This window comes from Schistocerca nitens, chromosome 6 (genome assembly GCF_023898315.1).
Source record: "Schistocerca nitens isolate TAMUIC-IGC-003100 chromosome 6, iqSchNite1.1, whole genome shotgun sequence".
In the NCBI taxonomy this organism is placed as follows: Eukaryota; Metazoa; Arthropoda; class Insecta; order Orthoptera; family Acrididae; genus Schistocerca; species Schistocerca nitens.
In genome coordinates, this window is record NC_064619.1 from 571,538,072 (window position 1) to 571,610,160 (window position 72,089).

General features: G+C 41.9%; 1 protein-coding gene across 1 annotated transcript; it reads left to right on the forward strand.

Annotated features, from left to right (window-relative positions):
* The first annotated feature begins 2,505 nt into the window (after positions 1–2,505).
* Positions 2,506–33,836, forward strand: LOC126263474 (cytochrome P450 6k1-like). The gene is made up of 7 exons (XM_049960568.1): positions 2,506–2,575; positions 2,698–2,936; positions 11,898–12,160; positions 17,602–17,783; positions 22,968–23,189; positions 32,889–33,140; positions 33,670–33,836. Exons 1-7 carry the CDS (start codon positions 2,506–2,508, stop codon positions 33,834–33,836), a joined length of 1,395 nt encoding a protein of 464 aa, XP_049816525.1.
* The last annotated feature ends 38,253 nt before the right edge of the window (positions 33,837–72,089 follow it).

Below are 72,089 nucleotides of genomic sequence, written 5' to 3' on the forward strand. Positions count from 1 at the left end.
CATGGTGTGGGGAGCGATCTCCTACACTGGCCGTACACCACTGGTGATCGTCGAGGGGACACTGAATAGTGCACGGTACATCCAAACCGTCATCGAACCCATCGTTCTACCATTCCTAGACCGGCAAGGGAACTTGCTGTTCCAACAGGACAATGCACGTCCGCATGTATCCCGTGCCACCCAACGTGCTCTAGAAGGTGTAAGTCAACTACCCTGGCCAGCAAGATCTCCGGATCTGTCCCCCATTGAGCATGTTTGGGACTGGATGAAGCGTCGTCTCACGCGGTCTGCACGTCCAGCACGAACGCTTTTTTATTTCAGCTTTTGTGTGGCTTTTTTGTAGATGTATTTAGCTCATTTCATTTTGGAGAGTTGTCATCATTAACTGGAGGGCTCCGTAGTTTTGGACTGGCAGAAGTCTGTAAAAGTTGGTCGCCTTTGGCCCGCTCATGTTTTGTGTCCAGTCACTGCCAATCACACGTGTTACAGAGCCTGCGCACATAACTGTTGCAAAGTGATTGTGTGTCGTTTAGTGTTGTGTCGCAAATTAATACATCTCTTGATGAATGGCGAAGCGTTTTCTGGTCCATCATGGGCAGCACCAGAAACCTTTTCACTCTCCGAAGAAGGACAAGGAGAAGTACTTTACGGAATGGACCTATAAAAACGACCAATGATGTCGCTGAATGCTGCGAGCAGGAGACCGAAAATACAGAGTTGCTCCACACTCTCTCTTTAGTCGACGAGACTGACAGTAGCGTACACAAGAGGGAGCTTCAGCACATGAGAATAATTCGGAATTTTGCAATTCGAAATTTGTTTGCGATCTGACGAAATGTGATCCACAGTTCACTTTTGTGGTCCTCTTTTCGCTGATACAGCCCCCTTGCGTCTGAAGTCGACCACTGGAGTTCGATACAGACCACTTTGGTAATCGCTGGTTTAGAAGATGCTACATGTGGAATCACTGTAGAGTTATTGCAGTTTATTACATTCAACATACATTCGTCAGTTATTTAAACTGCACAGATCATTTCAACAGTAAAGTATTTCAGCTTCGTTGTTTGCAAAACGTTAAATTCCTCACGTACCACAAAGTAATGATTTTGACACGACAGCGGAATTACAGTACTCTCTGTTCACATCAGTTCATGAAAAGTGAAGTAAGTGACGTAAATAGGTTTGGAGAAGATGGCACAGACCACTGAAAACCAGTGTCACAGGCTGCTCAATTAATGGAAGTTGTAAACCCTCCATGTTACGTCAACGTTCAATAAATCCCTCTGAAAATGGAGGTGAAATTTTCCGAAAGGCTTAGTACGAAAAGTAAATAAGAACGTCTGATGTTTGTGCATTTCAGTTGCTAGTTGAAAGTCAAAGCTAGGCCTTACCTGATATTTTCGTATTCACTCAAAGTTCCTGTGAATGCGACTGCTGTAATTAGCGTGCTAAACTACCTTCTGTGTAAATCGTTGGTAGCATGAAATATTGCCGTCAGGCAACATATGCACCTTAACTAATTATATTTGTTTTGATGCTGTATACCTCCTGTATTAATTTGAACGAGAAGTTTCTGGACCCTTGCATAAATTGAGGTGTTTGTGATTAGACTAAATTATCTGAGAATATAATAATCCAGGTCCAAAATCTTCATTTGTCTTGCAGGTCACAAGACTCCAAATTATTCCTTATAGTCTCTGCGGTGCCTATACTATCACTTAAGCCTTCCAGTCTTCTCGAAAAACCTTTTTAAGGACGATTTAACCGTCTCCCACCCATTTTTCACGGGACTAGTCCTGAGATACATCCGCTGTATCAGCTGTAATCTGCACCGTATGTTCATACCTTGTCAAGGCTGCAACCCAAGCTCTTCCTGCCCGACTGATATCTTACCATCTCTTAATTCCCAATTCTCAACGACCCAGCCCCCACATACATGCTACACCATAATAGGTGTAGTCAAATACCAAATAGATCAGTAAAAAATAAAGTCCATTGCTGGCAGGTAATAAATTATAATAGTCACACTGAGTGTTTGTCTCCGCTACCAACGCCCCCTTATTTTACAGTACAAAGTAGTCGTGTACTAACCAGGGATTGCAATCAGCACCTCCTCACTTCTATTCCGTTATATTACGGCAGAGAAAATCTCTTCTACCACCTCCTACCGAAACGAGTCTGGGGAGCCTTAGTTTGGAACAACTATGTCACAGAAAATGAATATAGGTCCTCTAAATACCTAATGGTGTAGTGTATTACTTTCAGTTTCTTTGTTTTGCTTGTGTTTCAACAGATCGGTTGGACATTTCCGACGACTACCAGATAACCCTAGTTGTGGATAAGCTCCGTCTCGCCATGGGCGTGTTTCTGGAATCGTGGCTGAGTGAATTCCTGGCCGTAGCCCTGGTGGCGGCTGCGGCGGTCTACGCCTGGTACTCTCACCGCTACAGCTACTGGACCAAGAAGGGCGTATCGCAGGCACCAACCGTGATCCCATTTGGCAATATGGCGAGGGTATTTCTTGGACTGACTCGTCTGGAATTCGTCTTCCAAGAGCTCTACAAGCGTTTCCGAGGTATTATGGAGCAATACCTGTCTGAACTGCCTTTTCTTTATATTGTTTCCAATTTTAATTGTAACTTTATTTGATAATACAGAATATATTTTCACCCACTGTTAATGTCTCATACATTTCAGATCAGAGATACGTGGGAGTATATCTCTTCAGCAAACCAGCTCTGTTGCTGGTCGACCCGGATCTCATCCGACTGGTGTTAGTCAAGGAGTTTGATGCATTTTCCCACAGAAATGTTCATTTCGATGAGAAAGACCCACTGAGTTATCATTTATTCAACTTGAACGGAGGCAGATGGAAGAGACTGCGAGCTAAGATGTCGCCTGCCTTTACGACAGGAAAGCTCAAAATGATGAGCCAAGTAAGTAACAAAAATGGATCTGTCCATATTATAGATAGATATTGTTCACAGCTCACAAACACTCCTCTGATTTCCTTAAAGTACTGTACTTAGTTGCAAATTAATAGTATGCACAATTCCCTATTTGTCATAAATACCTTAGTCCAAGAATGATTTTGTAACAACTACAATTTCACACAAGGTATCCAATCTGAGTCATATTCTCCTAAATACAAGTAAATGGTGACACATTATTTGGGATTCAAACAGAAAATTGTGACCTACAAATATCTCAATGAGACTTTAGAACCAAGGCCATATTCGCTAGGCCAAAATATCAGTCGAAGTTTCTGTTTTATCAGTGAAATTTATGCAATTTACTAACACCTAAGATTCGCGGAAGCTCGAAATTTAGTGCGGACGTCAATGCGAGATGCTTTTATTTCCACAATGAAATATTGTCTGAAAATATGGTAGAAAACCCAAAGAGATTCTGGTCGTATGTAAAGTACACCAGTGACAAAAAATAGTCAATACCGTCACTGCGCAATAGCAATGGAAATGTTACCGATGATGGCTCAATAGCGCCTTACTTAGCAATCGTACACAACCGCTCACTTGACGAAAGGTCTTTCCTAAAGAGTGGAAAGTAGCACAGCTCACAAGAAAGGAAATAGGAGTAACCCATTGAATTACAGACCCATATCACTGACTTAAATTTGCAGTAGGATTTTAGAACATATACCGTGATGAAAATGACTTATTAATACATAACCAACACGGATTCAGAAAATATCGTTCTTGTGCAACACAGCTAGCTTTTTATTCCCATGAAGTAATGAGTGCTGTCGACAAGGGATCTCACATCGATACCATATTCCTAGATTTCCAGAAGGCGTTTCATACCGTTCCTCACAAGCGACTATTAATCAAATTGCGTGCAAATTGAGTATCGTCTCAGTTGTGTGACTGGATTCGGAATTTCCTCTCAGAGAGATTACAGTTCGTGATGATAGACGGTAAATCATCGAGTAGAACAGAAGTGATATCTGGCGTTCCGCAGGGTAGTGTCATGCGACCTCTGCTGTTCCTGATTTACATAAATGATCTAGGTCATAATCTGGGCAGCCCCCTTAGATTGTTTGCAGATGACGCTGTAATTTACCGTCTATTAAAATCATCAGACGATCAATCCCAATTGCAAAATGATCTAGAGAGAATTTCTGTATGGTGCGAAAAGTGGCAATTAGCACCAAACAAAGAAAAGTGCTAGGTCATCCACATGGGCACTAAAAGAAATCCGATAAATTTCGGGTATACGATAAATCGCACAAATCTAAGGGCTGTCAATTCGACTAATTACCTAGGCATTACAATTACGAGCGACTCAAATTGGAAAGACGACATAGATAATATTCTGGGGAAGGCGAAACAAAGACTGTACTTAGTTGGCAGAACACTTAGAAGATGCGACAAACCCACTAAAGAGACAGCCTACATTACACATGTCCGTCCTCTGCTGGAATATTGCTGCGCGGTATAGGATCCTTACCAGGTAGGATTGACGGAGGACATCGAAAAATGGCAAAGAAGGGCAGCTCGTTTCGTGTTATCGCGCAATAGGGGTGAGAGTGTCACTTATATGGTACGCGAGTTGGGGTGGCAGTCACTAAAACAAAGGCGGTTTTCTTTGCGGCGAAATCTATTTACGAAATTTCAATCACTTACTTTCACTTCCGAATGCAGAAATATTTTGTTGACACCCACCTACGTCGGGAGAAATACTCATCATAATAAAATAAGAGAAATCAGAGCTCGAACGGAAAGATTTAGGTGTTCCTTTTTCCCACGCGCCATTCGAGGGTGGAATGGTAGAGAAGTAGTATGAAAATGGTTCGATGAACTCTATGCCAGGCACTTAAGTGAGAATTGCAGAGTAATCATGTAGATGTAGATGTAGACATCTATCGTAGTGTGTTAGCTAAGCAACTGTGAAAACTCAGTATCACCAATTCCTAACAGTATGACGGATGAACTGTGAAGGACGTCAGATTACGTCATCAGATATAGCTGAGCAGTGTGCCGTAATAATTAGTTTGGAGGCAATCAGTCATGTATCTAAACTTATCACTCAGAAAAACCTCGCAATTGGATTGTTGTGGTAATGGACTCAGCCCTTGAGAGGCCAGTTGAGGAGTTGCTTGACTGAGAAGTAGCGGCTTCTGACACGAAATCTGACAACGACTGGGAGACCACATGCTCCTCTATATCCGCACCAAGTGATGCTTTATTCTTCGGATGATACGGCGGCCGGTCGGTACCGTTGGGTCCTCCGAGACATGTTCGGACGGAGTCTTTTTTAGTTTAGTAAAGTAAGACCCACCAGCAGTAATGTGTTTCATATGCATGCCAGCGTCGACATCGACTTTCAGCTTATTGGCGAAAGCTTTCGAACAATACTCAATCCCGTTTCTCCCTATGCCAATTGAATAGCTGAACGTATGGCACTTACGCAATGTGCATCCACTGACTGCAGGCTCACTATGGAATCTTGAAAGGTTTGGCGCTAATCACTTGAACGACACTTCACTGGAAAAGCTCTTATCAAGCATTAGTTTATGAATGCCTCCTTGGAGAACATATACACACATGACTGTCTAGCACGGGGCAGGTTGAACCCTCAGTAATCTCATATGGGCAGTCGAGGCTTCAAATTAGTTACTATTTCCGAGACACCAAACCTTCTATTTGAACACGACTTGCCATTCGTGACAGAAACTCCATCACTGGCACTCCGTGAATTGTCAGCCGTGTAATCTGAAACAGCAGCGAGGTCCTGTCAAAGTGAACCTGTGGACAGAGTGAACAGCAATTTCCGAATCTTCCTGATGATGACGCTGTGGTGCACGGAAAGGTGTCGTCGCTGAGTGACAGTAGAAGGATGCAGACTAACTTAGAATTTCTAATTGTAATGAATAACAGCTTACTCTAAACATATAAAAAAGTAAGGTAATGCGGATGAGTAGGAAAGACAATCCTGCAACGTTCGAATACAGCATTAGTAGTGGGCTGCTTGACACAGTCCCGTCGATTAAAGATCTAGGCGTAACACTGCAAAACGATATGAAATGAAATGAGCACGTCAGGCTGGTAGTTGAGAAAGCAATGGTCGACTTCGTCCCTGGCAGCATTTTAGGAAACTACAACGCATCTAAAAAGGACACGGCATGTAGAACGCTACTGTGACCCGTTCTCGAATACTGCTTGAGTGTTTGGGAACGAAGTAAAGGAAGACATCGAAACAATTCAGAGGTGTGCTTTATTACAGGTAGGTTCGATCATCAGTTCGCAGATATTACGGGTATGCATCGTGAATTGAAATGGAAACCCTGGAAGGAAGATGCTTTTTGCGCGAGGCACTATTGCGGAAATTCAGAGAACGCCCATTTGAGGCCGACTGCATAACGATTCTACTGCAGCCAAACGAACATTTCGCGCAAAGACAACGAAGATAAGAGAATTTGGGCTTCTGTAGAGGCTTATAGACAGTTGTTTTTCTCTCGCTGTATTTGCGAGCGGAACAGGATAGGATATGACTGGTAGTACGTGGTACCAACCGCCTTGCACCGTAAACTAGCTTGCGGAGTATGCATGTAGACGTAAACGTATACATTTCCTGGTATGGACACACCAGTCATTCCTATTCTGTCTGAGACACTTGTCATGATTGACGTTGCTTTCAAACAGCGATGTACGTGAATCTGAAATCTAACGTTTGTAAATGTAGTAGCATGGAAAACCATTGATGTGACTGAAATGAAGTTTCGAGCACAGATTAGATAGTGTACACAACACAAATAGGACTGAAGAACTGTACATGTCCGACTTTCAGAATTACATGTGGTATGGAATGCCCACTTAACACAGGAACTTTATACACGCGTGCCTGCAGCAACAATGGTTGGAAGAGACAATGACGAATAAGTTGTCAACATCAGTGATGGGAACAACTGAATGAAAACAATAGATAATTCGGTTGTTGGAAAACAATAGACTCATTCGGTTGTAGTTATACATATCGGTTGAACTCTTCATTCATTATTTTGAATGAAACCAGACTGTGGTAGCGACCGAATGAAAAAAATCGTTCAGTTGGTCGGACTACTCATTCATTCTTTTGAATAGAACCAGTATGTGGGAGCAACCGAATGAAAACAATCGTGTCATTAGGTTGTAATTTTACCTGTCGGCGGGATTATTATTCATTAATTTTCTTCGAGTGAAGGCAGTTAGTGGGAGCAATCGAATGGAAAGATTCGACATCGTCGTGGCTTTGCATATTGACTGAATTATTCATTCTTTCTTTTCAAGTGGAAACAAAGAGTAGTTTTTCTATCGGTTGAACCAGGTATTGATTCTTTTAGCTGAAACAACTCTTTAGTATTTTAGCTGACCGAGCTACCCATTCATTCTTCTGAGTAAAGCCAGCCTGCAGTAGTTCAATTAGTAGAATTAAAGCAGTGCTACATTACACTGACAGAGGGTGGGCCTAACCGAAGACGTATCTCTGGGGCATGGCAAAGTTAAAATAAGCAGTACACATGTCCGATCAATTATGCACAGAGTGGATAAATTTTTTATCATTTAAAACTGATACATATATCGATGTGGGATAAATAGCTCCAGGGTCCATTAACGCGTAACTAATTAATCTGATGTATCGCTAAGGTAGGCCTGCCATTGCTTAAATTGCGACACCAGACAGAAACTTAAACCCTGTACACTTGGATCTAATTATTTTCCCTAACACAAACAATCTGTAGACGATAAGTTGGCCGATGGCCACGATGTTCCGCGGGGAGAGGGGAACATGAGTTTCAGCGCCTCCTACAGATCAGCAGACATAAATTACGCGTGAGAGTAACAAGGATTTGCGAAAGCTCGTTATAGAGACGTTCGTGTCAGACGTAGTACTATTCTGCAGCAAGGACTATAAATGTAAATGACATCAGTTTTATACAGCTCAATGAGTAGAAGGCAAATGACATTTAAGATATTCAGTTGTCTGGCGGGTTGGGCGGCGTCGCATTGTATGTGATCGCCCATTGTTGGCTGCTTCTCATTGTGTCAATAGAGAAGTATGGAAAATACAGGGTGTTCCAAAATTGTCTTTACAACTTTTATCAGATATATTTCAGAAATGTGGATAGGTAGAAAAGCGCGGTTTGCGGCATAATGTTCATACACACCTAAGGTTCTAGTGGCCGCTTAACAGAGGTCATTGTGTTAAGGTGATCATATTTTCTAGTGCCAAATTCCGGACACATTAAAAAATTTTGATATTGCAAAAAGAAGTCTTAATTGAATATAGTAAATGAAGCAAATTGTCACTTTAATTTGTTACAAAAAGCACATTAATTTATATTCTATTTGTACCTTATAAGATGAAGAAATGCGAACGGACATAGAGTATTCATCAGTGCTGTAAATTATCTTCAGCATGTCTATATTTTTCAACAGCATAATATAAACAATCAGCTCAACTTTTGTCATAATTCACTCTAGACACTATCTTTGCTTTCGTAGTTTCTACAAAAATCTGTGTTTTGTCACTGCTCCATGCATCACTCTTTTGGGAAAATACCCCTCCAGTAACAGCATACGATACAGATGAAATGAATATGTAATTTGAGATAAATCGTTTCAAAGTTGTTAAATCCGGGTCAAATAGATGTCCCGAATCACTTTTGAAAAAATTTAGGACAGAGCCAGAAGTATCGTGATTGTCACGACAAAATGAGGGAAGGAGGATGGATGGTCACCTTAAATGTGTGCGCCGTCTGTAGCGCAGAGGTTGTCTAAACGGTTTTCCAGTTCCTTGTCCAGCCTAGAATGTCCTCATTAAAGTGTGCTACTGTTGCTCTGATGTGAGCTCACAGTTCGTGCAACTCCCGCCCAAAGAAAAAAAAATGTAATAGGCTTCCGCAGGACCTGGTCTTCACCAACCACGCCACACACTGTACCAACTGCCGGCGATTGGCCAATGAATAACTAATATGTGAAAATAAGAAACTAGAATCAGCTTTAGGTGTGTGTAAACATTATGCCGCGAACCGTACCTTTATACCTACTCCCATTTCTAAAATATACGTGATTAAAGTTGTAAAGACAATTTTGGAACACAATTTATGCGTATAAGGGACCGTCTAAGCGTGTTTGCCGCTGCGTTTTTAGCAGTCAGACTAAAACGAAGAAACTATCTATAGTTCGACCCTCCTTTAATGAATTTTTCCTCAGGTTTATTACAGTCGAATTTCCACAGGCATGAAAAAAGGTCCATGTTTAACCCGGACAGTTGTATAGAAATCCCTCCAGTACACCTCCGGACGCCCTCAACACTAGGAGAGATCGGGGGAAATTCAGACATATTGCAGCTCTAGTTGGGGATGCAAAGATGAGCCTAATGGTGCCCTTAAGGATATATGAAGGAAAAAGGAACCTTGACTCGTTTGCATTAGTTGACGTCCCATTGCCGGCCGGAGTGGCCAAGCAGTTCTAGGCGCTACAGTCCGGAACCGCGCGACCGCTACGGTCGCGGGTTCGAATCCTGCCTCGGGCATGGAAGTGTGTGATGTCCTTAGGTTAGTTAGGTGTAAGTATTTCTAAGTTCTATGGGACTTATGACCTCAGCAGTTGAGTCCCATAGTGCTCAGAGCCATTTGAACCATTTGACGTCCCATTCACAAAACACTATCGGTCATGGAAATCGGCGCCATGAATTTCTTGATGCAGTAACGCGTGGAGTGGATGATACAGATGACGATGCAGTATTGTGACATACCAGAGCCGTGACATAATTGGGCGCTTATCCGTGGGTTGTGGTGCACGGCCGCTAGCACAGCTATACAGCTATCTCATTAGCTTCTCCTGTAAAAGCTTCCTCTGGAAAATGCTCGGCGTGCAATCTCGATATTTCTCCTACTTTCTCTGTAAATCAGGATCATTTCAGTTTTTTCTGCTGTGGTTGCAACCTTCATCGACCACTTGCACGTCTGTTCTCCAAATGATAAGTATGTGCGCAGCGAATAAACACTTCGCAAGTTTTGGAATGTTTAGAACCGCTATCTGTTCTACGTCTGCACGATATGTGAGCTCCGGTCACAGTGTACTTCCTGTTATGATACGTCGTCGTTCGCTACACGGCGGTGCCATTGGATATTCAAGGGCCATTGAGTAGCATGTCGCAAATTACGACTGTGTATCCATTTATACTCCTCCGGTTACAGAGCCGTCTGTGGCGAAACGAAGAAAATGCTTCAGACAAAACGTATGTAGATTTTGCCGTAGAATCGTAATCTGCAATAAAAACTGTGCTTCCCATTGAAGATTTCGAAGCTGCCCTCAGCCACCCACGCACGACTTCGGGTGACAGGTCGAGTGTGGTGTCGTTGGATGTCCCTCTCCAACACAAAGAAATTGGAATTATACCTCTTTTTGATCCGACGAGTAGTTTTCGAGATATTCCAGTGTCTTGAGTTAAAATGAACACCGTGGATAATTGTTGCATGATTTAAATGGTACATTTGGATTTACAGATAATTACCTTTAGGCAAGTTGTAGTTTTTATGCAATTGTCATTTCGTTTGCTTCACACCAGTTCCTTGTACACTCCACAGGTTCTGACACCGACTAAGCAGTACGTTCGTTGTGAGTACACGAATATGATCTCGATAATCCTTTCTTGTTGCCGTACTGCTTCACCCACTATCCACTCATCGCTGGGAATAACCTTTTTCTGTTCACTGTAACCCCATACGTACTACCATTGCAGCTAATGTGCCCTTTGCGAGCCGAAAGATATAATCCGGCGGCCGAACACCCTGCATCAATCAGATTAACTGAGACGCTCTATTACTTTCACGACGCATACGTATATTTCTTCCAAGCTTCCATTTCCTTTGACTGAACTTCACTGTAGGTGCGTTTTTAAAGAAATACATTTTTGACCACCCACACAAGAGAGCGCTCAGCCATGCGTAAGTGTACACCATCTGTGTGTGAGCTTAACCACTTACTGCTGTTACACTGCTATACACATACCATCCGAAATGGACTCATTCGGTTCATTCCTTCTGAGCGTTGACATTTTCACAAATATTTGTTAATATACGACGCAAATTTGAGTAGCCAGATTATAATTGTATTGTTAAGTATACAGGGTGATAAGGCACATTGGGCACACAACTGCGGTCTGTAATCATATACGTAGGAAGCGGGGCTCGCAAAAGGCACGAGAGGGCGCTACCGTTACATGTGGACTGGCATCGTCGGAAACTGTTTAATTGGGCCGTGCATTCCTCCAGACCGACTTTTCTTCACACGTATCTAGAATTCCTTCGAGAGGTTACGCCATACACTCTAATTGATGTTCCCTTGCCTATTCGTCGCCGCATTTGATTTCAGCATGATGGAGCCGCTGTGAATCTCAGTAGGCAAGTGAGGGCACATCCGTAGGCGACCTTTCCCAGCCACTGGATTGGTCGCGGTGGGCCAGTCACATGGCCACGTTGATCACCCTGTCTGCCCCCAATCGATATTTTTCCGGGGGGGGGGGAGGGGGGGTATCTGAAGAACCTTGTGTATGAATCATCTGTTCCATCGTTGGAGCACCTAGTGGACAGGATAGTTGTGGCAGCAGGATGTCTTCGAGATAAACGAGGTGTCAGGCGTATCTCGATGCATCTTAACAAACTTTGAGTATCTCTTGTAGTGGGCATCCATTTGTAGCACACTGACTAAACAAATGCGACGCAGTTTAGTAGCCGCGGATGGTCTTTGACACCTCCGGTTCCTGTGTGGTTACTGATCCTTGTTGTATGCCTGATGTACCATGTCGGATTGTAAATGTTTTTTTAATCGTCCTGTATATCGGAAAAAATTGTATGAGAACCTTTACAATCAACGGTCTCCTCTTCCTTGCAGACAATGCAGGACTGTGGACGCCAATTGGTGGAGGTGTTGGAGGAGCCAGCGAAGAAGGGCCAGATCCTGGAGATGCGGGAAATAGCCGCCAGATTCACCACCGACATCATCGCCTCCGTCGGTTTCGGACTCGAGAGTAATTCTCAACGAAACCCGGACGCAGAGTTCCGCCGCTGGGGACGAAAATTATTCGAATTTTCGATTAAGTCGAGGATTGCCAATCTCATGTACAGGTTCATTCCAGTTGTGGCTAAAGCTCTAAGGTGAGTAGTTTAAATGTACATTTACTCTGTAAAACGTATCACATTGTAACGATAGCAGAGAAAAATCTGTCAGCCCCATGAGACTTACTAAAACAGTGTAACACACTCTTTAACTTGATAAAGACCGGGGGGGAACAGACCCCATGAATTTCTTCAAGCCGGCCACGGTGGCCGTGCGGTTCTAGGCGCTCAAGTCCGGAGCCGCGCTGCTGCCACGGTCGCAGGTTCGAATCCTGCCTCGGGCATGGGTGTGTGTGATGTCCTTAGGTTAGTTAGGTTAAGTAGTTCTAAGTTCTAGGGGACTGATGACCACAGCAGTTGAGGCCCATAGTGCTCAGAGCCATTTGAACCATTTTGAGTTTCTTCAAGCATTGAACATCTACATGGCTCTGAGCACTATGGGACTCAACTGCTGTGGTTATCAGTCCCCTAGAACTTAGAACTACTTAAACCTAACTAACCTAAGGACATCACACACATCCATGCCCGAGGCAGGATTTGAACCTGCGACCGTAGCAGTCGCACGGTTCCGGACTGCGTGCCTAGAACCGCGAGACCACCGCGGCCGGCGAACATCTACATGAAGCCACTCATTGATAATTAGAACCAGTAGTTAACAATTGTGGGGAAGTTGACTGGTGAGTTACAGCCGCTGTTTAAAAGGAGGCCAGTCATTTCCATGGGATTATAAGTGTAACGAACTGGGGACCCTCGGGGACGAGTGACTGGTGGTGACTGGCCGTGAGGTATGGGGCAAACACTGTTAAGAATTAGAAAGAACTTTATTGATCTTGGTACGTGGCGTAGCTCGATAGGCTTTTCTCGCTGACACTGACTTAGGTCAATGAACTGGTGGCGGTTTCTGACTGGTGCTGCTGTGCTGTCACCTTGTGCTGCTAAGGCCGGTAGCCCCTGCAGGCCATGGGCGTTGACGTCAGTGGCACTTGGAGTTGTGCTGCGATGGCACCCCACATGGGAGGCGGCCCCTCGCTTCTGCACGCTACCACCATGGTGGTGCGTACATTACTTCCCTCGAGGTCCTGTAGGCTTGGCAGCCCCTTGCCCTACTTGCACCATTGCGACGGAACGCAGCTGTGAGCTGCCTGATACCCTTGGACGAAGTCGGCTGGTGACTCGTGTTGTGGCACTGAACCCCACTAGGAACTCAGTGCAGGTGGCAGATTGGCAGGGCTGAGACACCAAGTCCTGTGAAGGGCTTACTGCATATGGCAGGTGCAGCCCAGTCTGAAACGCATGACTGCAGCTAGCAGAGCCCATTGTCTCGCCTGTCCGGTGTTGCTCTGCTACCTTCCGGCGATGACGAGTGTTCCCGACTTAAAATACAGACATTTATATGCCTCAAGAGTCTAACATTCTGTGTGGTGTCTGTTTGTTCTAAGTCGTGTCTCCCTACAGCTTTCGCGCAACGACGCTCTGAGCGTGTTTCTTAGGGAATTGACTAGTTTGAACGTGGGACCTGTTTGTGTTCTGGTCTTAAAGGCAGCCTATGCACGGGGTGGTAATTCAGTGACATGGCTGCTGCTACTCTGCCAGTAATTGTACGGAATGTCCCAGAACGCTACAGGGAGTCCGTTTCTTGTTCTGGGACAACAGACGCAGAAGAGAAAAGGATTGCGAAGCGCTCACGGCACAATACGGTGATATTCCCTTGTGGTGGTCAGACGTGGTCGATGGGAGCATTGACAAGGTGTATACCTGCCCGCGTAGTCCCATACAGTCCAACACAGGGCCGCTGCCACGTCCGAATGCCCGATTATTATACATGTTAAACGATTCGAACAGCTGGGGAAATGAAGATGGAAAATGAGGCCCCTTTCAAATAGTCAGGTGTTGATAATTCCTGTCTAAAACGAGTACGTGACTTCACCGTGTACTTGATAATGATCACTCAACACCGGACGGTATTCACACCTTTTACACAGTATTGGAAATCAGTATAAACGCAGGGTTCCACGAAAGGGTCTGAAGTAGGACTTTTGATAAAATATCGATATATTGACATATTTTACAAGAAGTGTAGATACGTAAGTATATGTATATGTCGACACCGAAACAGCAATATCAAATGCCGATATTTTTATTTTATGTTATATATTTTCCGCAATTTTCAGCAAATATTTGAAATTGTAGTGGAATATAAGTTTACTTTCACTGTGTGAAGCAGTCTTCCTACTTTTTGAGCGTTCATCATGTCCAGGCTTCCTCTGTGACTGAGTGAAGCAAATTTAGCTGTCTCAATGAAGTCCGATTCACTGCGGCGAAGGGGGGGGGGGGGGGAGCGGGTGTGTGAATAGAATAACAAGATTTCCGATCGGTGTTCTTCAAAATCAGCTGCTCAAAATGATGAACAAAAATCTAAATGACGGCGGTAGGAGAAATGCTGACGTAATCGGCGCTCCGCGCTACCAGCGGAAAGTGCAACGTTTAACTCCATCATGCAACTTTGACACTACAATTACAAGGTCGCTGGCGTTTGCAGAAATGAAAAAACAGGGAAGTTGACATGAGGTGTTCCGGACAAATTAGATGTATGACGAATCCGAACGACAGACTTATCGGACACCTGTTAATTGCGCCACTTACGTGCAGTTACCATTGTTAGCAAAGTGGTTATCGACAAGCGTGAACGTGGATCGTTTTCCTTTCGAATCTTCTCTAAGGGGGTAAGCAGGCTGCTACCTTGTTGACCTGCAGAATATCTAATAATAAATCAGTACTTAAATATACAGCTCTAAACGCGGCAGTATATTTACAACGTGCAGCCAATATTTTTTTAGGTCTGTACGTCGATAGTATTTGTCGATGTTTTGATACTTTCTTCGTTACATCGATGGTTAATAATGATACGTTTTTTAAATATTGATGTATCAGATTTCCGATATTTTTAAAATAGCCTGAAGCAGACGCTTATCGAATTTACTATGAATAAATATACATATAAGACTTAAATAATCATGATTGAATTACATAGTTCATTTCATAAAACAAGTAAAAAAATAAGGCGTTTGCATTTCCTGGGTGGTAACTGATACAAAGGCACTCACCGTGCTCTTGTGTTATTGCATTGATAGTACTTTGTGCAACTTCCGCTTTTCCTAATTACCTAAAAAATTCTCTTCGGCATTGATTTTGTCAGGGGTTGCAGTTCTTGCATTGAAATTATCGACTACTCTTGTCGTATCGCTCTTTCAGCTTACAACAGCTTCAGATTGCCTTCCATTTCGATAAACACGCTTGCAAGTATTCTCCAAAGATTTTCCACGAAGCTCAAAATCTGGGCTATGTCCGTTCTCTCCATATCATGGGCCCAATCTCACGTAAATTACCCAACGAAACTGACCGGTTCAACTTGTTGACAGTTTGACGCTTAGAGTGTCCCATTTTCTTGTACGTACAGATTTTTGCTTTTTCGTCACCTGATAACTGTTTTCCGCGCAGCACAGTCACAATCGTGGTTTATGTACACAGCACGCGTAGTCACTAATGGCGTATGTTTACTATCTGCAATAAAGGCATGAACGCAGACACTAACACTGCATAGAGCCAACTGACTTTACACCTACTTCGACCCTCTACCATCTGAATCGTTGATGTCTTCTTATATACTGTCCTACTGGTGTCAAATGCGATACCATTTGACTGCATTTGTCGGTATATGGAATTTCATACTGTTCCAAATACATTGTGTATAACTATTCCAATGGACAATGTTAATTTTCCAGCAAATGTCCATACCTTTATACTGATTTCCACCACTGTATTCCCTACCAGGCCTGTTAACATTAAAGATGAACAAGACTAATTCACTCGACTAGTCGTTCTACTTGTCACCGAGAATTGCAGCTCTAATCATTTACATACCCATGTGCGTGTATGATGAAGTTACACACATCAAAAAAAGTTTTTCATCACTTCGGTTCCGAGAGTTCCGGTACCTGTACAGAAACCTGGAATAGAGATCAACATAAACATCATTTCCGCCCTTTTTATTGCTCATGAAAACCACACATTGCATGTTGTACCACCATACAGCGAGACTTTCGGAGATGTTGGTCCTGATTGCTGTACACACCGGTACCTCTAATACCCAGTAGTACGTCCTCTTGCATTGATGCATGCCTGTGTTCAGTGTGGCATACTATCCACAAGTCCATCAAGGCACTGTTGGTCCAGATTGTCCCACCCCTCAACGGCGATTCGGCGTAGATCCCTCAGAGTGGTTGGTGGGTCACGTCGTCCATAAGCAGACCTTTTGAATCTATCCCAGGCATGTTCGATAGGGTTAATGTCTGTAGAACATGCTGGCCACTCTAGTCGAGCGATGTCGTTATCCTGAAGGAAGTCATTCACAAGATGTGCACGATAGGGGCGCGAATTGGCGTGGATGAAGACGACTGCCTCGCCTATATGCTGCCAATATGGTTGCACTATCAGTCGGAGGATGGCATTCACGCATCGTACTACCGTAACGGCGCCTACCATAACCACCAGCGGCGTACGTCGGCCCCACATAGCGCCACCCCAAAACAGCAGGGAACTTCTACCTTGCTGCACTCGCTGGACAGTGTGTCTAAGGCATTGAGCCTGACCGAGTTGCCTCCAAACACGTCTCTGACGATTGTCTGGTTGAAAGCATATGCGACACTCATCGGTGACGAGAACGTGATGCCAATCCTGAGCAGTCCATACAGCATGTTGTTGGGCCCATCTGTACCTCGTTGCATGGTTTCGTGGTTGCAAAGATGGTCTTCGCCATGGACGTAGGGAGCGAAGTTGCGCATCATGCAGCCTATTGCGCACAGTTTGGTTCACTCCGAGACACGTAGACACTTCCCTTGTTGAGAGCCGTTCCTGGCACAAAGTAACAATGCGGACGCAATCGGACAGCGTTATTGGCGGTCTAGGCATGGTTGAACTACAGACAAATCGAGCCGTGTACCTCCTTCCACGTGGAATGACTGAAACTGGCGCTACTCATTCATGGTTGTTTACATCTTTGGGCGGGTTTAGTGCCATCTCTGAACAGTCAAAGGGACTGTGTCTGTGATACAATATCACAACCAAAGCCTATCTCCGGGGGTTCTGGGAACCGGGGTGATGCAAAAGTTTTTTTAGTGTGTGTATGTTCACATCCAAGCATGTCTTCTGGGTCATCACTGTTTGGCATATACTATTAAAAACATTTCTACCCAAGAGAAAATTGGCTATGTGTAGTGTATTTTGACAACCACGTGTGCATTAAATCAGATTTCATGTATATTTGATTAACGAATTCTGAATACTACAAAAACGATCGATGGCCATTGTTATCGATTGAGCATCATCAAATAAAGCTGGGGAAAGTACCTTCCTTCGGTTGAGATGTAACCTTACTACTAACTTCATGACATTGAATGTAAATTTGTTTCCCTTATTTTCAGGTTAAAGGGAGGCGCTAGAGACGTCATGATATACTTTCGGGATGTGGTGAAGAGTACTGTGGAGTACCGCGAACAACACAGCGTTGTCCGCAATGACTTCCTGCACCTGATGATACAGCTCAAGAACAAGGGTTTCATTGACGAACAAAGCAAAACGGGATCCCAAGAAGTTGATAACTGGAGTAAGTATGAACATATAACTCAACAAACGTGTGGTCAGACAAGTTTGTCACTTCTTCAACAAGTATCTGGAATGTTATTTTATTCAGAAACAGCTGAAGGCGCGAATCGCATTAATATTTTTTTTATTATTTTTACGCTCTTATACCGGGAATGATATTCATAAGATGGAGCCAATGTGAATATCCCACATATCATCACAAAGAGAAAGAACTGCATAGTGCCTAATTAAGAGATTAGTAATGAATATTTTGAGCACTTCGTATCATGTAAGTATTTAGCAGTAATAGTAACAAGGAGATCACACAGTAATCGCATTATTGTAATTTTTTATACTTGCGGTACATTAACTATGCTGGTACTGCGAACGGCTGAAAGCAAGGGGAAACTACAGCCGTAATTTTTCCCGAGGGCATGCAACTTTACTGTATGGTTAAATGATGATGGCGTCCTCTTGGGTAAAATATTTCGGAGGTAAAATAGTCCCCCATTCGGATCTCCGGGCGGGGACTACTCAAGAGGAGGTCGTTATCAGGAGAAAAAAAACTGGCGTTCTACGGATCGGAGCGTGGAATGTCAGATCCCTTATTCGGGTAGGTAGGTTAGAAAATTTAAAAAGGGAAATGGATAGGTTAAAGTTAGATATAGTGGGAATTAGTGATTCAATTTGTATATTGAGCAAGCAGTAAAAGAAACAAAAGAAAAATTCGGAGTAGGTATTAAAATTCATGGAGAAGAAGTAAAAACTTTGAGGTTCGCCGATGACATTGTAATTCTGTCAGAGACAGCAATGGACTTGGAAGAGCAGTTGAACGGAATGGACAGTGTCTTGAAAGGAGGATATAAGATGAACATCAACAAAAGCAAAACGAGGATAATGGAATGTAGTCGAATTAAGTCGGTGATGCTGAGGCAATTAAATTATGAAATGAGACACTTAAAGTAGTAAAGGAGTTTTGCTATTTGGAGAGAAAAATAACTGATGATGGTCGAAGTAGAGCGGATATAAAATGTAGACTGGCAATGGCAAGGAAAGCGTTTCTGAAGAAGAGAAATTTGTTAACATCGAGTATAGATTTAAGTGTCAGGAAGCCGTTTCTGAAGGTATTTGTATGGAGTGTAGCCATCTATGGAAGTGAAACGTGGACGATATATGGTTTAGACAAGAAGAGAATAGAAGCTTTCGAAATGTGGTGCTACAGAAGAATGCTGAAAATTAGCTGGGTAAATCACATAACTAACGAGGAAGTATTGAATAGAATTAGGGAGAAGAGGCGTTTGTGGCACAACTTGACAAGAAGGGACAGGTTGGTAGGACATGTTCTGAGGCATCAATGGATCACAAATTTAGCATTGGAGGGCAGCGTGGAGGGTAAAAATCGTAGAGGGAGACCAAGAGATGAATACACTAAGCAGATTCAGAAGGATGTAGGTTGCAGTAAGTACTGGGAGATGAAGAAGCTTTCACAGGGTAGAGTAGCATGGAGAGCTGCATCAAACCAGTCTCAGGACTGAAGACCACAACAACAACAACATTAACTCCAGAACTCACATATCAATCAACCGAAGCAGTTAGATGCAGCTCTCAAATATTCTCGAGAAAATCGATTTTGAAGTTTTCCCTGTAGCTTTAATACCCTAAAGTAATGTTTGTATTTCGGCAGAGAGGATGGCTCTGTGGCAGAATATTTGCCTGCCTCGTGGGGAGCAGGATTCGAGTTCCACCCAGTTCCACTTTGTAAACAAAGGTTCATGTACTACGATCATTTCTCTGAAGCGAAAAACGCATACAAGTGGGAAAAAAATCAGTAGCGCTCGAAACTGGTGACCGCTATTTCGAGTCTCTTTCCGGTCATTATTGTTTTCTTTATTTTTTCTTTCATTTCGAATACATTCGCTATTCAAACATCAAATTCATCAAATAGATGCTAATTAACACATATCTATTTACCATTTTTATGAAAGCTGCGCGTCTTCTTTTTCAAATTACATGTTTCACAAAAATCTAATTTTCACTGAAATTATAAATTCTTAATTACCAATATTTTATAAGAGATTGCTAATAAGGATTGTTTAAATTTAAAAAATAGATATTAAACTTTTTTCATGTAAACGTATTTTACAGTAAAAAAAAACTGAACTGCAAAGATGTCTCTGTACTTAGTAGCGTCGACACGGAAGTGACTTTAGACTACTTCGAGCGAACTTTTACATTTGATCTAAAACTTAAATGATCAAAAAATGATAAGGCAGTACACTTCTCCACGATCAAATGACTTAAGTTAACAGAAAGCATCATTTCAGCAACCTTTATCAGGGAAACTTGATCTGACACAAGGTACGAAGTCTTTACAAGTGAACGAATTCGTTGTGGTAATTACAACAAGCTCCCAAATTGCAGCAAACGACGTCCCACTCCAGGACTCTGAAAATAGCAGGCTACTTTCGTTAGCTCATGAAAAAAACATTGGACACGGATGTAGCAGAACATACATCACAGAATAAGACTATCCAAATGGAATAAGAAAAGATCTTAAGAAATTTAACAATAATCTGACTGCAGACCATTGAAAACAGCCCAAATTTTAAGATCAACATGTCTATAGGAAGACGTACAATTACGAAACTCAAGAAAATGAAAGGAGAGGTAGCCACAGATGGACGTAATGTTACTGAAATTGTAAGGTTTCTACCAAGACCTGCATTGTCCATCCATTGAGAGACCATCTGAAGAAGAAAAAGTAGCGTTGAATGAGTACACAGGAAGAAGCCCGCGAAGTAATCGCTGCTGAAGTGGAAAATGCACTCAAACAACAAACAGCAAATATCCTCGAGGAGGATGTGATGAAAAATGAAATGCTGAAACTAGGTGGAAGTAACCTGCTGGAAGCTGTGAGGATACTAATAAAAAAAATGCATCAATTCTGGAAGAATACAAAAAATGGAAAAATGCTGAAGGGTGCTAAGGAAAACGTTGATAACTATCGTTCAGTTAGTTTACCACATCTTTAGAAACTCCTGATTAAAATTGAAACAAACCGCCACACAAGAGAACTGGATTTCTGTTAGCCTATTGAGTAAGCGGGTTTCGGGAAGTTTTCGACTATATGTCAAATCCAGACTGTCCGCCTTCTTCTTGAAGAAACAACCGTGCCTAACATCGGATTTAATTTGGCCTTCTAGACTGTCGAAAAGCTTTCGACTCCGTCGAGATTTTGGCAATCATGGATGCTCTCGAAAATGGCAGGATAAATTCTAGGTATACATAATTCCTGAAACACGTCTATGAACAGGCAGAAATGACAGAGTGGATGAAGACTTTATTACCAGTAAGATCCCAGTCGCCAAGGGAGTTCGCCAAGCTGAACCATCTCTTCGAAACTGTTCACCCTCGCGTTGAAGGATGTATCCAAATCACTAGACTGGAGTAACAGAGGATTAAAAACGATGCCCCATATCAGAACCATCTCACGATGATGTTGTCGTCATAAATGAAGATTTAGAAGAACTAAAGACTGTGATCGAATTGTTAAATCATGCCTTCTCAAACATTGGCAATGAAATAAAAATTGTAAACCCAGACAATCAATCACTTATAGTAGGAAACCAGTCTACAGATGTTGTTGATGAATACACCTATCTTGGAGACAAAATTAAACTAGGGAAAAACGATCAAAATGCAGAAATTCCTCTCAGAGTGGGACAAAGCTGGACAACATTCCTGAAACTAAGATTTATCCTGACCAACGAGGATGTCCCAAATGATGTCTGTAATATGTGCGTAGTGCCAGTTACAACCTACGGTCTGGAAACTAAGACTCTGACTAAGGATCTAAGGCAGCTGCTCATAAACTACAGCGCACATAACGAGTCATAGAAGGAAAGATACTAGTAGTCAGCCTCAGGGTTAGGATTTGTTCAGGGGACATTAGAACAAATGTAGATGTCCCAGAGAGAGTTGCAAGACAGAAGTGGCAATGGGTTGGATACGTAGCTCGACAAGGTTACAGCAGGTGGAGCCCTGGAATTGTTCACTGGAGACCATGGGATCACAAGAAGGCACTAGAAGACCTCAAAAGAGATGGCTTGATGACGTGAAGCTGGTGGCTGGAACGCTATGGTACCTCGTGGCTCCAAATCGAAGACGACAGAAACGTGTGGAAGAGACCTATATCCGGCAGTGGATTAAGATAGACTGGGAAGAAGAAATATTCGAAGATAACTGTTCCCATTATGGTGCTACCAAGGTGTGTCGCTCGTAACCAACATAAGGAAAATATAAGAGAGAATGGATACATAGAGACTCCATTAGACAGATACTTCTTTCTCGCTCAATACGAGAATGGAACAGGAGAGAGAATCAATGGTAGCAGTATTCAGTACTCTTCGCCATCCACTGTACGCTGTCTTGTGGAGTGTTTATGTAGATTCATTCTTGATTGTAAAAATTCAGTTACTCATTTTCAAAAACCGTCCTACCCGAAACGTAACTAAGACTAGCGGAAAAGTGTTACAATATAACGTCTGTAAAATATATCTTTTGTAGTTAGATATTAAGAGACGGTAATTACCGAAATCCACAACACACAAAGCCACGGATCTACCTCCGTAAGGAAGGAAATCTACTCTTAATTGTGACAGGTCGTCGTACAGCAGACAAACAAAATGTTTGCTAGAATTACTGTCAGTTAGTTCAGAAAATGCAACCACGCCAAATTAAATAAAACAGAGGATGCTTAAACTGCTTTTTCTAAAGTACTTTACGGCTATTGGTTCTTATCTGATGAAAACATTGTCAGTCCATGTCTTATTATAGAGCACCAACCTGTGCTGCACTGCTTTAAGATACAACGGTAAACGTAAATTACCATGTGATAACTATTGAATTTTAGAAAATACACAGTCCCTAAATATCACAAAAAATACAATGAAAAAACTGGCAAGAAGAAACATATACATTTGCAAATTAAGACTTACTTACAGGTTTTCCTGAGTGGCCAGCTCCATAGAAAAGTTGAGTGAGATTCCAGCTGGTTCGCCTCTAACAAAACCGTCTAGCAACCAAAAGAGCCTTTCTCATCCTACTACATAATGCTTTACTTCGTTGACAGAACGCGATGTTAGTGAGATGAACTCACTATTATCAGATACAGTAATTGAACTAATGGCTCGATTTCGTTTCACAGAATTTTCGATCGACGACGTGGCAGCACAGTCTATCCTGTTTTACGCCGCAGGATTCGAAACATCGTCGACAACCATGAGTTTCGCCCTCTATGAACTGGCTCTCAATCAAGATGTACAGAAGCGACTGCACGAGGAGGTGGACGCGACGCTGAAAGAGAACGCAGGGCAGTTGACGTACGAGGCCATTTCCAGCATGAAGTATCTGGACAAAGTCGTCGCAGGTGAGTTTCTGCAGACTAGCACAACATAAACCGACATAACTTAAGTGACTGCCTTCTTTTCTTTTTTACACAGGCAATCTATATTTGTAGGACCCAACAGATTCCACGGAACTACCCTAAAATAATTTTTCACTCTGTAGCTCATTGTAAGCTGCCGTTAGATTTCGTGGCAGAGTAAAATGGTGTGCAAGACACGGACGCCCACACAGACCTCCCTATACCGAATGAATTAATTAGAATTCCTAGAAAATGGCACATGTCGATGTTTGAGTACTGATCCGAAAGCTTCATTACATAGACTTCTTTCTAGATTATTTACGTGAAAAGGCGCACTTTTTTCAATGTCTATATATAAATAATTAGCTCTCCGTCTTCAGGCCACGAGTGGCATACCGGGGCCATCCGACCGCCGTGTCATCCTCATGGAGGATGCGGATAAGAGGGGCATGGGGTTAGCACACCGCTCTCCCGGTCGTTGTGATGGTATTCTTGACCGAAGCCGCTACTATTCGGTCGAGTAGGTCCTCAGGTGACATCACGAGGCTGAGTGCACCCCGAAAAATGGCAACAGCATATGGCGGCCTGGATGATCACCCATCCAAGTGCCGACGACGCCAGACAGCGCTTAACTTCGGTGATCTCACGGGAACCGGTGTATCCACTGCGGCAAGGGCGTTGCCCTAATGTCCATATATATAGGGTGTAAATTTTAAGTTAACAAACCAGAATAAGTCGAAAAATAAGCATCACACGAAAAAATGTGTAGAATCCAAAGTTGATTATTTTCGAGGGAGACATCTGCTCGTGGTAAAATTAGCCCGCCACTCGAGCCTCCTGGGGATGGAGCGGGAGGCAACTTTGAAATTTCAAATCGGAACCCCCATTTCTTATTGCAGAATCAGACTCTACATAAAAAACTACGTACGTTTTGTCTTAAAGATTTGTTTTGATTCTTGGTAGTTCTCGCTGTAATTAAAAAAATCCATGTTCTCGTTTTTGCGCGGAAAATGGTCACGGATAGATAAAAAACTTATTTACTTCGTAAATTTTGATTCGCTAAAACTAAAACTCTCCCTCTCTCCCCATAGGGTGGGGTTTGATAGAGAGGAATTAGAGTTTTCCAAATGTTGGCGCGAATATTAATTTTTTCCCGCGGATTCGGATAAATTTTGTTTGTTTCGTGGTCATGAGGCCAAACAATTTTTAATTATCAAACAAATCATCTGACTAGCTAACGAACTAACTAAACATTTTTCATATTTTTGACCATAGCCAGTTGAATACCCACTTCTGCAATCCGACGTTAGACGCCAATCATTTCGTAACAAAATCTGTCATCTTAACTGCCAATGTTGGTATTTCGTATTTTTCCCCAGTGTAGCTACTACTTGCGCACTGCTTGAAGAACTCGGTCCAGTTGCCTCATGGAGGCTACCTGAGACAACACAAATCGAGGGAATTCGCCGTGTACTGACAAGTTTACCTCGCTACAAACGTAGTTTGACTACGTAGGTAAGCGAATGGCGTTTGCTTTTCTTTAGGAAACCAGGCGTGACACGTGGAGTTAACGGCACACAAATAGAGACGACAGTGGCAGTGTCTAAAGGTTATTTGCTGGACTGACGTTGGTAGCTATCTGAAACAAGTAAACATCGGTCAGAAGTCGTAATCTTGTTCCGACGTTTGTCGTTTCTGCTGCTCGCATGAGTTACCAAGTGCCTTATTGGAGTGCAAGACTTATAGACAGCTGGCAACGCACGTTACGTGCCCAGACAGACAGAAATCAACACGTTGAGAGCGGAATTGATTTCACTGGGCTTTTCGCTGAGGCGTCAGTGCTGCTTGACGGCGATCACTTGTGTTGAGTTGGCGTATAAAGGGATGTGTCAAGCTGCGCCTGCTGCCAGCAACCCATCCGACGACTGCTCAGTAATTACCGCCTAGGAGAAAGGCCTTACCGTGGAAAAAATTCCCTCGACAACTGCCGCCGTTGTGGCCGAGCGGTTCTAGGCGCTTAAATCCGGAACCGCGCTGCTGCTACGATCGCAGGTTCAAATCTTGCCTCGGGCATGGATGTGTGTGATGTCCTTAGGTTAGTTAGGTTTAAGTAGTTATAAGTCTAGGGGACTGATGACCTCAGATGTTAAGTCCCACAGTGCTTAGAACCATTTGAACCATCTGAACTGCCGCCGTGCTGGATAAGTCAACAAAATGTATGTACTCCATCTCACGGTTGTTCAGTTGGAGTTAGGGATGGGAAAAATGACCGGTTAAACCGATACCGGGATTTTCGTTCTGAATAAACGGTATTTTTCTGTATTTGTTTGGTCTCGGTTATAACAGATTTTTTTTATTTTTTACTAATAACTGTGTAAAAAATCGAAATTTCAAAGAGCCCTAGCAGCAGTGCTAAAGTTTTTCGTTTGTAAGTAAACCTCTTTTTGGAAAAGGAGTAATTTTTATTTGTAAAATTTACATTGATTTGAAATACTGCGTTATTGTAGAAAATGGAAAAGCGATCAGTACTACTTTAATAACAACGCCGACAGAAACGAACAACAAGCACATGCCGTGAAAATTTGTACAGCATTGCTGGTACAATAATGTCTGTGTTGCCTTGTGTCGTTGCTTAAGGTAAGCGTGCACGTGCAGTGTGCAAGATTTGCCCCCACGTGGTTTATACAGTAGCTTCTCGCTGTCGTTGCTGGACATCCGTTGTATTGCAGAATGGCACGAACCCTAGTCTGGACGTATTTCTCCGAAGTGACGTAGAAGAGAAGTACAATGCTTCGCTTGCTTTGAAAGATTAAGGATTTATCTGACATTTCTATGACATAATAAAGAGAGAAGATGTAATGGCAACAGTAATAAATTAGAAACTAACGATAACTCTTTCTTAGCATACAATACGAACAAAAAGTAGCTGCGCTGCTGCCTGTGTCCTCATAGTACGCCTCTATTTGCTAGTAGCCCTTGAAAACGGACGACTTAACACAAAAAACAGAGTTCTTCAAACTCAGTTTTCACCCTTTACCACTCACTATACGTAACGCCAAAACAGTGGTATGATCCCCAATCACAACATGATTGCCGGCCGGTGTGGACGAGCGGTTGTAGGCGCTACAGTCTGGAACCGCCGTTCTCGCTTCCCACGCCCGGGTTCCCGGGTTCGATTCCCGGCGGGGTCAGGGATTTTCTCTGCCTCGTGATGACTTGGTGTTGTGTGTTGTCCTTAGGTTGGTTAGGTTTAAGTAGTTCTAAGTTCTAGGGGACTGATGACCATAGCTGTTAAGTCCCATAGTGCTCAGGGCCATTTTTTGAAATAATTTTGTTGGTGGGATTGATGAAACTTCCATCAACACATTGATCCCAGGATCCACTGTTTCTTCAAATATACCCGGGAAAGGAATGATAAGAGATCGTTTCGAAATTTCGTTGGGAATGCTACATTTCTCAGGCAGTACAAAAGTTGATGCTTTAGATCACCTCTCAAAAGTTCAGTTCATTATTGACGGATGGAACCAAAATTTTAAAACTATTATGATCCTTCTGAAAAACTATGTATCGACGAGCACGAATTATATTCAGGAATATTTGAAACAAAACAGCCACGAATATTATATCAGAATGTTTAAATTCCGCTGCGATAATAGATACTGCTGCGCTTTCCGGATTTACACTGATAAACTACTTGATAAAAAAAAATAACACACCAACAAATGTTATGACGAGTTTGTGTCAAGATCTATTCAATAAAGGCCATGCACTATATACCGATTATTGGTATACCAGTGTAGATTTGGCAAGCAAACTCATCACAAAGAATAGGCTTTTGGTTTGTACCCTTCGACTAAATCACGAAAGAATGCTCAAGGAAATAATAACGATCAAATTGAAACTCGGGCAAGTGATTGCAAAAGAGGACGGTCAAGGAATTAGGGTCCTGAAATGGATACACAAAAGAGACGTTTCCGTTCTTTCCATCATACATGCTAGTGGGAGGGATTTATCGAAAGCCAAAAATTGTTACGAAATGTTACGGGGAAAATCTGCTATTGGCCCTTCTGATCAGATGAGTGAATATGGCAGTCCACTGAGAAAGACAGTAAAATTGTATCGGAAGTTAGCATTCGATCTTTGCCTGAACTCCGCTGGTGTGATTGTGTTGTATGTATTGCAAGATGTGGTGGGACAGAAAATGTCAAACAGAATATACCAGAACCAGTTGACAGTCAGTGTAGATACAAAAAGAAGGAAGCATCAGTTGGAAACAGAGGAAGGCAAGGCGCATGAAGTGCGTAAATATTTTTATGAAAGTTACAAGACAAACACAGAAACACACGTGCGCAATTCACTTAGAAAATTAACTTAACAGGTGCTTGGTTAGCTTTTGTAATAAATGCAAATCTGGCCCCATCTTTGTACTGAATGTTTTAATAAACTTCATTAAAATTATGACGAGGGTTTTTTAACGTTGATACTGTCGCTCCCATGCACTGATTTTGTCCAAACGAAAAGTACACTCATTTCCACAGGACTGGAGGCGCGCTTAGCGTGTTAAAAAAAGAAAAAGAGCACGAAAGGCAACGAAAGAGGCAAAAAATTGTAACCTCACACCCCTACCTCTATTTATTTGACTAACTCGATTTTAGCGTTGCTAATGAATACGTTGGATTTCTTCAAAACAATCGTGCACTAGTGGCTAATAATATCTGGATGTTTTTTAAGAATATGTCAAATAACTGTCACAGTGGTACAAGTAAGCGTCATGTGTTGCATGGAAACACAATGATTTTACCGTCGGTTACGTTTTAGTGTCCTCATACTATCTACTGCACTGCATATTATGTGACAGATTCTGCTAGATTCTCTCCTAATCACTGTAACTAACACCGGTATTGTGTCACTGAAGTATGAACCTTAAGCTCACCGAGCATGGTGGAGTAGTTCGCAAGGAACAAAGTTCATATCTCCGTCGGGAAACCTGATATACACTGTCTGTAGATTCCAGGCCAGGCTACAACCAATGGTACGTCACTCGAGTATCATTCCTAGCCCATTGAGCAAGTGATCGTTTTCCAAACTATCTTGACGTCAATGGAGCATTAACGGGTCCTACAAAACAGAAGATGTAAAGTCGAATGTAGTTACTAGAATTAGCTTGGTTACTAGAATTAGGATAACGAACAAGCCGTGGTTAGCAAGATTCCTCAAAACTGGGGGTTCCGGCAGCCATTTCCCTTGTTTATAAACTACTTGTGATATTTTCGAAAGTGTTTCAAAATTTTATCACTTCTCACAGAATTCAGAGTTCCACGGAAAGATGTAAATTGATTGACTGCTGATGACACACTTAACTGAGAATGCGGAAACAGGGGAAACACAAAGAGTAAGAGACTTAACAATGCCTAATACCTCGCAGCTAAGCAATATAGAACACTTGTCACCGAACTTTACACTTTAAAAAGTTCATATGTTTCGTATGTGTTACGAAGCAGATAGTAAATGTATAATTTTGTTCAACTCTTGAGTAACAGCAACGTCGAGGTAGTGTACTAAAGCAAAGTGAAACAACGAAAATGGAATAACTTCATCACAACCAAATACATGAAAGATATCACGCTGAGCTGTTTAATTGGACAGTGATTGTGGAAACGGTCATTTGATGAGTTTCTGTAATAAGTTAATTAAACCTCTGTGGGAGGATGGAATTCGTATTTTTGTTCGATACAGTAATTACTGATTGGTTTAACGATTCGCTTGATTTCCGCCTTTCGTTTTGTAGAATTAGAATTTGTGCGAGATTCATTAGTTCGAAACCGAACTCGGTTTTATAACTACGAGGGTCATTCAATAGCCAGCGCCACACATATTTTTCTCGGCCAATTTCGGTTGAAATAATGCGGACTTTGTTGTGGGTGATCGTGGAATATTGCCGCCGCAGCCCCTGTAGGTTCTTGTAGTTCCTATAGGTGGCGACGCCATCAGTGCACGTAGCCTTCAAAATGGCGCCTGTAACGGGCATACGTTCTAAGCAGAGAGCTGTTACTGAGTTTCTTTTGGCGGAAAACCAGAGCATCGCAGGTATTCATAAGCGCTTGCAGAATATCTCCGGAGACATTGCAGCGAACACCGGCTGAAGGCACATAGCTGTGACTCCTGCAATGTTGAAACGTGCGGACACTCTCATTCCATACTATAGTGCCTGTGTTGTTCAGAAGTACTGTGTTGTTCAGAATAATTGCATGTCCGAAGGAACATTGCATCGTACTCTTGAACACCACAGGCACTATCGTATTTATCAGTCGGCACCGAGCAAGCGGCTTTCAATTAAAATGTTTCCCCTGCACTGGAATATTCATAATGGATGTACGAGTGCATGATTGACGACATGTGGAAGTTTTGATCTGGCCGTGAAGTGTGCGCAGATAGCTTAACAGCAAAGGTAATCGCTCGCGAGAAGCGGGAAATCCGGGTTCGGGTTCCGGTCCGCCACAAATGTTCACTGTCGTCATTCCGTTATACACTACTGGCCATTAAAATTGCTACACCACGAAGATGACGTGCTACAGATGCTAAATTTAACCGACGGGGGGGAAGATGCTGTGATATGCAAATGATTAGCTTTTCAGAGCATTCACACAAGGTTGGCGCCGGTGGCGACACCTACAACGTGCTGACATGAGGAAAGTTCCCAACCGATTTCCCATACACAAACAGCAATTGACCGGCGATGCCGGGTGAACCGTTGTTGTGATGAATCGTGTAAGGAGGAGAAATATGTACCATCACGTTTCCGACTTCGATAATGGTCGGATTGAAGCCTATCGCGATTGCGGTTTATCGTATCGCGACATGGCTGCTCGCGTTGGTCGAGATCCAATGACTGTTAGCAGAATATGGAATCGGTGGGTTCAGGAGGGAAATATGGAACGCCGTGCTGGATCCCAACGGCCTCGAATCACTAGTAGTCGAGATGACAGGCGTCTTAGCTGCATGGCTGTAACGGATCGTGCAGCCACGTCTTGATGCCAGAGTCAACACATGGGGACGTTTGAAGACAACAACCATCTGCTCGAACAGTTCGACAAAGTTTGCAGCAGCATGGACTATCAGCTCGGAGACCATGGCTGCGGTTACCCTTGACGCTGCATCAGAGACAGAAGCGCCTGCGATAGTGTACTCAACGACGAACCTGGGTGCACGAATGGCAAAACGTCATTTTTTCGGATGAATCGAGGTTCTGTTTACAGCATCATGATGGTCGCATCCGTGTTTGGCGACATCGCGGTGAACGCACATTGGAAGCGTGTATTCGTCATCGCCATACTGGCGTATCACCCGGCGTGAAAGTATGGGGTGCCATTGGTTACACGTCTCGGTCACCTCTTGTTCGCATTGACGGCACTTTGAACACTGGACGTTATATTTCAGATATGTTACGACCCGTGGCTCTACCCTTCATTCGATCCCTGCGAAACCCTACATTTCAGCAGGATAATGCACGACTGCACGTTGCAGGTCCTGTACGGGCCTTTCTGGATACAGAAAATTTTCGACTGCTGTCCTGGCCAGCACATTCTCCAGATCTCTCACCAATTGAAAACGTCTGGACAATGGTGGCCGAGCAACTGGCACGTCACAATACGCCTGTCACTACTCTAGGTGAACTGTGGTATCGTGTTGAAACTGCATGGGCAGCTGTACCTGTACACGCCATCCAAGCTCTGTTTGACTCAATGACCAAGCGTATCAAGGCGGTTACTACGGTTTGAGATGATTGTTCTGGGTACTGATTTCTCAGGATCTATGCACTTAACTTGTGTGAAAATGTAATCACATGTCAGTTCTAGTATATTATATTTTTCCAATGAATACCCGTTTATCATCCGCATTTCTTCTTGTTGTAGCAATTTTAATGGCCGATAGTGTACAAGTGAAGGTTGTTGATATTCGCAGCTGCGAATATATTTCATGACTCTCAATCGAGATGATCGACGGATCAGAATTAAACAACTCGCTGCTCAACTGGACATCTTTGTTTGGACTGCTGGCACATTCGTCCACTAGTTCGGGTGCTCAGAAGTGTGTTCCAACTGGCTTCCACGCCACCTAACATAAGAGCGTAAATAGCAACGAAAAACCATCCGTGCGGAATTACTTGTGCGTTACGAGGCAGATCGTGAGGGCGTGGCGACGCTGGCTCCCACGGTGGTACCATGCGGGCATACAGGTCCTCCCAGTAAGGTGGCGTAAGGCCGGTATTACACCATCAAAATTCTTTGTCAAAGATATGATCAAATATTCGTCAAATATATTTCACAAAGATCTCTGACGTGGAGCTAAAAAGGGGTATTACACGGTCATCATAATCTTCGTCAAAGTTCAACATGGCTGAAAACATCAACTTGTTATTAACCGCAGCACTTACATGTACCACAATTACACTGTGTGCACATGCAGAAGAGAAGCGGGGGGAAAAAAGGAAACGTACCTGTGTGAAGCGGTGGGTTTTACGGCGACACGATAAAAGCATCGAACAAAACTTCTTACGTGAGCTTGCAGTGGAGGACATCAAGTTGTATATCAATTACTTAAGAATGGATGAGCATACATTTCTGTATGTGCTCAGTGAAGTGATTCCTCATATCTCAAAGCACAATACTCACTTAAGAACTGCCATATCTGCAGAAGACAGGCTCACGGTAACACTCCGATTCCTTGCTGCAGGAGAGAGTTAGGATAGGTTAGGTCAGGTTAGGTCAGGTCAGGTCTCCAATATTCGTAATCTATTCTTGTATTCAGGACGCCTCACGTTGTAAAGCGCATCATCAGCTTCATAAATCTCTATTAATTTTGTGGTTGTCGGTACACACCAATTGTATTTAATGGCAATGTTTATAAAAACAATACAGATGACAGAACGCTGCAGCGATGCTAGCGCTCCACGTGATAACACGTCACATTGCAGTTAACAGAAGACAAGCGACTTCTTTGATCAAATCTGCAGTGAGGCCCTAGATTTTATCAAATATTTGACGACATTTGACAAAGTTCCCTATTACACCATCAAATTTCTTTGAGAAAGATATTTGACAAAGGTATTGGACAAAGAAATTTAATAGTGTAATACCGGTCTAAGGCGGTCGCATTGAGCGGAAATTATGTTGAAAATTAGGATTTTATAGTCAGAACAGTCAGGAATAATATGGTGAATTGGAATCCTGAAGAAACCCAACTTGCTGTCAGAACAGAAAAAAAATGTGTTGCGTCACTTATTGAACGCCCCTCGCAGAACGAACCGGTCTAGAACTGAGTTACCTGTAGTTCATACATCATCTGATGGCCGAAAAGTATCAAAATAAAACAATTTAATGCAACAGTAAGAAAGACATTTTGGAAAAGATGTATGTAGCGCTTCGTTTTCATTTTAGCGAAGTCGCTGAAAATCATGAAAACTATAAATTTGTAACCGCTATCGCGTGTGTCAGTTACTTCATTTCCTATACGCATTCATTTCGTTCCACAGAGACTCTTAGAAAACACCCACCGTTTAATCACTATTGCGTGTGTCAGTTACTTCATTTCCTATACACATTCATTTCGTTCCACAGAGACTCTTAGAAAACACCCACCGTTTAATCGCTATTGCGTGTGTAAGTTACTTCATTTCCTATACACATTCATTTCGTTCCACAGAGACTCTTAGAAAACACCCACCGGGAGCTGGCACTGACCGAAGATGTGCACGCGACTTGCAGCTTCCTGATGGAGGACCTCTTATTGAGAAAGGAACGCCTGTGTTCGTCCCGATTTACGCCCTCCACCACGACCCCGAGTACTACCCAGAACCACAACGCTTCGACCCCGAGAGGTTCTCAGAAGAACAGAAAGCGGCGAGACACCCATACGTGTACATGCCGTTTGGTGAAGGTCCTCGGAACTGTATAGGTAAGTCCTCAGACTCTTACTATGAGTACAGCAGACAAGGCATGCGAAAAATTTACGATAGTTTGTTTGCAGCACATTCGGAGTGTCGCATTTCTTTATTAACAGCTGCTTCATCTAATACAGTAGTTTGATAACCGACGTCGGTTACGTTTTCTTGGACAACTGGGTTTCGTTTTGTAATAATCGTGATTTTGAAGCCGCTTCTTTCCCTCTATCTATGTTTCCTTTGGAAAATAACTGCCGGCCGCTGTGGCCGAGTGGTTCTAGGCGCTTCAGTCCGGAACCACGCGGCTGCTACGGTCGCAGGTTCGAATCCTGCCTCGGGCATGGATGTGTGTGATGTCCTTAGATTACTTAAGTTTAAGTTGTTCTAAGTTTAGGGGACTGATGACCTAAGATATTAAGTCCCATAGTGCCTATAGACATTTGAACCATTTTTTTGAAAATAACCTTAGCGTGATTAGTTATACACGAGACTACTGGAAATCAAAATGTGACTCATACGACTGGACTAATTTTTGTCTTCCAGGTATGCGCCTGGGTCTTCTTCAGGCTAAGATCGGTCTGGCGTACATGATGTCCAAATACGAAGTTCGCCGATGTGAAGAAACCAAGGTGCCTCTTCAGTACAGTACATGGTCCTCGGTTCTGGTGTCTGCTACTGGTATACAACTGAAACTAGTCCAGAGGAAGTAATCAAAGATATCTCATTGGTTACTCTCAACCGTCTTCGCATTGTTTGTCTGTGTAACTTTTTATACTATTTGTTTTGTAAATATCTTTGTAGTTGGAAATGGTGAGGCCACAATAAATTATTTCATTCCAGCTACAAAATATTGTTTGTAGTAAATTTTTTATTCACCTGTTGCATAGTTCGTCAACGTTTCTTGCAGTTCAAGGAGGATTCAGAACCTTCAATCACTCTTTGATACTTTAAGTCTTTGGAAAAAATGAAGTGCAGCTACCATTAATGCGACATTGTTGTGCGACCGTACGTATTCGAAGTGACCACCATCAGCAGCGAAATAATTCCATTGTAGCCCTCTGAGAAAACTGCCGTTGTGACTGGTACGATGGCTCTTCTCGACCATTTGACGCATACTTGTAGAGCCTTCAGTATTTTTGTCCTCTTTCAACAATCTTCGCCCTTCGGAATTCCACACTGAAGGAGACTAAGAGGTGTTAGATGCTGAGGCGATGCTATGTACTCAACTGTACGTCTCCGTCGTATCTTTTTTGTTTCTAGAGTGTTATTCAATTACTCTCTGGCATCATGAGAGTACTGAAGTAGAACAGCGCATTATGGTACCAGTATTTAAAATCTCTGACCACAACGCAGCACTTGATATTTTTAGTAGAATAACACATGTAATAAAGTAAAGAGTGGAGCAATTCAGTAAATCTAAACAAAATAAAGTCAAGGAAAAGAAAAAGAAAATTGTTGCAAAGACGCACTGGAGGGCTGCGTCAGATAAAATTGAACACATTCTACATAAAAATAGCGTGCGATTGGCTTTTAAGGTGAGGAGTAATCTAAAATTAAAACTATAGCGTAACATTACACCTAGGACACATGAGATCGCAGCAATTGGAGTGGTATCAAGATTGCAAGAAAGAGTACAAAGTACCAAATGGTGGGTCCCTCGATGTTCGTATCAAAAACAAAAAATCAGCTTTGGGACACCACAGTAATAAAAAAACCAGAGTATTATTAACAGAATGAAAATTATAAAATCCTGCACAGAAATGATACAGGAAAATATAGGGAATCCCTTGATGTATTAGAAACTTACGTCGCTAAACGAAATGGCCCGGATAAATCGGTAAATTACCTCAGTGGATTTGCACGGAATGCGTATTTCAATAGTTTTGCTGGCTTTTTTTAAACACTTTTCACACCACTTCCCACTGCTTGTAAGCACCGCGAATACACGATGGGTCGAGTTTGTCGGTTACTTGCTGTCTGCCCGTGACGTCCGAATGAGAGCTCCGTCAATGAGAATATGAGCGAGTGCGTGGTGGGCAGACGATGTGTAAACGCTACGCTACCGCGCACGATACTTATTAAAGCCTGTACTATGGTAAGTTGACGGGCTTCACCTTATAAGAAAGGATTTTGGTATATATGTTGACCGCGTGTACCTGAATGGAGGCAAAATCAAACTTTCACCCACTCAGTAACAACAATGATACGTCAAGCAAGTCTGAAGTGAAACTACACGTTAGGATGGACAAGAAACAACACAGCAGATGCTACCAAATTGTTAATAATACGGTCGCCAGCCTAATTAGGCATTAACTGAGTTTCTTCCCAGTACAAGTTGATGTACGTTCATACGAAACAACACGTAATGACACTGCATAATTTGGTAAATTTTAGAACCCGAAAATCTACTGAACTAATAATTTCACTTTCTGTACTAATATGAACAAGCCATAAATACACAACAATACACTATAATGTTTACTACAAACTTCGTACTGTCTACTGATCTGATTAAAATCGGGCATAGGTTACTCTAGAAATAGTACTTTCGAAACATACATACAATGTCAATTTTGAAAAAGGTAAAACACTAATAAATTTTGGTATTATATTAACTTTAGCTTTGTAAGTAGGCTGTTTAGGTTTTTTTATTGGTAACGCCACCTCTGTATGAAAATCACTGGCTGTGCTGTGTGCAGCCTGTGGCTGCTTTGCATTGTTGTAATACTCGCCATTGTAGTGTTAGGCAGCTGGCTGTGAACAGCGCGTAGCGTTGCGCAGTTGGAGGTGAGCCGCCAGCAGTGGTGGATGTGGGGAGAGAGATGGCGGAGTTTTGTAATTTGTCATGAACTGCTATATATATGATGATATCAAGGTAAATACATTGTTTGTTCTCTATTAATATCTTTCATTTGCTAACTATCCCTATCAGTAGTTAGTGCCTTCCATAGTTTGAATCTTTTATTTAGCTGGCAGTAGTGGCGCTCGCTGTATTGCAGTAGCTTGAGCAGCGAAGATTTTTGTGAGGTAAGTGATTTGTGAAAGGTATAGTTTAATGTTAGTCAGGGCCATTCTTTTGTAGGGAATTTTGAAAGTCAGATTGCGTTGCGCTAAAAAATATTGTGCGTCAGGTTAAGCACAGTCCTGTAAAATTGTTCAAAGGGGATGTTTCATATGTCGACCCTTAGCCTAGGATACCTCACTGGAATCTTCTGTTTTTTTCTTGTAGTTTGTGTAATTAGTGTAGCTTTTGTTTATTGCTAGCGCGTAATTGTAGAGAAAATCTCCTTTGTAGTTGCAGTCTTTCATTGTTGTACAGTAAAACAGTTGTGGCATGCATGTAGATTTGCACCAAGTATTTCGCAGCTGCAATTAACTAGATATTATTTTCAGTGTTATATTAATGTGTTTTCTTATTTTTGCTCTTCAAATTGTGTTTTTCTGTGTTGTCGTGTGAAATACTGTGACAATAATGGCGTGTGAAAAACGTAACACTAGGCTCCAAAGCAAACTGAGAAATAATAGTGACGACGAGCGTAGCTTGCCAGCACCACTGTGTAATGAATTGACAGACGTTCAAAGTAGTAATTTGGTAACTGTGCATAGGGAAATGGAGCGGGCTGTAAACAATGGCGTAGGCAGTGAAACAATTAGTGAGCAGGGAAGCATTATCGATCGATCGGTCGGCAATAGCTCGGCTCAGGAATCCGAAATGACACGACAAGATCTCTCAAATGCTGTAGATTCAGGTTTTGGATCCTCACCGTTTTCTCAAATAAGTCAAGACACATTTTCTGCTTGTCAAAATGTAAATGTTGCCGGTGCAAATTCAGTGCCGAAAAGCATAGAGGAACCGATTCCAGACACTAACACATTATTATTGCAATTAATGCAGCAAATGGAACAAAATCAGAGACAAACACAGCAAAAGCTTCAAAAGTTAGACACAATGGAACAACATCAGAGACAAACACAGCAACAGTTAGACACAATGGAACAAAATCAGAGACAAACACAGCAACAGCTTCAAAAGTTAGACACAGTGGAACAAAATCTTAAAAAGTTAGACTCATTGGAACAAACTCTTGAACAAACACGTGAAGATTTAACTAATGAGTTACATAACATTGAATCGAAATGTCAAAAAGCCTGTAATGACGTACAAACACAAATTTGTGAGCATTTTCAACCTATTTTTTCGCGGCATGAAAATGCATTACAGAATCACGAAGCAGCCATAAAAGAACTGCAAACTATTGTTCATGAAAATCATGAGACCTTGCAAGCTAAATTTGACTCAGTTGCATCTACCGATTCGGTTACGCAACTTGCAAAAACTCAGGAAAACTTAAAGGACACGGTAGATACTCTGGAATTTGGTTCAGAAAAACACACTGAGGAAATAAGTACACTATCGGATAAAGTAGCCGAACTTTCGGATCAGGTCACTAACTTATCTACAAAGGTAGATGATGATCTGAATGACACAAGACCTGTAGCCTTCACTGACACAGCAGAGTATGAACAAATTAGGAAATTCAAACAAAATCAGAATCAAATTAATACGCAACAATATGAAAGAAACTGGCAATGTGCACCGAATTTTGAGATGGAACGGCCGACACGACCTAACAATGACCGATATGCGACTCGCCGACATGATGACTTTGACTATAAGCTGTTCATTACTACACGTAAATTTAAAACATTTAAGAATTCTGGCAGCGACATTCATCCACAAGCGTGGCTCCATCAATTCTCTCATTGTTTTCCTCCCAACTGGTCATTGGAGCACAGATTAGAATTTATGTGTGGCTACTTAGAGAATGAACCAGCTGTAAGAATGCGATCGGTCATTCACGATTGCCACAGTGAAGGAGAATTTTACCATGCCTTCCTCTCAGCATATTGGTCTCAAGCTACACAAGACCGAGTAAAACATAGCATCATAATGATGAAACATTTCGAACAATCTGAATTTTCCAGTATTATGAAATATTTTGAAGACATGTTGCATAAGAATCAGTATCTTTCAAACCCATACAGCCCCTCAGAACTCATCCGAATTTGCTTAATCAAATTGCCTGAACATTTAAGAAATATTATTTTGGCAGGACGTTGCAAAGACGATATTGAAGCTTTTCAGGGACTGTTGCAAGAACTGGAAATTGACACTGACAATCGGGGAACACGGAAACAGGAGCACAACAATTACAGGTCACATCTGTCACAATTCCGCGATGAAAGAAATAATAACTGGACACGACAAGGCTATTCTCACAACACATATCGTGACCAAAACAGGCACCATCCGTATAACAACCGTTGGCAGAGTAGTAATAATTACAGGGAAAGATCACCTCTCCGCGGTAATGACTATCACAGAGACAATCAGAGAAACAGACAATATGGGAACCAAAACAATTATTATTACTAGAGACAGAATAACTGTAGACGAAACGGTCCAGCGCGCAGTTACGATTCAGGGAGAAATTCTCCACCACTTAACCGACAAGAAAGAAACCACAGAAACTACCGACATGACGATAGACGATATGATCGTAACGACAGACCTGAATTGCATCAGAACTGGCGGGATTTAAACAGAGCAGGGCCCTCTCGTCACGGTGAATTTGTAGAAGTTAGGTCTCAAAATCCCAATAACGACGCACGCCAACAAAGAGACAATAGGCAATGACTCATACCGCAGGCAGCCACAAAACGTTCGTATGAGACTAACGACGCAGCTGCCGTAGCTAGTAATTACGTAAAAATGGAAGACATTAGGGACATCTTACTCCAAGAACACGACGTAAAACATAACAACATTGCATATCCTGTGATTCACATTACAGTAAATGACGTAAAATTTACGGCAGTACTTGACTCTGGCAGTCCCATTTCAGTAATTAGTGAAACAGCCTTTAGCAAATGCAACAAATCGAACGATTGCCCCACACTTCCGTTACGTAAGATTAAATTACAAGGTGCAATCTTTGGAAAAAGTGTAGATGTACGCCAACAAACCAACTTAGAATTCTTTTGTCAAAGCCACAGCTTCTCTATGAACTTTCTTATTGTTCCATTATTGTCGACGGAAATTATACTGGGAGTAGACTTTTTGAATGAATACAAAGCAATCTTAAGCTTTCACGATGCTGAAATAAGTTTAGAAAAAGAAGGTAAGTCAGTAGCTTTGAAATTTGAAGATTGGCTTTCAAACCATGACGAAGAAATTAATCGGCTTTACCTCCTGTTAGACAACAGTTCGGAATTTTCGACGGAACTTGACACTAACAATCACTCTGAAAGTACTGACAGGGGTGATATCGACGGCGCACTTGATACTAATGAGTTAATTCAGAATAAAATTCAAACAATTGAGAATTGTAATGACACTGATAGGCAGGACCTTTTTGAGATTTTACAAGCACATTCCACAGTTTTTACTCACAAAACAGGAACAATCAAGGGATTTCAATACCAATTTTGTGTTCGTGAGCACACTACATTTTGTGTTAGACCATACGTAATTCCGGCGCATTATAGGGACCGTGTTAGAACAGAAATACAATCTATGCTTGACGAGGGCATTATTGAGCCTGCAGTAAGCTCATACAACAATCCATTACATGTGGTAGAGAAGAAAAATGGATCGATCTGGCTTGTCTTAGATTCGAGACAAATCAATACTATCATTATTCCTGAAACAGACAGGCCGCAAACGTTGGAAGAACTTCTTCAAAATTTTAATGGTGTAAAAGTGTTGTCTTCCATTGATCTCAGATCCAGCTTTTATCAGATCGAACTTCATCCAGAATGTAGAAAATACACAGCTTTCCTTTGTTTCGGCGTTTGTTATCAGTTTCGGAAACTTCCTTTTGGTTTGAACATTTCTTCAGCTGCATTCATTCGCGGACTAAATTCCATATTACCTGAGTTCTTAAAACGTCACATCACCTTATATGTGGACGATATTCTAATAGTAGAAGCTTCATGGGAACAGCATAATCGCATCCTCAACAGTTTGTTATGTATTTTTGCAGAATCTAGAATTACAGTTAACTTGGAAAAATCTGAATTCGGTAGGACAAAGGTGAAGTTTTTGGGACATATTATTTCTTCTGAAGGCATTCAGCCGGATTCTGAAAAGTTAGAAGCAATCAGAGCCATTCCAGTTCCATCCACAAAAAGACAAGTCCGCAGTTTTCTAGGTCTCGTAAATTTTTACCGTCGTTTTCTGAATATGCACATTCTTGTTACACCAAAACTTTGTTCCCTCACTGGAAAAAATACTATTTGGAACTGGGACGAACAAGCACAGTTGGAATTCAATTCTTTGAAAGAATCGCTACTTAATGCGCCAATACTAGCTCATCCAGATCTGTCACAAGATTTCTGCCTTAGCACGGATTCTTCTAAAGTCGGTCTTGGTGCCCATTTATTTCAAGAAGCCACAGAAAATGACACTACTGTTCAGAAAACCATTGCTTTTGCTAGCCGAGTGCTAACAAAATCTGAAAAAAATTATTCCGTTACTGAATTAGAAGCTTTAGCTATCGTTTGGGCATTTAACAAATTCCGTTTCTTTCTTTCTGGTAAGCACGTAAAAGTATACAGTGATCATCGTGCATTACAATTTCTTATGTCTTCAAAATGAAATCATGAGAGGTTAAAACGTTGGGCATTGTTTCTGCAAGAATTCCACTTCACAATGGTCTACATTCCCGGCAAGGAGAACATTGTTGCGGACGCACTGTCACGCGCACCGGCTGGGCTTGAGAAAAGTAACACAGAAGGCAACCTCGAGAAAAATTTCAGTATTCTTTACATTCAGAAAGTCGCCTTTGAAAACTTCATCACCACATCTTTAAAGGACATTGCTCATGAACAAGATAAAGATCCGATTTGGAAAGACATCAAGAGCAAATGGCATGAAAAGACACACACAGATTCGGCATTATTACCTGGTTAGAAACAACATACTCTTCAAACGCTGCACTGTTGATGACAAGCTATGGGTACTTTGCATTCCAGACGATTTTGTTAATAAACTCATTTGGTACATTCATTTCAGCTACGCACATTTTGGTCCACGAAAATGTTATCATATTCTTCGAACGACTTGTTATTTTAACAATATGGAAAAGAGAATTCTTTGTCAAAAGGCGAAGCCATCTACTATCTCCCATCGTGCTCCGCTGTTTCCTATCATTCCTTCTAAATTAAAAGAATTTGCTGCTGTTGATCTCTTGGGACCGCTTGTCAGAACATCTAATGGATTTTCGTACGTTCTAGTCGCTGTTGAACTTACTTCAAAATTTGTTTCTTTCACTCCGTTACGTAAAGCCACTGGACGGTCTGTATCCAACGCCTTTGTTAAAAATTTCTTACGTGAAGTTGGACACGTTAGTAAAGTCATTTCAGATAACGGACCGCAATTCAGATCTGCTGTTTGGTCACGCATGCTTCGCAACCATAAAATCAAACCTGTTTTTATTTCATTGTACTCACCACATTGTAACCCCTCCGAACGGATTATGAAAGAAATCAATAAGCTTTGCAGACTTTATTGTCACAGAAAGCATCAGCATTGGAACAGATATTTACACTTATTTCAAAACGTGCTGAATGAAATGCCTCATGATTCCACTGCTTTACCACCTACTCTTGTACTGAAGAATGAAGAACCACAGAACAGAATCAGAGAGCTTGTACCTTTCCCGAATACACATAAACTTCGACACAAAGACATAATTGATTTGGCTATTAAAAATATAAAATCTGCAGCAGACAAAAGGAGAAAACTACACAGTAAAGCAAATGTAAAGAAATTATATATTGGTCAGAAAGTTCTCATTAAAGCTCATTCATTGTCACATAAGAAGAAACACTTGAGTCACAAATTCTTTCTAGTTTACAACGGACCTTACAGAATCCGACGTATACCACATGATAATTGCGTTGAAGTTGAAACTCTGCGTACTAGGAAGAGTAAAGGTTTACACCACATTTCACATGTAAAACCGTTTATTGAAAGATAATCTGCTTTTTAACTTTGTCTTTGCCATATAACTTTTCACTTTACGTTTCTAGAATGCTTTGTCAGACTTAGAACCTGTTAACATACAACAATGTTTGAAGTTAAATATCCAATCAAGAACCAAGAGAACTTATTTAAACAGAAATTACGAATGCATTGTTATTGTGAACAGACGACACAGTATTATTGTGTGTGTGCATTCTTGCTTGTTTGTTGCACGATTACGTAACGACTATAAGGCTCACATACTTAGAACATTTACCAGTACTGTTAATGAGATTTTAATGCAACATTTTGGTTTACTTGAAAATACATTCTGGATTTAAAGTACATTCTGTGAGATACCAGATGACACAGTGGTTAGTTTATGTGACAGCTACACGATTTTATCACGACGCTACTAATGAGTGACAATTTACAATGTTGCTTTTGCGGTGTATCTGTTTTATATCCGCACAGTTTTTCTGAATTCTTCTGGAAAGCAAAACATGTTTTATTAGTAAGCTACAATGTGAGGGCCTTTTTCGTAGCACAACAATACTTTACAGTATAGTACTTTCTTGATCACAGTAATGTACGTAATAACTACGATATCTATACACAAAGCATTTCACTTTTGTTTATCATGAGGTAAGTACATTGACTTCTGCAGAACTTAGCTTTCGGAGGACGATAACTACAACACTTCCACAGAATTATCTTACAGCAAGACGCACATTTAGCGCTACAGAACACGCATTTGAGAGATTAATTTTGTACTTAAGCCATTTATTTTTCGAGATTTTGAATTGCAAAGAAAGTTTTCCGTGATACATTTCATTCCATTGCTGTTATCTGTAACACCTGAGGGTATAATTACATTTATCCTCAGGGGGGTACACGCTTACTTTGTGTACCATGGGTTTGGCACGCACAAGGAGCCCTAGCTAATATGGTATTTGCTTACACAACTTTACACATCGGTACCATATTTCTCTAACACATAATTACACAGCTATCTGATTATTTGACAGAGATAAACATTTTTTTTTACTACATCAGTGACACATGTTTACGCAATTACACAGTTGGGTAACTTCACACTTATGAAATTGTATTTTGTGTGTACTTTGTGAACTGTTCATATTTTTGCGGACCCATTGTGATATTATGAGAGCTTTGAATGATATATTTGGTATGGGATCATAATGTTTAAAGTACGTTTGAGGTAGATGACACTATTGAAATGAGCAGAGAATTTTTTTAGGTTTTGAAATTATTGGAGGAAGCTACGACGATTTTGAGAATTGACTGAGATGTTATGATGTTATTTTTACGACGACAATGTGTATTATGCTGTTGAGGTATGTTTATGATCAATAAGCTGATGCTATATAAGGAATGTGATTACATGTTTATATGTATATGAATAATGGATAGAAGTTAGGGACTCTTGACTTGTGAAAAAGGATGTTGGAAACCAAGAATCGTACTTTAAGAGTTATGAAATGTGTGTAAATGCGTGAATGTATCACAATGACGGCGAAAATTTCTTGGACACTGTTATATTCATAGGATTTTGTTTCTACACATTTGCAACGTAAATTCTAGACCTCTGAAATTTTTATATGAGACTGTCACTGTAGCGGAAACTGCTGTCGTAAATATTTCCGTAAGAAAGTTAAGTGACCACCTGCACATGCGTTGTGGGCACACAGCTGTGTCAGACACCTGGAGATCAAGCCATTAGGGTGTGCCTTTCCCAAAGCACAGGTAGAAAAAAAAGGGGAGGCCATTATCCTCACTATTGACATTTCCTTGTTGAAAGCATACTGCGGAGCTCGTAATTTATGATATTTACTGAAATGCCTAATTAAATGACGAGAAATATTTTTACATCTGCACACCTGATTACGACAAGCGTCTTTCTACGAGAGTTGTGAGAATTTCTACTAACTTATGAAATGTCACATGACTATTGAATGATATTATTATGCTTTGCCTTTCATAGTTGCTTATTTCATTTGATATCTAGTTTCCAGCTGTGTTGCAGCATGGGTTTTATAAAAAAAAATTCATTTGCTAATGTGAACACTTTCTGTCAACAGATCTATTAAATAATTATTTTATGACCCACATTCTTGGAAAAAGGAGCTCTTGGAATGGAAAGAACAATAAGAAGGGACTAATAACAGGAACTTCATACATAATTTTCTTTTCAACTACCTGGTAATTTTTTTCGTAGAGTAAGTTTTTTGTGATGCATCACTCTAGTGTTAAGATGTGACGTAAGTTTTAAACATGGCCGTTTTTACTGTAATATTTTTTCTGCTTGAGCTATGTCATGTTTAGGTATAAGTTGCTGCTGTTTGCCAGGCATAGTGTTATTGAATTTGACTTTGTATTATTCTGTTAAGCCAGTTTTACTAATGATTTATTTTTATTGTTTGCTGCACATTGCCTTAGATTAGTTGTAATATTACAATTGCTTTGCTAATTTCTTAATGCTGCTTGCTTCGCAAATCTGCGTTTTTTTTTCATTGCTGTTTATATTAATTGTTTTATGTGATGCTGCATTGCCTCGTCCCTTGGTATATATATCTGAGCTCAGTAGATTTAAGTTAGCTTAAGAGGGGGTAGACTATATAAGAAACTAACTGTGATGAATTGGAAGCAATGTATTAACAAGGTATATGAAAAAGATTTGGGCCAAATGAGTATTGTACAATGAGAAATAATTATTTTGAGAGAAATATGAATAGAATACAGGAAGGAGGTTTAGATAGGACCTTTTGGAAATAATGAAGAACGCAGGGAGATCTCCGAGAAGTAAAGAAAGTTTTGTTTGCAAAATACTGCAGTAAAACAAACCCCGTCCTTTCCTTTTGTGTTATCCCTCTATGTGTTTGTGTACCCTTGTGTATTTGTTTTCTTCCTGTCTCTGTGTAGTTTCATAGAATTTTTTTTCTAATACTATTCACTATGATGAGGAATACTGTTATCCTCAAATATAATTGGCATTAATAATAAGTTATTTACTTTGTAAAGATGTTTAAACATTATTTGTTCTGTTTTGTTTTAATGCTTATGTGTGAAGTTGATGTTTCAAAATTTATTCTGATCTTTTATGTATCTACTTATCTCATAATTCCTGTAACATTAATGTATATGTTATTTCGATTCTTTTGTAAAGCCTGTACTACAAATGTTATCTGTATTATTATGTTCTTTAATGATGTATTTTGTACCTTTGTAATTGTATTCTTATGTTATAAAATTGTAATTGACACCAGTTCATCATTTTATTAACTTTTAAGTTCCATTTCACTGCACATATTTCTGTTGGTCATAGTATATGGACAATATGTGAGAAGTAGGGACTGTTAGTGATTGCATGTGTGTTAATGATTCAGCAAGGGACTGGATAACAGCATTGCTGGTTCAAAGGACAATTCCAAAAATTTCGTGAGTGGACAAGTGGTGGTTTATGGACTTGCTATATTCTCCGCAAGACTCTTCGATGGTGATTGTGTACCTGCACAGTCACAACAGATGGCTGCTGGCCATCTCTACAAAGACTACAGTGGGTCTGCACCTCTGGTGGCCCACCAATACTGTAATCTCTACCAGGACTACAGTGGGTCTGCTCTGTGATGACCTACCCACCAATCTACTTCAAAACTTCGACTGACTCTGCTGTGGGTTTGCTCTGTTGTGGCCCATTACCTGTCAGCATGTCAAGAGTCAGCACTGTCTTTCCATTGGAAGGACAACGCTACTTCTTCAAGACTGCATGGAAATCCACTACTTCCGTGTGCATTTTCTTTTACTGCTCAGACTTTGAGAAAAACACTGCAATGTGATGAATGATCAGGACTGTCTTTATGGACTGTGAGAAAATTTTAGCTTTTGACCAACATTGTATCAATAAGTGTGTGCATTTGATTTCTTTGTTATTGTAATTGTGAAAAAAAAATTTTAACAAATATGTATTGGCCAGTGCCCAAAAAAAATTTGTAAAATTTTTTGTAGGTAGCATGGGGGCTATGTAAGTAGGCTGTTTAGGTTTTTTTATTGGTAACGCCACCTCTGTATGAAAATCACTGGCTGTGCTGTGTGCAGCCTGTGGCTGCTTTGCATTGTTGTAATACTCGCCATTGTAGTGTTAGGCAGCTGGCTGTGAACAGCGCGTAGCGTTGCGCAGTTGGAGGTGAGCCGCCAGCAGTGGTGGATGTGGGGAGAGAGATGGCGGAGTTTTGTAATTTGTCATGAACTGCTATATATGATGATATCAAGGTAAATGCATTGTTTGTTCTCTATTAATATCTTTCGTTTGCTAACTATCCCTATCAGTAGTTAGTGCCTTCCATAGTTTGAATCTTTTATTTAGCTGGCAGTAGTGGCGCTCGCTGTATTGCAGTAGCTTGAGCAGCGAAGATTTTTGTGAGGTAAGTGATTCGTGAAAGGTATAGTTTAATGTTAGTCAGGGCCATTCTTTTGTAGGGAATTTTGAAAGTCAGATTGCGTTGCGCTAAAAAATATTGTGCGTCAGGTTAAGCACAGTCCTGTAAAATTGTTCAAAGGGGATGTTTTTCAGCTTTGCTGGTCAAATCAGTTCAGTACACTTCTGAATTTAAATGAATAGAAAAGAAAAAAGGGGGGGGGTGGACCCTGAAACTGTTATGATCACTGTACTGGAATTTTTGATTATCGAAATCGTTAAGCACACAAGATTTCCAATATATGAGTTACTACTCTTTTTGTCTTATTTCTTGCTCATTTAACTACCATTATTTTTGTCTCAAATTAATTATCCTTCATTACTAAACCAATTTCAACATTATCTTCCAACTTTGTCAGACCTTTGTTCTTTACTTATATATTCATTAACAACAAAGTCCTTTAAACATCATTCTAACATAAATAGGTCTGCAGGTAATTCTTATTAACATAAACTTTAAATCTTCATTTCGGGACACTCGGATTGCACAACATGTGGAAAGGACCCTGTCTAGGTTAGTGATGAGGATAATTAAATGATAGGACAGTTCTGGTAAAAGTTGTATTTGAACATTCAGGAACAAAAGTTACACTGGTCCACACGAATACAGTACTAACAGTTTCAACCTGTTCGTATCGATGCGGCGGTACGCAGGCGGCGAGATGGCGAGGCACAAAGCACACATACAATCACAGCAGCAATGGCTCTTGATGTATCGGCACTTTACTTCTTCTTAGCGTCGCAATACTTTTCCGTTTAGTGCATATGGAATATTGCCATGCTGTATAGGCGTCGGAAACGACACATCCGAGGCTCAATGAAACTACGTCTTCCAGGAGAGCCTCCTCGATCCAGAACGTGTTACTCAGACCGATGCCCAACTCCGACTACTACTGCTGAGCCCGTTATGCCGTGCCGCGCCCGTGTGCATTTTCCCGCGCTCGCCTGCCATCCACCTTTTACCGCTCCCCTACAGACGGGGTATTCACCCGACGTTTTGCTTTCTACATATCCTAATACATTGCCTCTGTATGGACCAGACGCACAATTACAATTTTAACATCTTACAATAGTGTCAACATTTCTTACATTTCAATTAGGTTATAATATTGCTTGAAATTTGACATAAACATTAATATTCACATCGAGAATTGTTTACAGTTTCTTTAACATAATGACATGAAAAGAAAAAGAAATGAAATCAGCACATCGATTACACTAATTTATCGAAAATTCAAATGGAAAAATTATTATATGTACAATAGTATAGCGTTGGTGTTGTTACAGATGGAGTGAAAAGTGACCATAGGTGAAGTCGTACGTGGCTCACTGATAACCTGCGATGCCTCGTGTCTTACACGTGTGTCCTTCGATTCATATCGTCACAGTGCTTTCCAGTGTTGGAATACTGTTTTCAAGACTTGTCGAAACGACTACAGTGTACCTGAGTTACGTATTTTCGGATATGTTACGCGCTCCGTATCTGTTCTGTTCACACATTGGTCACATAGTAGATTGTATAGCTTTTAAACCTGTGAGTGTAAATACGATTTTTAACCTGACAAGGGCACCATAGTCACTGGCTCTCTTCGATTCTCTTCAGATCTAAAGTATTTGTCGGTCAGTCTACGAACATTAATCTCGGCAAGCAGTACGACACAATTCTAAAATCAGATAAACTCAAACGACCGCCTTCAATTCTTAGAATATTGCCTGTGTTAGTTATACAAATCATACCGACGCTATTAATAAAGTCGACAGTAGCTTAGTACGTAGAGGCACAATGTGATGATTGTGATGTCGCTAGTTTGAATCTCACTGGGAGGAACTTTGTTTTTAATTTTATTTAAATTATACGTCTATTACTAAATGGAAATGCTGAAAAACAAATATTGAATCGTAACTTTCGAATAAAGATAACATCTTTTCATTTTTAATTACAGGCCATCTGAACATAAATTACAAATTTCATACAAACATGCGAAATACCTTTTTGTTAATTGAAAAAATAATGTTAATCAGTAACACTGTTAAATATTTAAAAATGAAAAAAGTGCTGTATTTTCTATTTTATGTTTTGTATTTATGTACCAAGTTTAGATTTATGTTCCGCACTCAAATTATCATTGTTGTTGTTGTTGTGGTCTTCAATCCTGAGACTGGTTTGATGCAGCTCTCCATGCTACTCTATCCTGTGCAAGCTTCTTCATCTCCCAGTACCTGCTGCAACCTACATCCTTCTGAATCTGCTTAGTGTATTCATCTCTTGGTTTCCCTCTACGATCTTTACCCTCCACGCTGCCCTCCAATACTAAATTGGTGATCCCTTGATGCCTCAGAACATGTCCTACCAACCGATCCCTTCTTCTGGTCAAGTTGTGCCACAAACTTCTCTTCTCCCCAATCCTATTCAATACTTCCTCATTAGTTATGTGATCTACCCATCTGATCTTCAGCATTGTTCTAAAGCACCACATTTCGAAAGCTTCTATTCTCTTCTTGTCCAAACTATTTATCGTTCATGTTTCACTTCCATACATGGCTACACTCCATACAAATACTTTCAGAAATGACTTCCTGACACTTAAATCTATACTCGATGTTAATAAATTTCTCTTCTTCAGAAAAGCTTTCCTTGCCATTGCCAGTCTACATTTTATATCCTCTCTACTTCGACCATCATCAGTTATTTTGCTCCCCAAATAGCAAAACTCCTTTACTACTTTAAGTGTCTCATTTCCTAATCTAATTCCCTCAGCATCACCCGACTTAATTCGACTACATTCCATTATCCTCGTTTTGCTTTTGTTGATGTTCATCTTATATCCTCCTTTCAAGACACTATCCATTCCATTCAACTGCTCTTCCAAGTCCTTTGCTGTCTCTGACAGAATTACAATGTCATCGGCGAACCTCAAAGTTTTATTTCTTCTCCATGGATTTTAATACCAACTCCGAAATTTTCTTTTGTTTCCTTTACTGCTTGCTCAACATACAGATTGAATAACATCGGGGAGAGGCTACAACCCTGTCTTACTCCCTTCCCAACAACTGCTTCCCATTCATGTCCCTCGACTCTTATAACGGCCATCTGGTTTCTGTACAAAATGTAAATAGCCTTTCGCTCCCTGTATTTTACCCCTGCCACCTTTAGAATTTGAAAGAGAGTATTCCAGTCAACATTGTCAAAAGCTTTCTCTAAGTTTACAAATGCTAGAAACGTAGGTTTGCCTTTCCTTAATCTTTCTTCTAAGATAAGTCGTAAGGTCAGTATTGCCTCACGTGTTCCAGTATTTCTACGGAATCCAAACTTATCTCCCCCGAGATCGGCTTCTACTAGTTTTTCCATTCGTCTGTAAAGAATTCGTGTTAGTATTTTGCAGCTGTGGCTTATTAAACTGATAGATCGGTAATTTTCACATCTGTCAACACCCGCTTTCTTTGGGATTGGAATTATTATATTCTTCTTGAAGTTTGAGGGTATTTCGCCTGTTTCATACATCTTGCTCACCAAATGGTAGAGTATTGTCATAACTGGCTCTCCCAAGGCCGTCAGTAGTTCCAATGGAATGTTGTCTACTCCTGGGGCCTTGTTTCGACTCAGGTCTTTAAGTGCTCTGTCAAACTCTTCACGCAGTATCGTATCTCCCATTTCATCTTCATCTACATCCTCTTCCATTTCCATAATATTGTCCTCAAGTACATCGCCCTTGTATAGACCCTCTATGTACTCCTTCCACCTTTCTGCCTTCCCTTCTTTGCTTAGAACTGGGTTTCCATCTGAGCTCTTGATGTTCATACAAGTGGTTCTCTTATCTCCAAAGGTCTCTTTAATTTTCCTGTAGGCAGTATCTATCTTACCCCTAGTGAGATAAGCCTCTGCATGCTTACATTTGTCCTCTAGCCATCCATGCTTAGCCATTTTGCACTTACTGTCGATCTCATTTTTGAGACGTTTGTATTCCTTTTTACCTGCTTCATTTACTGCATTTTTATATTTTCTCCTTTCATCAATTAAATTCAATATTTCTTCTGTTACCCAAGGATTTCTACTAGCCCTCGTCTTTGTACCTACTTGATCCTCTGCTGCCTTCACTACTTCATCCCTCAAAGCTACCCATTCTTCTTCTACTGTATTTATTTCCCCCATTCATGTCAATTTTTCTCTTATGGTCTCCCTGAATCTCTGCACAACCTCTGGTTCTTTCAGTTTATCCAGGTCCCATCTCCGTAAGTTCCCACCTTTTTGCAGATTCTTCAATCTTAATCTACTGGTCATAACCAATAGATTGTGGTCAGAGGCCACATCGGCCCCTGGAAATGTCTTACAATTTAAAACCTGGTTCCTAAATCTCTGTCTTACCATTATATAATCTATCTGATACCTTTTAGTCTCTCCAGGGTTCTTCCATGTATACAACCTTCTTTCATGATTCTTAAACCAAGTGTTAGCTATGATTAAGTTGTGCTCTGTGCAAAATTCTACCATGCGGCTTCCTCTTTCATTTCTTAGCCCCAATCCATATGCACCTACTACATTTCCTTCTCTCCATTTTCCTACTACCGAATTCCAGTCACCCATGACTATTAAATTTTCGTCACCCTTCACTATCTGAATAATTTCTTTTATTTCATCATACATTTCTTCAATTTCTTCGTCATCTGCAGAGCTAGTTGGCATATGAACTTGTACTACTGTAGTAGGTGTGGGCTTCGTATCTATCTTGGCAACTATAATGCGTTCACTATGCTGTTTGTAGTAGCTTACCCGCATTCCTATTTTCCTATTCATTATTAAACCTACTCCTGCATTACCCCTATTTGATTTTGTGTTTATAACCCTGTAGTCACCTGACCAGAAGTCTTGTTCCTCCTGCCACCGAACTTCACTAATTCCCATTATATCTAACTTTAACCTATCCATTTCCCTTTTTAAATTTTCTAACCTACCTGCCCGATTAAGGGATCTGACATTCCACGCTTCGATCCGTAGAACGCCAGTTTTCTTTTTCCTGATAACGACGTCCTCTTGAGTAGTCCCCGCCCGGAGATCCGAATGGGGGACTATTTTACCTCCGGAATATTTTACCCAAGAGGACGGCATCATCATTTAATCATACAGTAAAGCTGCATGCCCTCGGTAAAAATTACGGCCGTAGTTTCCCCTTGCTTTCAGCCGTTCGCAGTACCAGCACAACAAGGCCGTTTTGGTTATTGTTGCAAGGCCAGACCAGTCAATCATCCAGACTGTTGCCCTTGTAACTACTGAAAAGGCTGTTGCCCCTCTTCAGGAACCACACGTTTGTCTGGCCTCTCAACAGATACCCCTCCGTTGTGGTTGCACCTACGGTACGGCTATCTGTATCGCTGAGGCACGCAAACCTCCCCACCAACGGCAAGGTCCATGGTTCATGGGGGGGGGGGGGGGCAAATTATCATGTGAATAGTAATTAAGGATAAAAGTGTTATCTCTATTGAGAAATACGAGTCAATATTTGATAATTAAGTATCATTTGTTAATAAATATATTATTTAAATAATCATACAAATAAAAAGAAAGTTATTATTGATGAAAATAGAATCACTGAATTCACAGTTCAAGACTTTTACACTGGACTTCCAACTACCGGCAGCTACGGTAATAATATCTAGAAATGGGTCGTTCGCGAACTAACGGGTCCAAAGGAACGGTTCATCCAGATGATCGGAACGAGCGATGAACGAATTCTAAGGGATGGTCTTTCACAGTTCACTTCGGTCGCGGCTTTCTATTTATAGTTCCCAGGAACGGGAAACGGTCTGTCTCGTACCCACAACGGCACGTCGGCCGGTCTCGTCCCAGCCTCGGTCTCCCGTTCACATCTGTCTCGGTCTCGATCGGCCGGACTCGCCCTTCTTCTCGTGGCCACTCGTCGCAGTTCCACTGCCGACTCTAGTTCAGTATAGAGTTGTTCGTTTCGTTCGCTGTGTACGCCCGTTCTAGAGCTGTTTGAAACGCTTTTCGTATTCTATTCAGTGTCCATGACCGGTTAGTTAAAATGTATTTTATAATTACGTAAATTGCATAAAATTGCATGGTATGTGATACATACATATTTCACGTAACAAAACAGCACATCTGCTTACTTCACTATTACGATAAACAGCGGAAGAAATACTTGTAAAAAGGCAAGGGTTTTTTTTTTTATTACACATGCAAAGGAAGACGGCACAGCACACACGAATGGCCATTTTCCGTCTTTTTGATCCAAGGTAAAAGAGCATGTCCATTGTTATGGAAGACAGACTGACTTACAACCGAATGTAGCCTGCGCTCCATAATTGAGCGTCTGGTGCCACATTTTGTAAAGAGAATATGATAACTTCTACAATATCAATTCAGTGGTACAGGGTGGTGCACGAAAAATCGGCCCCGAGTACTAGACTGCTCATTGTCGCCTACCAATAGTCATCTATTGTTTCGAACTTGTTGTTTGCGTTAGCTTATTTGTTATTTCTTCACTGCCTAATTATTGCCGGCCAGGGTGGTCGTGCGGTTCTAGGCGCTACAGTCTGGAACCGCGCGAACGCTACGGTCGCAGGTTCGAATCCTGCCTCGGGCATGGATGTGTGTGATGTCCTTAGGTTAGTTAGGTTTAAGTAGTTCTAAGTTCTAGGGGACTGATGACCACAGCAGTTAACAGTGTCGCAGTCAGTGAGAATTATTGCCAGGAGATCCTCTACGGTTTGGAGAGGCGTCTCGTACACAAGACTTTTCACACAGAGACCTTCCCGTCTCCTCTAGATCTCTTTTGTGTTATTCAACCTTCCAGTCTACAATAAGCTATGAAACCTTTCCTTAGGATTTCTATCTCTTGCTTAATAGTAACAAATGAAATCTTCACTCTGAAGTTGATTCTCTTTCTCAATCTTCGCATACAAACTTAATTGCTGCTTATTAAAAGTGATTTTCTGATTATTTCGACGAAACATAGAATGTGTCGTAGTCGTGGCCCTCAGTAGTTATCTGCAATAACCCAAAACTGTTCCTTGCCTTTTTTACTGTTACTGGATCGCCATCTGACTGCTACATCGAACTGCGACATGAATATACTTACTCTGTTTTACTATACCCTATTAGCTGCTGGTGGGCTGTCATAATAAGTGGCTGTATTTATTACCAAAGCTGACGTTAGTCTTTATTAGCAAAGCTGACGGTATTCTTCAATTAATTTGACTGAAGTTACGTAATTCATAGTTACACTTTTTCTTGACAACAATAAAATTTTTGCAAAGTTTTACGTTGATGGTTTTTGGGATGGATTATAATCAGTAATGAAACATTGCTGCAAAAATTAATTATATTCTGAAAACGCTTCAAATATTTACTGTTGGTAATGAAATGATTTTACAAACGTTCAAATGGGACTTACTTTTTACAATAATCTTACAACTAGCATTGCGCAAACATACCTTCAGTCGTCTTGAGTTTCGCAAAGAAAATAATTCAATAATATCAGTTCCTCTTATGATAATAGTTGGTTGATGTCTCTGTACATCCGTTTATAATCTCTTGTAAGTCATAGCTGGTGGCTGGCAGGCACACTGCTCCTCTCAACCTCTCGCTTCAGACCTGCTACCAACTCGCTTCACATCTCGCTTACTACTGACTTCCTACGAACGCTAAAGTGCGGTCTCTCCTGCCAACAGTGCTTTCTGGTGCAGACAATCCCTGCTACCATTACAAGATGTATCAATGCGCGGTCTTTCACGCTATTTTCTTAAAATGTATCCATACGCGGTCTCTCCCGCCCTTTTTAAAATTGTATCAATTTGCGGTCTCTCTTGTCAACAATACTTTGGTGCAGACATTCCCTGCTACCACAGTTATTTCCAACACGGAAAATATTAATTATTCCTACTTAATCCTATTAATAAAATATAAACATCTTTCATAAATTGTGGGTTGGCAATTGACAATAGAAATATACACGTCTTAACAACACAAGGCGAAGAAATCCTCTACTCTGCGATATTATAACTGTCGACAAATTAATGGAAACAGTAGCTACAGTAAAATACCTAGGAGTAACCACAGTAAACAAAATGTATAGAAAGCAGATACTACACCGAGATTCATTGGAATCGCGGTGAGGTTTACTGAGGTGATTCCGAGAGATTGTGTTCTGGGAAATGTCGGGGAACATATTACTTCTGTTGTGACGTCGGAACAAGACACAGCCAGGGCAAAAGTACCACAGGCGCAAAGGTGCTTGCTGACGCCCGTGCCACAGAGACGCGCCACATACGCCAGTTCCACCAGCGCCACAGGCGGCGCTGAGGATGAAGATATCGACTTTGCGTCGGCCAATTGCCGGCTGAGTACAACCCGCCAATGACCGGACGACAACGGGCAGAAACCGAATCAGGAAATAGAAGAGCAGATGTCGTCTGCTTGGTTATAGACCATCGCCCAGGTCTGACATAGACAGGGAATGTCGTTTAGTGAGCTCTTAGAAGTGAACAGACAGTTGTTCTAAATTGCATTTGCTATGTGCTGTGAAGTTTACCTTCGATTATTTCCGCTTAGCCAGTGCATTTCTGTGTTATATTACAACAGTGTTGCAGACTTCATCATTGAACAAGTCACAAAGAAAAGTAAACCTTTCAACTCATTTGTATGACTCTTTTTCTAATTTGCCAGAGTTTTGTAGAAACTTCGTTCTCCTATCCTGTTACCTGACTAGCTGTGTGACAGTGGAAGGGAGAAATTGTCTTCATGGTCTACTGCACCAGAAACAGTTTCACGAACTCACAGACGGCCTACGAAACAACAGTGGCAATTCGGCCTCCACAGTAGTAACGCCGAGGCCTTGACAAAACTGGCAACGAGGGTTTACAAAAAAGTGTGATGAGATCAAGTGAACGTATTTTCCATGAATCTGGACCTTCTGCTCCCATCCACTTTTCAGGGATTGTCTGATCCAGGTGTAGTTTAAAATGAGGTGGAGCTCCGTCACGTTGGAACGTCATTTATTTATGAATAACAAAAGGGATATGTTGCAGGTACCAGGGTACCCTACATTTTTAAAAACCAGTCTTATCAACAACAGTAGTGGTACGTGTGTACCATTGTCAGAGATATCAGAAAGATTTTCGCTTAGAATGTCCATCTCGGTCGTTTCTGCACGAGGGTCCCATACCTCGTATTATTAGCCTGTATTTACCATTCTCCGTCAACCCTGAAAGTTTGCAACATCATCACGGAATCAACAACATCGATAGTGACCGGGCCAAATATCTCACGAAATAAGCATCAAACGAAAAAACTACAAAGAACGAAACTCGTCTAGCTTGAAGGGGGAAACCAGATGGCGCTGTGGTTGGCCCGCTAGATGGCGCCGCCATAGGTCAAACGGATATCAACTGCGTTTTTTTAAATGGGAACCCCCATTTTTTTATTACATGTTTGTGTAGTACGTAAATAAATATGAATGTTTTAGTAGACCACTTTTTTCACTTTGTGATAGATGGCGCTGTAATAGTCACAAACATATAAGTACGTGGTATCCCGTAACATTCCGCCAGTGCGGACGGTATTTACTTCGTGATACATTACCCGTGTTAAAATGGACCGTTTACCAATTGCACAAAAGGTGGATATCGTGTTGATGTATGGCTATTGTGATCAAAATGCCCAACGGGCGTTTGCTATGTATGCTGCTCGGTATCCTGGACGACATCATCCAAGTGCCTGGACCGTTCGCCGGATAGTTACGTTATTTAAGGAAACAGGAAGTGTTCAGCCACATGTGAAACGTCAGCCACGACCTGCAACAAATGATGATGCCCAAGTAGGTGTTTTAGCTGCTGTCGCGGCTTATCCGCACATCAGTAGCAGACAAATTGCGCGAGAATCGAGAATCTCAAAAACTTCGGTGTTGAGAATGCTACATCAATATCGATTGCACTCGTACCATAAGTCTATGGACCAGGAACTTCATGGCGACGACTTTGAACGTCATGTTCAGTTCTGCCACTGGGCACAAGAGAAATTACGGGACGATGGCAGATTTTCTGCACGCGTTATATTTAGCGACGAAGCATCAGTCACCAACAACGGTAACCTAAACCGGCATAATATACACCATTGGGCAACGGAAAATCCACGATGGCTGCGACAAGTGGAACATCAGCTACCTTGGCGGATTAATGTATGGTGCGGCATTATGAGAGGAAGGATAATTAGCTTCTTTTTATCGACGGAAATCTAAATGGTGCAATGTATACTGATTTCCTACCTAATGTTCTACCGATGTTACTACAAGATGTTTCACTGCATGACGGAATGGCGGTGTACTTCCAACATGATGGATGTCCGGCACATAGCTCGCGTGCGGTTGAAGCGGTACTGAATAGCATATTTCATGGCAGGTGGATTGATCGTCGAAGCACCATACCATTCCCCGCACGTTCACCGGATCTGACGTCCCCGGATTTTTTTCTCTGGGGAAAGCTGAAGGATATTTGCTACCGTGATCCACTGATAACGTGCGTCAGCGCATTATCAATGCATATGCAACATTACGGAAGGCGAACTACTCGCTGTTGAGAGGAACGTCATTACACGTATTGCCAAATGCATTGAGGTTGACGGACGCCATTCTGAGCATTTATTGCATTAATTTGGTATTTACAGGTAATCAGGCTGTAACAGCATGCGTTTTCAGAAATGATAAGTTCACAAAGGTACATGTATCACATTGGAACAACCGAAATAAAATTTTCAAACGTACCTACGTTCTGTATTTTAATTTAGAAACGTACCTGTTACCAACTGTTCGTCTAAAATTGTGAGCCATATGTTTGTGACTATTACAGCGCCATCTATCACGAAGCGAAAAAAGCGGTCCAACTACAACATTCATATTTCTTTACGTATTACACGAATATGTAATAAAAAATGAAGGTTCCTATTTAAAAAAAAACGCAGTTGATATGCGTTTGACGTAAGGCAGCGCCATCTAGCGGGCCAACCATTGCGCCATCTGGTTTCCCCCTTCAAGCTAGACAAGTTTTGTTCTTTGTAGTTTTTTTGGTTGACGCTTATTTCGTGAGATATTTGGTCCGGTCACGATCAATGGACCACCCTGTATAATTCTTTATTGTTTGGGCAGCAGCAGAATATTGATAATGCTGGTAGAAACACGTTTCGATGTGACAGAGAAGATCGTTAGATTACAAGCAGTGCTTGAACAGAAAGCTGGGGAATTAGAACATTACAAGGAACAAGTAAAGGTGCTGCGTGCCGAGGTGCAGCAAGCACTAGCACAGGAGTGTCCAATTTTTTAGCTTACTTGTGCCGTATTGGAAGAAGACGAGTCCTTCTGGGATTCACATAATATACTAAAAAAAAAAAAAAGGGCTCTGAGCGCTATGGGACTTAACTTCTGAGGTCATCAGTCCCCTAGAACTTAGAACTACTTAAACCTAACTAACCTAAGGACATCACACACATCTATGCCCGAAGCAGGATTCGAACCTGCGGCCGTAGCGATCGCGCGGTTACAGACTGTAGCGCCTAGAACCGCTCGCGCGTTACTCAATTACATGTCAGATGCAGGTGAGTTGGATGATTGTTCTGCAGATATGTGCCTTCATATGCCCAATAAGCGATTGACTGGAGAGACTAAGGCATATGGTAATTACCCTGAGACTCTTCAGGACGCTCAAACATTGACACAGCTAGTTGAATGGTTATGACTGCGGTATCGTAAGCAGAACAGCACTCGCTTCTCCAGGGAGAAACTGAAGAAGATGACACAGAAGCATAACTAATCCGTTGAATTATTCTCGGATACGATCCGAAATATCAAAGCCCAAAAGCACGAGATAACGTGGAATGAGGTAATCAATACAGTGCTATGCTGAGAAGCCAAGAATAGGGCTCTCGACCTATTTTTGTGCGGCATTCCTGTAGGATTGGGATGGAGAACACATCTGATTTGGCCACAGCTACTAGGATTGCCACACAGTTGGAAGAGAGAAATGAAGCGACTAAGGGGCGTGTTGACTGCCATGTATTTGCTTCGATAACCAAATGTCACAAGTGTTGGCGTGAGGGTCACATACAACAACACTGTCACCAGCTGGAATGCTACGAGTGTGGTCGAGGGGGTCACAACGAACGGGAATGCAGGAGTAAGAACTGGCAAAATCAATATCAGCTAAAGCGTTCCGTAAACGCGAAGGGAACGTTTCAGTCACTGGACAATGTTCCCACTAAAGTGTAGTGGAGGTGGAATGCTGCTTGTGGAGTTTCGTTAATGGCTAGGAAATAGGTTTTTAAAGATACGAGAGCAGATGTATCTGTTGTCGTGGCTGGATCTGTTGGGCAGAATGAGACAAGAGTCAAGACATTACTGGTTACGTGGAACTGGTAATAATGATGTAAGTCAATTGGGTACAACACTGCTCAAGTTTAGCACTGGGGATATGACTTTTTCTGAGCACATGGAAGTGTTGCCACAGGTTAGTGAATGTAATTCTGCAATTCTCGGGCTTCAAATCTTCACTAAACATCATGCTAAAATCCATCTTTTACGGCATACAGTTGAGCTTGGAGGAGTTTTGTTTCCACTGGTGACACCACTGCAGGCAAGGAAATGTCACAAAACACACTGATCGTGAAGGTGGTGTCGTTTGCGCTAGGTAAACGCAGCCTGAAAATGGGTTCCCATGGTAACATACTGTCAAATACACGGAAATTATTTCGGGTCTCTGTGGCTACCGACTTACCATTGGACGAGATATTTGTAGGTGAGCCACTCGAAAATAACAAGCATTTGCATGCAGTGTACTGTTTTGAATACAGCAGTGTAGCACACATAAGTAACGTGATTGGTTAATGTATGGCTCCGGCTATCCTAGACAGTTTTTTATGGATGACGCAAACCTACCGAAGGGCTTAATGATCTTCACATTGGATATTGTGGATGAAATGAAATGAAATGTCGTGTGGCTAGGGCCTCCCGTCGGGTAGACCGTTCGCCTGGTGCAGGTCTTTCGAGTTGACGCCACTTAGGCGACCTGCGCGTCGATGTGGATGAAATGATGATGATTAGGACAACACAACACCCAGTCCCTGAGCGGAGAAAATCTCCGACCCAGCCGGGAATCGAACCCGGGACCTTAGGATTGACATTCCGTCACGCTGACCAGTCAGCTACCGGGGCCGGACATATTGTAGATGAGACGGATGCACGAGATGCATCGTTAAAACTTGCACCGCAAGTATTGCGGAAATCGAAAGTGTTACTGATGTTCGGTTTACACAAAATGGATTGGTTGTCAGGAGCTCGTATTTTTAACCAATAAACAGATAGTAATAATACTTAGAAAGTGTATTATTTGTGCAAACGTACCAAAGATACGCTTTTTAAATGGAACAATGGCTATTACCATTAACAAATGAAGAGTAGGGTAAATTTCAATGTCAGTGGTGTTTGTTGCAGGATTCTAGTGTGAGTCATTTACGAGATACCATATTCTGAAAAGTTTACCCACCAACACTTGTTTGTGCCATTCAGTCTGGGTAGCTGCTCGGTACGATTTCATGTTTGCTTCGATGTGTTTGTGTGTTCCTTGAGTGCATTGCGACTTGCTGGCCAGTTAGTGTCTAAAAGTCCAAGCCATAGGTCGTGAGTGGACGATGGGATTTACCAACGCAAAAAAAAGCCAACATGCCCATAGGTTATGGAGAGTTTAGGAAGAAGGCAGTTCGTTCTTGTACAGTGTATGCAGAAGGTATCACAATAGACATCAACCATCTCGGCCATTAATTATCAACCCTTTCAACCAGTTACTTGAAAGTGGTGGTGTAACACCTAGACAACGTAACAGGAGAAAACAAGTGAAGACAGAAGAGGAAGAAACTAATGTTCTCGCTACTGCTGCAGTGATTCACAAGTTAGTTCTCGCGCAGTCACACGAGGATGTGGCAAGATTGTAGCATTCTCCATCGGCATAGGTTCCATCCCTGTGACATCTCTCTCCATCGAGAGCTGCATGGAAGAAATTATGAGAATCGTGTTAGCTTCTGTGCTTGGGTATTAAGACAGATGCTCCAGATGTGTCATTTATCTTGTTTAGTGTTGAAGCCACATTTACCAATAATGGCCAGGTAAATCTCTGATACGTGCACTGTTGGTCTGTTGACAATTCCCATTGGCTTCGTCAGGTGGAACATCACCGACTATCTGGTGTAAACGAGTTGTGTGAGATAGTGAACTATCAGCTCATAGTCCCGTTTTTCGTAGATGGAACGCTGAACGTACTCAAGTACCACAGCCTCCTAACAGACCGTCTTCACCGGATGCTGGAAGGTGTTCCTCTGAAGACTAGAAATAATCTTTGGTACTAACATAATAGAAATCCTTGGGTAACAGAAGAAATATTGAATTTAATTGATGAAAGGAGAAAATATAAAAATGCAGTAAATGAAGCAGGCAAAAAGGAATACAAACGTCTCAAAAATGAGATCGACAGGAAGTGCAAAATGGCTAAGCAGGGATGGTTAGAGGACAAATGTAAAGATGTAGAGGCTTGTCTCAATAGGGGTAAAATAGATACTGCCTACAGGAAAATTAAAGAGACCTTTGGAGAGAAGAGAACCACTTGTATGAATATCAAGAGCTCAGATGGCAACCCAGTTCTAAGCAAAGAAGGGAAGGCAGAAAGGTGGAAGGAGTATATAGAGGGTTTATACAAGGGCGATGTACTTGAGAACAATATTATGGAAATGGAAGAGGATGTAGATGAAGACGAAATGGGAGATAAGATACTGCGTGAAGAGTTTGACAGAGCACTGAAAGACCTGAGTCGAAACAAGGCCCCGGGATTGGACAACATTCCATTAGAACTACTGATGGCCTCGGGAGAGCCAGTCATGACAAAACTCTACCATCTGGTGAGCACGATGTATGAGACAGGCGAAATACCCTCAGACTTCAAGAAGAATATAATAATTCCAATCCCAAAGAAAGCAGGTGTTGACAGATGTGAAAATTACCGAACTATCAGTTTAATAAGTCACAGCTGCAAAATACTAACGCAAATTCGTTACAGACGAATGGAAAAACTGGTAGAAGCCGACCTCGGGGAAGATCAGTTTGGATTCCGTAGAAATGTTGGAACACGTGAGGCAATACTGACCTTACGACTTATCTTGGAACAAAGATTAAGAAAAGGCAAACCTACGTTTCTAGCATTTGTAGACTTAGAGAAAGCTTTTGACAATGTTGACTGGAATACTCTCTTTCAAATTCTGAAGGTGGCAGGAGTAAAATACAGGGAGCGAAAGGCTATTTACAATTTGTACAGAAACCAGGTGGCAGTTATAAGAGTCGAGGGGCATGAAAGGGAAGTAGTGGTTGGGAAAGGAGTGAGACAGGGTTGTAGCCTCTCCCCGATGTTATTCAATCTGTATGTTGAGCAAGCAGTAAAGGAAACAAAAGAAAAATTCGGAGTAGGTATTAAAATTCATGGAGAAGAAGTAAAAACTTTGAGGTTTGCCGATGACATTGTAGTTCTGTCAGAGACAGCAAAGGACTTGGAAGAGCAGTTGAACTGAATGGACAGTGTCTTGAAAGGATGATATAAGATGAACATCAACAAAAGCAAAACGAGGATAATGGAATGTAGTCAAATTAAGTCGGGTGATGCTGAGGGAATTAGATTAGGAAATGAGACACTTAAAGTAGTAAAGGAGTTTTGCTATTTAGGGAGTAAAATAACCGATGATGGTCGAAGTAGAGAAGATATAAAATGTAGACTGGCAAGGAAAGCGTTTCTCAAGAAGAGAAATTTGTTAACATCGAGTATAGATTTAGGTGTCAGGAAGTCGTTTCTGAAAATATTTGTATGGAGTGTAGCCATGTATGGAAGTGAGACATGGGCGATAACTAGTTTGGACAAGAAGAGAATAGAAGCTTTCGAAATGTGGTGCTACAGAAGAATGCTGAAGATAAGGTGAGTAGATCACGTAACTAATGAGGAAGTATTGAATAGGATTGGGGAGAAGAGAAGTTTGTGGCACAACTTGACTAGAAGATGGGATCGGTTGGTAGGACATGTTTTGAGGCATCAAGGGATCACAAATGTAGCATTGGAGGGCAGCGTGGAGGGTAAAAATCGTAGAGGGAGACCAGGAGATGAATACACTAAGCAGTTTCAGAAGGATGTAGGTTGCAGTAGGTACTGGGAGATGAAGAAGCTTGCACAGGATAGAGTAGCATGGAGAGCTGCATCAAACCAGTCTCAGGACTGAAGACCACAACAACAACAACAACTAACATAATAGCTGTCCAACCCATAATGTACGAATTATTACAGCACGTCTTCATGAACTGTTTTAAAGTCGTTGGATTGGACGTGGAGTACCTATACTATGGCCGCCCGTTGTCCGGATACGATGCCAGTAGACTTTTTTCTGTGGGGAAAGCTGGAAGCCGGTCGGGGTGGTCGAGCGGTTCTCGGCGCTACAGTCTGGAACCGCGTGACCGCTACTGTCGCAGGTTCGAATCCTGCCTTGGGCCTTAGGTTAGTTAGGTTTGAGTAGTTCTAAGTTCTAAGGGACTGATGACCTCAGAAGTTAAGTCCCATAGTGCTCAGAGCCATTTGAACCATTTTTTTGATCGATCTGTCAAGGGCATTCTTGACTAACATCAACTCACCACGTCTAATCCCAAAAGTAGCCAACACTCACAACCGTTACAGCCTGTATTTAAAGCAAATCTGATGTGCATCTTCATAGTGGTGCTACTAACGCCAATCTTATGAGAATTCCGTGAAACTTGAATAGATGTCATCTTTCTGATGTAGAAACACACCTATCAACTTTCGTCTATGTTACACAACTCCTTATTAGTTTCTGATTTTTTCCGTCACTGTATAACCAACACTGTACTGGCTACATTTCTTTTAGATTTGTTAATTGTGGGCTAAAATTAGGGTATTTAAGTAAACATGATAAAGCACAGGGCTCAAAACCAATCCTGTCAACCTCATGCCATGATTGGCATGTCTCTATATTGTTGGTACAACAAACATATTAGGAAGTTGCTGAGAAAGCAGAGAATTTTGCACAGTCGTTTTAAACGCAGTCACTGCCCCACTGGGAACAGAAATTATGCGAAACGAAAGCAGCTGTCAGAAGGACAATGAGAGATTCTTTTAACGAATTTGAAAGTTATATTTTATCTGCAGATTCAAAAAAAAAAAAAAAATTGGTCGGACGTATATCTATGAACGCTACAAATAATTCAATACCTTTTCTTGCTGACAGTAAGGGTAAGGTAACTGATGATGATAAACAGAAGGCCGAAATTCTAAACCTAGCTTTCAAAAACCCGTTTATGTAGAGGACTGCAGCACCATTCCCCTCTAAATTATCGAACAAACGCAAGGATTACTGACATAGTGTTTAGTGTATCTGGGATTGTAAAACAGTTATGATCCTTAGACGCCAGGAAGGCTTTTCCGGTCGCACTAGCAGTGCCAAACCTACAGGTCAGTGGAGTCGCTGGTCCATTGCTGGAAAGTAAGAGAATTCTGTAATGAATAAAAAGCGGATTCGCAGGTTAGATTCCTGGGTCAGGGGCTCCCTCTTGTTCCGCCCCCCCCCCCCCCCCCCCAATATCACCCTATCTCCCACCCTTCCAGACGCCTGTGTGCTGGACACACGTTCACCACGCAGCTATAATGCAATGCAGTTAGAAACGTGTCGTCATAGTCACGAAGACCAATGGACTGTGCTGATTTGTATCTGACAAGACTAGGGAATGGTTCAAAATGGCTCTCAGCAGTATGGGACTTAACATCTGAGGTCAACAGAACTTTGATCTACTTAAACCTAACTAACCTAAGGACATCACACATCCATGGCCAAGGCAGGATTCGAACCTGGCTACCGGAGGAGTGGGCCGTGGAGAGGAGCGGAGTGTTGTATGGTTGCAGAGGTGATTTCAGGTACCTAAAGGTTCATAAAAGGCACCGGAGGCCTCCCAGATTCTGAATTGGCAGAAGTCTGTAGAAGTTGATCGTCTTTGGAATGCTCATATTTTTTGTCCAGCCACTGCCAACCTCAGTGATATACAGTCCCTATGTTCACCTTGAAAGTCCCTAGGGAGGCAAAAAATTCTAGACTGACAAAAAAGAGCTAATCACTTATTGGGTGGTAACATTTCCCCTTTATTAACAGTTCTGTACACTGGATGGTCACTGTTTTTAAACAAAACATTCACAATGTTATTTCGGAAGCTTGCTGGTGCTAGCGTTCTGGGCAATTTTAGAATCGTCGGAAACGTCTTTATGAACGCAGCCACATGATCTTTTGTCGACAAGGATAGTGAGTGCTCAGCAAATGCTGCCCCAGTTTTGTTTCAGCGGCTTTGGTGCCCTCTTCCAGCTTAGGACATGCAATGCTTGTAGTGGTTGAAGCACCCAAGATGAAAGCATTCTGTCTTCAGGCCACAAGTGGCCCATCGGGACCATCCGACCGCCGTGTCATCCTCAGATGAGTATATGGGTAGGAGGGGCGTGTGGTCAGCACACCGCTCTCCCGGTCGTTATTGTGGTTTTCTTTGACCGGAGCCGCTACTATTTGGTCGAGTAGCTCCTCATTTGGCATCAAGAGGCTGAGTGCACCCGAAAATAGGCAACAGCACATGGCGGCCTGGATGGTCACCCATCCAAGTGCCAGCTACGCCCGACAGCGCTTAACTTCGGTGATCTGACAGGAACCGGTGTATCTACTGCGACAAGGCCGTTGTCTCAAGATGAAAGCACTGATTGTTTATTAAATTGTGTGAATCACGATTTTTGTGTTCTTTCAGAAAATCTATTCTTAAAACATACGCTTTGCAACGAGTGTGATAACTGTCCTTGGGATCTGCAATTAATCACCCTTTAAACCTTCCTCTTCCCACACTTCCCTAAATATCTTTCCGGCTTTGCCTGTCACTGTTTCTAACTCTCTTTTGTTTTTCGATGCTGAAGCCAGAATACAAAAACACTAATAATACAGTTACACATCCAAAAACACATGCATTAGAAGCTTATGTTAAGGCTATAGGAACTAAACTGGTCTACGTGTGTTGTACACTACTGGTCATTGAAATTGCTACACCAAGAACAAATGCAGATGATAAACTGGTATTCATTGGACAAATATATTATACTACATCTGACATGTAATTACATTTTCATGCAATTTGGGTGCATACATACTGAGACACCAGTACCCAGAACAACCACCTCTGGCCGTAATAACGGCCTTGATACGACTGGGATTGGGTCAAACAGAAATTGGATTGCGTGTACAGGTACAGCTGCCCATGCAGCTTCAACACGATACCACAGTTCTTCAAGAGTACTGACTGGCGTATTGTGAGTTGCCAGTTGCGCGGCCACCAATGACCAGACGTTTTCAGTTGGTGAGAGATCTGGAGAATGTGCTGGCCAGGGCAGCAGTCGAACATTTTCTGTATCAAGAAAGGCCCGTACAGGACCTGCAACAAGCGGTCGTGCATTATCCTTCTGAAATGTAGGTTTTCGCAGGGATCGAATGAAGGGTAGAGCCACGGGTCGTAACACATTTGAAATGTAACGTCCACTGTTCAAATTGCCGTCAATGCGAACAAGAGGTGACCGAGACGTGTAACCAATGGCACCCCATACCATCACGCCCGGTGATACGCCAGTATGGCGATGACGAATACACGCTTCCAATGTGCGTTCATCGCTATGTCGCCAAACACGGATGCGACCATCATGATGCTGTAAACAGAACCTCGATTCATCCGAAAAAATGACGTTTTGCCATATGTGCACCCAGGTTCGTCGTTGAGTACACCATCGCAGGCGCTCCTGTCTGTGATGCAGCGTCAAGGGTAACTGCAGCCATGGTGTCCGAGCTGATAGTCCATGCTGCTGCAAACGTCGTCCAACTATTCGTGCAGATGGTTGTTGTCTTGCAAACTTCCACATCTATTGACTCAGGGATCGAGACGTGGCTGCACGATCCGTTTCAGCCATGCGGTTAAGATGCCTGTCATCTCGACTGCTAGTGATACGAGGCCGTTGGGTCCAGCACTGCGTTCCGTATTACCCGCTTGAACCCACAGATTCCATATTCTGCTAACAGCCATTGGATCTCGACCAACGCGAGCAGCAATGTCGCGATACGATAAACCCCAATCGCGTTAGGCTACAATCCGACCTTTATCATAGTCGGAAACGTGATGGTACGCATTTCTCATCCTTACACGAGGCATCACAACAACGTTTCACCAGGCATCGCCGGTCAACTGCTGTTTGTATATGAGAAATCGGTTGGAAACTGTGCTCATGTCAGCACGTTGTAGGTGTCGCCACCGGCGCCAACCTTGTGTGAATGCTCTGAAAAGCTAATCATTTGCATATCACAGCATCTTCTTCCTGTGGGTGTAATTTCGCGTCTGTAGCACGTCATCTTCGTGTTGTACCAATTTTAATGGCCAGTTGTGTATATTCCTTATTTTCAACATGTGAACGCACAAGCAAGACAGAAATACAATCACGGCCGCGGAAGTTAAGAAGTAATTGTGGAAGTAACAATGGTGCAGAGATTACAGTAGACGAGCAAAACGTTGCCTGATGGGCTTTGTTTTCGGTCGTCGGATGTCGGCCCCATTCGGAGTACTTCGTCTTGATTGTCTTCTGTTCGTGATTGTTGCTAGCGTCAAGGTTTCCTCAATAGTGGCCATTTTTCTTATAATCAGCCCGCGAAAGGCAAAGGTCCGGAGTTCGAGTCTCGGTCGGGCACACAGTTTTAATCTGCCAGGAAGTTTCATATCAGCGCACACTCCGCTGCAGAGTGAAAATCTCATTCTGGAAACGTTAGTTTAGTTTACGTTCTTTGCTACTGATGAGTAGCGCATTTGAAAGTGGTTGTCTACTAATGCGAATTCCCGAATCTGTGTCACTTTTGTGCGAAATTTGTGCCTTAGGAGGAAACAGCTCATCGGTACAAGGAGTGCTAAGCAACAAACACGTCAGTATTTCCCCGCACCCATTCCAGACTGTGACTAAACCACTTTCCTTCTGTACCTCGTATCGTCCCCGAGATAGTCCCTTATAGACCAAATTTCCATACTAAATGGTGTTAGACGTATAATGTGTTCGGAATTTATACAGTTTGACAACTTTTTCTTTTGACATTTGTTATTTTGTAGTTTTCATTTCTTCTAAGGCAGTCCCTGCGTTTTATAGAGGGATCGAAAGTCCGTCACTGCGTCCCTAGATTTTGGAAGAAAGAGTCAAAGTCCTTACGTGTAGGGACATATCCCTACTGCTGGCAGCTATGGTTAAAGATGGGTCAACTCGAGTTGCCAAACTGGGTTAACTCAGGTTGAGGGGATTTCAAGTCAACCCGAGTTACGTTGTCACTAATTCGACTTGTGCTCACGCGGTGCGCGGCGGCCGACGCAATCGATGACGGTTTTCATGTGGCTTGAATTAACCGCCGTCGCGTCGACCGAACCAGAGTTGAACCGAGTTCTGTCTGTCTAGGCCTGTAGAATGAGACGTCATCCACTGTGACCTTTAAAATGCAGTAGCTTATTATGCTTTATTTTGTTTGATCGAAATTCAGGGAGCGTTTGTTAATATACATGGTAGTCTATACAGCACATGAGCTTCATGGCGAACTGGAAATATATGTCTATACTGTATATATCGATAGTAGACGATAAAAACCTCGTAACTCTATTTTGTTAAATTTTGCAGATGAAGCAAAAAGGTTTCTCAAAAAGTAATATAAAGTGGTGCAGAAAGTTGCTAAATGTTTAGTAGAAGCCTTTTTATTGACAGATAAAATAAATCCAGACACTTACAAATCTCTCTTTCATTGTGGAGTTACTGGTTATTGGAATAGAGTTTTCACAGACAAATGGAGTTACGAGGTTTTCGTTGCCTACCATCGATGTATTAAAATTTTGAGTACAAAGTGAGTGAGGGAAACGGTGACGAAGCTGTAACTTTACACCGTTCATGCTCGTGTCATAGTATTTGACTATCTTAAGATCACCCGATTGTCGTCAAAATCCGTACAGCAAATTCCAGATATCTCATGAACGTATTTTCAAATTTGCGGCCTATGGTATACATACAACGACGAAGTGCCTCATGAGCGTATTTTCAAACTTCAGCCTATAGTATGTCATCCATTAACGCTTGTGAAGACGTATTCGGCTACCTTAAATCGTCAGAATGCCGGTAAACTATTGCAACAATCACCATCTTCAAGCCGGCCGGTGTGGCCGAGCGGTTTTAGGTTCTTCAGTCTGCAACCGGGCGACCGCTACGGTCGCAGGTTTGAATCCTGACTCGGGCATGGATGTGTGTGATGTCCTTAGGTTAGTTAGGTTTAAGTAGTTCTAAGTTCTAGGAGACTGATGACCTAAGATGTTAAGCCCGATAGCGCTCAGAGCCATTTGAACTATTTTTGAACTATCTTCAAAATCTCATGTCAAAATAATGTACTCGAAATTGCGGCCTGCAGCTTGGTACACAGTCATGTTTGCGAACAGGAGTTTAGCTAGATTACAATCGTCCGATAGTCATCGAAATATATGGAGCATGTTTCACGTTTTTCATAAGGCTTCCTTCAATCTTTCAAGCCGAAAGTCCAAAATTTGCGGCCAAAACTTGAGTATGTAGCGACTGGAAAGTGATTGTTGTGCCGTGTTGTGTCGCAAATTGATACATCTCTTGATAAGCGACGAAGCGGTTTCCAGCCCATCTTGAGCAACACCAGATACTCTTTTCAGTTCCCTAAGGACTACAGGTAGTACTTTGCGGAGTGAACCTACAAAAAAAGCTAATAATGTCGCTGAATGTTGTGAGCAGGAGAACGCAAATAGAAGTGGCTCCACCATTCCTTATATAACTGACTGGATTTTAGAAAAGGTGAGTAGTTCCAAGAAAACAGGTACTAGTTGCTTTTTTGTGCCTTTATTCCAAATAACATGTTTGGGGCTATGCCCGTCATCAGATTTCCTGATGTAAACAATGTAACAAATCATCAGTTACACATTTTTTTTTAAAACACCAAGTTTTAAGAAGAACGCAAAATTATACCAAGTATATACCATTTCACAGCAAAAATAACACTGACAGTTTGTTCCTTACTCATACATTTATGAAACATAAGATGTGACATATAATTTAAACTTGCAGAATGCGAATGTTGGTCTTGAGAAGGACTACAGAAAACTGCTACTTCAGTGCGCTCGCACTTGCTAGGTAAACCCCGCGGTGCAAGACAACACTACCTTACGGCATTGCGACTGTGCAGATGTCCTTATGTTTACTAAAAATTAAAACAGTAACAAACAACAACAAAAAATACAAGTTGTCTGCCTGTATATAATCATACTGAAACACACATCACAGTAGTGTGTGTGAAATCTTAAGGGACTTAACTGCTACGGTCCTAAGGACAAACACACACACCCATGCCCGAGGGAGGATTCGAACCTCCGCCAGGACCAGCCGCACAGTCCATGACTACAGCGCCTGAGACCGCTCGGCTAATCCCGCCGCGCGGCATCACAGTAGTACAAAGTACGAGAAAGTACATTACAAAATTGTAGATTGATAGATCTTAAAAGGCTAACGTATCAAAATTAAAGAAAAATTTGTCTTGATTCACTGATCAGAGTAGTACAAAGCGAATGAATGGACTGCACATTTCAGAGTTCAATTTCTTTTTTTACGTTGTTTTCGCTAACAACCGTAGGGCACGAAAAGAAAACAGCAAAGGAAGAGGTGGTTGTCTATATACCCATTTTCAGAAAAGTAGTTACATACGTTATCACAGTTTTTATGTACCTCCACAACAAATTGTCAAAAAGATTAAAAAACCATTTCCTACCACTACTGATTAGCTTTTTGGTTAACAGTTCTGGAGCCACTTGACTGAGTGCATGTACACTACTGGCCTTTAAAATTGCTACACCAAGAAGAAATGCAGATGATAAACGGGTACTCATTGGACAAATATGTTATACTATAACTGACATGTGATTACATTTTCACGCAATTTGGGTGCATAAATCCTGAGAAATCAGTACCCAGAACAACCACCTCTGGCCGTAATAACGGCCTTGATACGTCTGGGCATTGAGTCAAACAGAGGTTGGATGCCGTGTACATGTACAGCTGCCCATGCAGCTTCAACACGATACCACAGTTCATCAAGAGTACCGACTGGCGTATTGTACGAGCCAGTTGCTCGGCCACCATTGACAAGACGTTTTCAATTGGTGAGAGATCTGGAGAATGTGCTGGCCAGGGCAGCAGTCGAACATTTTCTGTATCCAGAAACACCCGTACGGGACCTGCAACATGCGGTCGTGCATTATCGTGCTGAAATGTAGGGTTTCGCAGGGATCGAATGAAGGGTAGAGCCACGGGTCGTAACACATTTGAAATATAACGTCCACTGTTCAAAGTGCCGTCAATGCGAATAAGAGGTGACCGAGACGAGTAACCAATGGCACCCCATACCATCACGCCGGGTGATACGACAGTATGGCGATGACGAATACACGCTTCCAATGTGTGTTCACCGCTATGTCGCCAAACACGGATGCGACCATTATGATGCTGTAGACAGAACCTCGATTCATCCAAAAAAAAAATGACGTTTTGCCATTCGTGCACCCAGGTTCGTCGTTGAGTACACCATCGCAGGCGCTCCTGTCTGTGATGCAGCGTCAAGGGTAATCGCAGCCATGGTCTCCGAGCTGATAGTCCATGCTGCTGTAAACGTCGTCGAACTATTCGTGCAGATGGTTGTTGTCTTACAAACGTCCCCAACTGCTGACTCAGGGATCGAGACGTGGCTGCACGATCCGTTACAGCCATGAGGATAAAATGCCTGTCATCTCGACTGCTAGTGATACGAGGCCGTTGGGTCCAGCACTGCGTTCCGTATTACCCTCCTGAACCCACCGATTCCATATTCTGTTAACAGTCATTGGATCTCGACCAACACGAGCAGCAGTGTCGCGATACGATAAACCGCAATCGCGATAGGCTACAATCCGACCTTTATCAAAGTCGGAAACGTGATGGTACGCATTTCTCCTCCGTACACGAGGCATCACAACGTTTCACCAGACAACGCCGGTCAACTGCTGTTTGTGTGTGAGAAATCGGTTGGAAACTTTCCTCATGTCAGCACGTTGTAGGTGTCGCCACCGGCGCCAACCTTGTGTGAATGCTCTGAAAAGCTAATCATTTGCATATCACAGCAACTTCTTCCTGTCGGTTAAATTTCGCATCTGTAGCACGTCATCTTCGTGGTGCAGCAATTTTAATGGCCAGTAGTGTATTTCCAATTCCTCCAAGATATCC

Coding starts and splice junctions, on each gene's coding strand:
- LOC126263474 (XM_049960568.1), top strand. CDS start 2,506: ATGGCGAGGGTATTTCTTGGACTGACTCGTCTGGAATTCGTCTTCCAA. Junction 2,937..11,897: donor AGCTCAAAATGATGAGCCAA/GTAAGTAACAAA, acceptor TCTTCCTTGCAG/ACAATGCAGGACTGTGGACG. Junction 23,190..32,888: donor TCTGGACAAAGTCGTCGCAG/GTGAGTTTCTGC, acceptor TTCGTTCCACAG/AGACTCTTAGAAAACACCCA.